This window comes from Nelumbo nucifera, chromosome 1 (assembly GCF_055504915.1).
Source record: "Nelumbo nucifera cultivar China Antique chromosome 1, China Antique-T2T, whole genome shotgun sequence".
Classification (NCBI taxonomy): domain Eukaryota; kingdom Viridiplantae; phylum Streptophyta; class Magnoliopsida; order Proteales; family Nelumbonaceae; genus Nelumbo; species Nelumbo nucifera.
In genome coordinates, this window is record NC_142649.1 from 68,496,373 (window position 1) to 68,557,320 (window position 60,948).

Below are 60,948 nucleotides of genomic sequence, written 5' to 3' on the forward strand. Positions count from 1 at the left end.
CTTCGTCTAGAACCCCTTCTGATGAGGGTTTTCCATTGTACAAAGAGATGGTGGATAGTCTTGTGCTTGCATTAACTTCCATGCACTGATGTATGATGCATGAACCTTCTGATGTGCTTGCATTAAATCGTCTAGAATCTCCATTCATATGATGTATGAATATTTATTAATGTCTTGATTTTGAAATGCCCCATGCTAATGATAGATACTCTACCCATCTATAATTCTTTTTCCTAGATTTGTAGTATGATGGCCAAAACTAGGAGGCTCAAGAAAACTTGTCTGGGGATCCCCGGAATGTAAACCTGTTCGAGCCCACCAATGGCTCTTTGTGGGAAGTTCTGGATGATCTGAGCCATGGTATTGAAACACACTTTCTCGGAGGAAAGGAGTTGATGAGCTAGATGCACCCAGATAATTTTCTAATATGTCCTCCAAGGGGTATCTCCAGTTCTCTTCCAACCTTGTTCATTATAGAAGGGCATTGTCTGAATGCAATTTAAATCGTTTAAATTGGGAATTTGCCTATTGGTTTTCAATTACACTAAGAATTCTTAGTATTACCTGAATTGGCATCTTGTAGGAGGTTTCTCCTTGGCATGCTTCTTAAAAACCAAGGCTGCGGTGGTGATAAAAAAAACTTTATGTTAGCATTTATGTAATAATGGAGTGCCTATGGGCCTTCCTTGGCAATGAAATTTGACAAAGAAAAAGCCTAAAAATTTATGTTGATTTCCTAGTTTTATAACTAATAAGCAAGCAGAGAAATTGAAATAGTTCAATATAAAATACTAATGAATTTTATATTAAAACTTGGTAAATCATCATATCTAAAAGAAATTGAAAGAGCTTGTGGAGTTGTAATCAGATGATTGTTGTCAAAGACTCCAAGGTTGAAGGACCATGGTGTGTAGACATCAAATCAGAGAAGCATTGATCCATTGACATATTATCTTCCAATCTGAACTGCTTGTTCAGTTGGATCCCTAGGATTGCTAATAGTTTAGCATGCAACTTAGCTAAATCAGAGGTCAATAAGAAGGAATTTGAGTGGGGAATGCTGGTTCCAGTGGTAACACATCTGTAAGTTAATTGTTGTTTGATTATTTGATATTTGTCAGTATAAGACTGTTGTGGTCCGGAATTACCTACCTCTCTAACTCTTTGGAGAGTAGGAATAATCTTGACAACTGATTGATTTATAAGGGATGTTATTAATTTGGCATTGTTAAATTGAGATTTGGGTACATGAATGAGTATAAGAGTTGTGTAAATGTGTTATGCTATCATATACTTCTCTACTATTAAATTGTTTTGCCCGTCATAAGCTTCATGTTGTATATCTAATGTAAAAAGAAATGTTTACATATATCTACTATTTTTTAATGTATCTTTATTAATTGGTGAACCGGTTGCTTGGGGGTTGTACAAGCAAATTTGCTGAAGCTATCAAATTCTGTTTTCTTTTTTTGTGCAGCTTTATAGTACAACCATTTGCATATTTTTTGGGTTCATCTATCATAGGTAACTCCTATCATTGCAATTAATTTCATACTTGTATTATTTGCTTTTTCAACACAAATTTAAAATGATTCTAGCACTTTGATTGTAACTAATGATCTGATTATTATATAGATGGCAAATAGTGTAGTCAATACCACAACATTTGACGATGCACCCATTATTAATGCAAATTGGACTCTTGTGCAAGAAAATATTTTCATAGATTTACTAGTAGTTCAAGTACAGAGTGGGGGGATGGTTTCTAGGTGTCTGAAACCAAGTGGTTGGAAGGAGGTTCGATAAAGCTTTTTTGCACAAGTTGGGTTGAAGTTCAATACTAAATCGTTTAGTAACAAAATACAAGATCTAAAAAGTAGGTATAAAGAGTTTAAGAAATTGAGGTTCGGGCAAACAGGCTAGGACAAAGAGAAGCAGATGGTTGCAGCCTCCCCAGAGACATGGGAGAATTATTTTCTGGTATTTGCTAAACTTTGAAATTATTTAGAGATCATCATTATTTGGGACTTTATATGTATGGAAATGTATATATTGATTGGTGTCCCTTATCTTTTTAGGCTAACCCCAAGGCGAAAAGTTTTTGTACTATGGGTTGTCCAGAGTATAACAACCTTCAAATTATATTTGGGGGTACCACACCAACAGGAAGGTTCTTTGCATCTTTGGCACTTGGCATATAGTCTCCACCCCGGGAGGACGGGCATGTCTCCCGTGACCAACCCCTTGAAGAAGTTCAACAACCATGACCTAGCACTGTTGATTCAACCAATATTGATGGTGATCAAATTTCTACTACAACCACTAAGCAAAATACTCGTAGGAAGAGGCTATCTGAATTTTTTGATGCAATTGTTGAACAAAATATATCAGCAAATAAGAGATTTGAGAAGTTGGTGTATGCAATTAATGGAATGAATCAAAAGCTGGAGAACCATTTCTCTATGAGCAATGTTTTAGTTGAGTTGAATTCTATCGAAGGACTAGATCATAATGACTACATAAAACTTTGTGAAGTGTTTGAGAAGCTGGATGCAAGAGAGTAGTTCATGAACATGCCTGCTAATCTTAGGAAGAATTGGGTGTAGGGTGTTCTTAATCGTTAGACTCATGAATGTTATGTTCTCATGCATGGGCCATTTTTCTTTTGATGTTTTAGACAAATACTTTTTTTAGAATTGTTATTATTTCTTAGAACCTCACAGGTGTAGGATTGAACAATAGTTTCAGTAGCTACAATTTATATGGTACTATGGTTTTATGGATTGCTTAATGAGCATTGTTGAATGGTTTAATGGACATTGTAGCACATTTGGTCCTTAATATATGAAATGCAGGTTTGCAATTAATCAAACACAAAGAGCCTTATGTTTATATGTAATTGTTGTGCCAGATTCACAATGCTTGATAGTTTGACCAAGAGGGTAGTGTTGCAAGCAATTTTGGCTGTTGTTGTAGATGATGAAGAGTAGCAAATTATGACAAATGTCCTCATTGTAAAGGAACTTGAGAAGGAAGATGAAATGTATCTCTCCAACACACCTTACCACAATGACATTTTGACCAGGTCAGAGTGGTTGAAAAATGTCATATGCAATGAAGGTGATGATGTGCGACCTGGTCACTCCTACCTGGCAAGGGGCCACACTCCAAGCTGGCGACGGGCGGTACCTGAGAAGAGGAAGAGGATGAAGGATTCCTGGGGTGCTTGCCCGATGGGAACACTCCGATGCTTAAGTTAGAACTCTGAGAGAAAATTGGGGATCGGGGCCTTTTATTACTGATGCCTTGTTAATTCTAGCATAATCGCCACTGACTCTCTGTTGCAGCCGTTACTAACAGACCTGAGGTAGTGGGTGCAGGTAACCATTGCAGGGTACGGCCCTGCCAGACAGGGGACACCTGTCAGAGCCTGGTAGGCACGACGCCGCCTGGCTAGAGGCATGGGTGCAGTCTCCAGATCTAGCAGATACGGTTGTCAGGCGATACACCGAGTTACATGGTGCCAAGCTACTACTGACATATCGAAGTTCTTCTACCCGAAGTAAGTCTTTGAGGCGGTTACTTAGGTTTGGGCAGGAGCCTACTGGTGAGCATACCCGGAGTGCCTTCACTTCGGGATGTTCCTTACCTAGGGATCTTAGATCGGGGTGCTCCCTTCTTGAGGAGGAGCTCGGGGGCTCCTCACTGAGGGGGAGCTCGGGGGCTCCTTACTTGGGAGGAGCTCGGGGCTCCTTACTGAGGGGCTCGCGCCGAGCTGTCAGGCTAGGCTCCTGCGAGCTCATCACGCCGAGTCGCGGCTAGGCTGTTATGTCGAGTTGTCACTTATGTCAAGTCATGTCCACGTGTCCACCTATTATGAGGTCGAGCCAAATCACCCTCCATCAATTGCCCCCCACTCCCCGTGCTAGGGGTCTTGACCCAGTGCGGGGAGTTCACGGTATGACGGATGGATTTGGCTCGGAGTTCAGGCGTCCAACTAGGCAGCTCGTCGGTTAGACCAGTTCGCTGCTCGGCTCAATCAAGGGTGACCCGGGTCACGTACAGTTAACGCGCGGACGTCACACGATTTATAGACTCCGTGGACGTCAAAAAATGCGCTAAACGGATTTCACCTCGGGTGTCGCGTAGCCGATTTTCTTGAGAGCCGAAAGATCATCTTGATCTTGACTGTTGATGCCCGAGCATAGCGGCTATAAATAGTGGGGTCCTGGGTCATTTTTCCCTGCCATAAGTTCTTAGCACTCGCCTTGAGGTCGCGCAAAAAGTCCTCAGTTCGGGTTCTTCAGCTCGTCTAACTTTCCTAGTCCGGTTGCGTTTCCTCGAGTGAGTCTCCCTAGCTCCTTCTTTCAGTTCATTTCCAGCTTTTCAATTTTCATAGTGAGCTTACTTTAGTCCATTTCTCAGTCCGTAGCTATGTCTGACCATAGCTTTGACAATCTCTTAGACGAGCCCGAGGTGGGTGCCCCGGCTTCAACTAATAGTCTCTTAGATGAACCCAAAGTGGATACCTCAAGTCAAGTAGGTGCCTCCGAGGCACATTCCACTTACGAGGTGCGGAGATCCTTGGGTAACTCGGCATCCAGCTCTAATCGAGGTCGGGTACCAGACAAGTTTGGTTCTTCTACCATGATGGTAGATAGGTTTAGGGGCCTGATAGCTCGGTACAACCTTCCTAGGGAGTACACTTACCACCTTCCTGCGGGCGACTTCCCTTGGGAACACAGTCATGATGAGATCGTGATTTTCGGGGAGCAACTCGTGGCCAGACTCTGCCTCCCACTGCACCCTCTCATTGTTGAAGTGTTGAATCACTTCGATGTAACCATAGATCAGCTCCACCCGAACTCTGCCCGGAACGTGGTCGGTACAATTTCCCTCTGTTTCGACTACACCCTTCCTCTTGATCTTGACATTTTTTCTTCTATCTTAGACAGTTTTGTATGCCCTTAGCTTCAATCAGAATGATGTACTTTATGAGTTTATTGTAAATCAATAAAAGTGCGTATTTGATTCATGTTCCCTTGGTATGTTTCTGTGTAATACCCTTAAACTGGACACTTAATGAGACTCGTGTTAGTTTAGAATGTTCACAGCCAGTGGATCGGTCTGGGGAGACCTATCCTGACAAGGTTGACACTGTGGTGCCACCAAGTCGGTTGGGGTGGCCTGTCTCAGCTGCCAGGGTGAGACCCTAGGCACATACAGTGTAGGATTAATTGAATCTATGAACTGGACCAGATTTCCAGTATTGCCCTGGAACTTGGAGATTGATGAGCAAAACTGGAAAGTTACACCCGACCCCTAGATGAGAGGTTAAGTGTAAGACCATTAAGGATAATACCTGATGGGCTAATCTTGCATCTGCCCACAGTCCCTGGGTGTTACAAGGTGGCTTGGCCCAGGGACCACTTAAGGTAAGTGTTGGGCCCATAGAGCCCATTTGATGGGTTTTCAGGGGGTGCACTGTCCATAACAGTGTATTAGGCCAGGCCTTGTAATAAAGACTGGGCCAAACCCATGTCGCTGATGTGTAGATCAATGCTTGGGTCCCACGCCATACAAGGAAGCCCAACTGGGCAGCAGTTAGGAAGGTTAAGTGAGTACATAAGCTTAATGGGCCTAAAGCCCATTTTGAACTGGGCTATTTATTTAGTTAATAATGGGGCGAATTCTGAGATGGATTAGCAGATAGGATAGGGTCTTGACCCTATTCACTCAGAGAGTCCAGATCTGAATGTGATTCAGATCTAGAAACCTCCTAATGAGATTAGGAGAAAGCTAATCTAATCTGCAGATAAGATAAGGGTTTATCCTTATCACCTGAAGAGAAGGCTAATCCAAATATGATTTGGATAAGCAGCTCCTAATGAGATTAGGAGCTGATCTTTTTTAGGTTAACAAAAGAAGAAGGGGGCGGTAGCCTTTAGAGACACACATCAGATTTTCTTCAGTGCTGAAATCACAAGAAGAGAGAATTCTGCACCCTGCGAATTCTCTCTTGCCGCCTCCCTATTCTTGCCGCCCTATTTGCCAGTTCGATCTCTAGTTGTGGGAGAAGTCAAGATTGGATCTTGACATCAGTTCTTTGAGAAAGGATTGAAAGGAATCTGTACTCACGTACCATCCTACTGATTCTTGCGAAGGACAAAGTTCTTGGAGAAGAACACTGCTAATTCTGCTCCATCCTGCATTGTGCCATCTTCAGTGGGAGCAGTCTTTGGATCCTTCCTTGGGCGTGAACACCTTCGTTGGGAGATACTACTTCTCCGTATCAAGTATAATCCTCTCCTACTCCTTCTGGTTCAGATCTGGTTCCGTTCATGGTTCAAGGATGATCCTTGAAAATATGATTTTCTAAAATAGGGAATGTGATTCCCAGTTGAAGGGAGAGAAAAATTTTTGAAGTTCGCCCCTTATTCTGCAATCTTTGGGCGTCCATGGGATGGATCTCTCATCCCTGCATTCATAACACTGCGAGGTGGCCCTTCCCTACTCATTGGAGGGTGGCCATTCTAGACTCTGGCATTAGGCTAGACAAGAAAACAAATGAGGTATTTCAATCTTGGGCGGGGCTCGACTTCGACTACAAGGACTACCTTGCCGAGAACAAGCTTATTGAGGCAAGTCTGAGTCCCGGTAGGTCACCTTGTCAAGAGTTAATATTTTTTCCTTCAGTAGCCAGTTTCTACTTCTTGTTAGTATTACTGACGTCGAACTCTGTTGCAGGTCGCATGGAGAAATTCAGCGCAGAGAAGCTCTTCAGCAAGATGAATGGGAGAAAGAAGCGAGCTGCGAAGAGAGCTCATATTGAATCTCCACGGGCTTCAACTCTTGAGTCCGAGCGGCCTGCTGATGCTCCTCCAGTGATTAACTTGGAGGAGTCAGAGAACCCCTCACCTCGGGAGCCCGAGGCGATTGCAGAGCCTGTTCCCAAGACTGCTGCCACTACTTCGGGAAGTGGGGGATCTACCTAAGGACCAGCTCAGAGTATTCTGAACCCGCAGTATAGCCTCTGGAAGAGCAAAGGGGTTGCATGTGCCGAGGAGGTCTCTAGCTGGGCCGAGCTAATGCCCATTCAGCTCAGAGCTCGAGCAGCTACCCATTGCATGGTGGTAAGTCTTGTTGCACTTCGACTTCAATTTCTACAATTGTTGCTCTATTGACACTCACTGGCATTCTCTTGGCAGGTGAACAATGCCATGCACGCCCTGTCCTACCTATCTGAGCAGCATTTAAAGTGAGCTTTGGCTGCCGAAGACTCAGCCTGCGCAGCCCACTCCGATCTAAAACTAGCTCACGGCCAAATCCACCGTCTAGAGGGTGACGTGCTGGCTCAGAAAGATCTAGTTACATCGTTGATGTCAGAGAAGGGGAGGTGGCAGCGCGAGAAGGAAGAGTGGCAGCGTGAGAATGATGAGCTGTTGCGCAAGGTGCAAGGCCTTGAGGCAGATAAGGGAGTTTTGAGGCGCCAAGTAGAGAACCTCGAAGCAGATGTCAAGGAGCGAACTGACATCGTTCTTGGTGCTATGGAGGAAGCCAAGGCTAAGGCTGTCCAAGACTATGTCAAGTCGGAGGAGTTCGACGGAGTGATGGTGGACGCCTATCCCACAGCTCGTTGTAAGCGTTATCACTACCTCGCGGGTCATAGGAGAGGTAGCCCGCTTAGCCGCCGAGGACCCAGACTCCGAGGAGGAGGAGGAATTTGCTGACATCGAGGAGGCTGTCAACCGAGCTGGCACTCTAGAGACTTCTACCAGAGATGACGAGTAGTTTCAGCCTTTGTATTTTGAGCCCATGAGCTCAGTTTTTCTTCTCTTTTTTTTGTACCGAACTCATTGTAATGAAACTCTGGTAATGAAATATGTTTTTTGCTAAGTGTTGTGCATTTGACTTTCTTGTGCAATTATCCTTTTTGATCGGAATAATGGGTGTAAGGGTTTCCCCGAACTGTGAAGCTATCGAACTAAGTACCCGAAGTGGGGATTTCTCAACTATTGTTACCCCGAACTGTCTCCCAGTACTTAGTAGGGGTAACTTTTGGACGTACACCGGGGTGAGCAACATAGTAGGGTATATACCCGAACTGTCTACACCCGGGCTACTTAAAGATGACATCGGTTGTCCCTAACGGGTTCAACCTGTTGTATGTCGGGGCGGGCTATGCATCATAGGGTTCACACCCGAGCTGCTTGTGCCTTGGCATTAAGTGTACTTATCCCATGCCAACGAGGCGACTAGGTCTTATGTGGTGCCGAGGTTTTTTTCTTGTTAGCTCGGCACTTTAGCCCTTAGGCTGGGGGAGCGACTTATAGTCCACTCTCCTAGAGTTCGCCCGTACCGAAGAGGCAATTGGACGCCGAGGTCCTTAGCTCGGCGTCTTAGCCCTTAGGCTGGGGGAGCGACTTAACATTCCACTCTCTTGGAGTTCGCCCATGCCGAAGAGGCAACTAGGCGCCGAGGTCCATAGCTCGGCGTCTTAGCCCTTAGGCTGGGGGAGCGACTTAATAGTCCACTCTCTTGGAGTTCGCCCATGACAAAGAGGCAACTGGGCGCCGAGGTTCTTAGCTCGGCGTCTTAGCCCTTAGGCTAGGGGAGCGACTTAATAGTCCACTCAGCTCGATAATTATAGGTAATATTGTCTTAAGTTGACAATATTTCATGCCCGAGGTACTTGTTTCCCTTCTAGGGCTTCGAGCTCGTACGTTCCTTCCCTGAGCACCCGCTTCACTCGATAGGGTCTTTCCAATTCAGCCCGAGTTTACCAACACCGGGCTCAGGTACCATGACTTTATGAAGAACCAGGTCTCCAACGCGAAGGTTCCGCTTTTTGACCCTGGCGTTATAGTACCGAGCTACTCTCTATTGGTAGGCCACGGTCCTAATGTATGCGAGGTCCCGTACCTCGTCAAGTAGGTCAAGGTTGGTGCGTAGCTCATCTTCGTTTGCTTCGTCATCGTACACTTCCAGACGCAGCGTGGGAACCTCGATCTCAGCTGGGATGACTGCTTCGATGCCATACATGAGGTTGAAGGGGGTCTCGCCTGTTGCGATCTTCACTGTGGTCCGATAATCCCATAATACACTAGGTAGCTCATCTACCCATAGCCCCTTAGCTCGATCGAGGCGTGCCTTCAGTCTGTAGAGAATGGCTATGTTCGTGACCTCCGCTTGGCCGTTTTCTTGAGGATGTGCCACCGAGGTGAAATTTTGTTGAATTCCCATATCTTTGCACTAGTTCAGGAATTTAATAACCTCGAATTGCTTACTATTGTTAGAGATCAGTACTCGGGGTAGTCCGAAACGTCACACTATATTCTTCTAGAAGATGTTTTGCACATTCCACACTGTGATCGTTGTGAGAGGTTCAGCTTCTACCCATTTGGTAAAATAATCAACTGCTACCACTAAGAACCTCCTATGCCCTGTCGCTGGTGGAAAAGGTCCGAGTATATCGATCCCCTACTATGTGAAAGGCCACGGGCTGGTGAGATACTTCAGGTCGACGGCAGGCCGGTGGTGGATGTTGGTGTGCTTCTGGCACTTGTCACATCTTCTGACGAGCTCGATCGCATCTGCCTTCATCGTTGGCCAGTAGTATCCCTGTCGTAGCGCTTTCTGGGCGAGAGCTCTGCCCCCCAAGTGTCCGCCGCACAGGCCCTCATGAGTGTCGCGGAGCACGAGCTCGGCCTTGGAAGGTCGCAAGCAGTGCAAATAGGGGAGCGTGTAACATCTTCAGTACAGTCGTTCGTCTATTATCGCGTATTTGGCCGCCTGACGCTCTACCCTTCTGGCCGCCTGATCGCAAGCAGCGCAGAGATCTCAGGATTTTCTTGATGAAATGAGACTGGAAGTTGAGCAGAGCCTCTCTAACTTTGGCTAAGTAGGCGATCATGGTTGGCTCACAAGCTTCATATTCATCAGTAACTTGGTTGACCACGAGCTGAGAATTAATGCAGATGACAATGTGTTTGGCTTTCACTTCGTTTGCTAGAGCCAGCCCGGCTATTAACACCTCGTACTCCGCTTCATTGTTGGACGCCGCGAACTCAAAGCGCAACGCATACTCCAGTTTCACCCCGCTTGGCCCATACAGAACGATTCCAGCTCCGCTGCCCTACTGGTTGGACGAGCCATCCATGTGAAGGATCTAGGGCTCCTCATCCCAACTCGGGTTTGATTTAACTAGGAGAGAAGCCGCACTGGCTGCTACCTCACGGTGCTCGAGCTCAACCGGCCTGGGAACCTCGAGCTGATCCGACCTGGGGGCCTCGGGCTCGACCGACCTAGGGACTTCGGTGTTGAAAGTGCATTCTACGACAAAGTCAGCTAAGGCTTGGGCCTTGATAGCAGTTTGCAGCTTGTACTGGAGGTCGTAATCGCTAAACACGATTGACCACTTCGTCAACCTACCAGAGACCTTGGGCTTGAGCAAGACTTGCCTCAGAGGCTTGTTGGTGAGGACGACGACAGTATGAGCTTGGAATTACGGACGGAGCTTCCGAGCTGCAATGACTAGCATACGCCAACTTTTCGATCTCTAGATACCTCATCTTTGCACACTACAACACTTTGCTAACATAGTAGATGGTTTGTTGGACCCGATCTACTTCTCTTATCAGTACCGAGCTGACCACCTTGTCACTTGCAAAGAGGTATAGCTCCAAAACATCACCCTCCTTGGGTAGGGTTAAGACCGGGATACTGGTGAGGTATTTTCTGAGCTCGTCGAATGCGAGCTGGAATTCTTTGGTCCATTCAAAGCCTTTGCTTTTAATCGCCTTTAAGAAAGGCAGGAAACGATATGCCGATTTGGACATGAAGCGGCTCAGGGCGGCTGTTCAGCCATTCAGCCTCTAAACCTCCTTCAATTTCCAAGGTGGAATCATATCTAGGATAGCCTTAATTTTATCCGGGTTGGCCTCAATGCCCCCATCGGTTGACAATGTACCCTAGGAATTTACCCGATGTGACATCAAAGGCACACTTGTTTGGATTTAGTTTAATGTTAAACTTACGCAGAATTTCAAAAACAGAATGCAAGTCCTATATTAAATCATTTGAAAATTGAGTCTTGACGACCATGTCGTCTACATAACATTCTACTTTTCTGCCAATTAATGGCTCAAATAATTTATTTACAAGTCTTTGAAAGGTAGCCCTGTCATTTTTTAGTCCAAAGGGCATGACTTTGTAACAGTACATGCATAGTTCGGTTACAAAGGTCGTTTTTTCTTCGTCGGCAAGGTTCATTCTTATCTGGTTATAGCCCGAGTAGACGTCCAAGAAACTCAGCAACTCATGCCCTGAGGTCGCGTCCACTAGGCGGTCAATCTTGGGGAGTGGGAAGCAATCCTTCGGACAAGCTCGACTCAGGTCAGTATAATCGACGCACATGCGCCATTTACCATTGGCCTTCTTTACTAGGACAGGGTTGGCTACCCAGCTCAGGTAATGAACCTCTCTGATAAAGTCAGCTGCGAGGAGCTTCCCAACATCCTCATCAACTGCTCTCCAGCGCTTTGAGGCTAAGTTGTGTTTCTTCTGTCTAACGGGCCTAACTGCAGGATCAGTATTCAGCTTGTGAGTTATGATGCTTGGGTCTATGTTGAGAATCTCTGTCGCGGACCATGCAAAATCATCAAAATTTTCAAGTAAAAAACTTACTAGTTGGGATCGCAGAGGCTCCTTGAAGCGCCGATCTGAAGTGTCCGAGCTGGGTCCTCTGTCGAAGTTGGGACGGAGACAGCCTCTTCTGTGGGTGCAGCTCGCTCCTCACACTACTCCGCAGGTCACTCCAGTTTGAAGTCGCCTACACCTTGGCTTTCCCTTTGAAGGCGGCGACGTAGCACTTACGAGACTCAAGCTGATTGCCTCGCGCCACTCCAACTCCGAAGTCTGTAGGGAACTTCATCGCCAGATAGTAGGTGGAGACCACCGCACGTAGGGTGTGGGTGATGGGCCGACCTATTATGGTGTTGCACGGGGAGGGAGTCGCGACCACCAAGAAGTCATGGTTGAGCCTCACTACGCTAGGCCAGGTGCCAACCTCCACAGGTACAGTGATTCTCCCCAGAGGCCTGACTTCCTCTCCGCTGAAGCCCACCAAGGGAGTACTTGCGGGCTTGAGGTCACTTTCTTGGAGCTGAAGCTTGTCGAATGCCACTTTGAAAAGAATGTCTGCCGAACTGTCGGAGTCGACGAGGACATGCTTGACTTCGAAGTCGTTAATCCTTATCTTCACGACAAGCGCATCATCGTGGGGGTAGTGGACCCCGCACGTGTCGTCCTCTGTGAAGAAGATCGAGTCTTCCGTCCTTGGCCGCTTCAGGGGTTCTGGTCTTCCCTTCCGACCTCGCGAGCTGATGTCCGAGCTATAGTCAAGGTGTAGCCCATGACGATCGATCCTCCGATGATCACATGAATAGTCCCCCGAACTGGCCTCTCTTCCAGGGGCTGCCTCTACGGCTGCTCTGCTTTCCTGCTGCTGGATTCGGGAGCATCTATACTTTGCTCCTCCTGCCGACCTGCTTTATTATTATTATTTTGTACAAAATTTCTTAAGTATCCACGACGGATGAGCTCCTGTATCTCGTCGCAGAGGTTTTTACAACTCTCGGTACTATGTCCGTGATCTTTATGGAAGCTACAATACAAGTTCTTATTCCTTACATTAGGGTCCCCTCTCAGCCGGGGTGGCCACTTCACGTACGGGGCGTCCTTTATCGCCATAAGGGTCTCGGCCCACTTTGTGTTCAGAGGCGTGTAGTCTGTCCTCTCTGCTGGTGGAGGTCGGAAAGGCTGACCTAGCCTTGCCCCCCGAGCTGGGTCTTTTTTCTTCTTGTTGTCCCCCTAGGTCAAGGACTCGACTTCCCTTTTTCTTTTTTCAGGGATCTGCTCACCCTTCTGGTTGATTTCATCCTCCGTCCCTATAAATTGGTCTGCAATCTTGAGGAACTTGGTAACCATCTTGGGCCGATTAACAACCATGTGCCACTTGAATTCTTTGTGCGTGATGCCTCTCTTGGCCGCTGTAAGCCGAATTGCAGGGTCTAGGTCGGGTATCTGTAAACAAGCGTCATTGAACCGCTTGATGTAACTCCGGATAGATTCTCCTTCCCTCTAGACTATGCCAAGGAGGCTCTCCCAGGTTCTCGGGCACCGCTTGCTGGTGACGAAATGAGAAGTGAAGACTTGCACGAATTGCGCCCAGCTTTTTATTGATCTGGGTGCAAGGTTCCTGTACCATGTGCGGGCCACTCCTTTGAAAGTGGTGGAGAAATCCACGCACATGCAGGACTCATTGGCCCTTGCCAAGTGCATCTGCGATTGGAAGGTGTCAACATGGTCATTCGGGTCGAACAATCTGTCATATTTTTCTAGGGGAGGTAGTTTGAAGTCCTTGGGCATTGGGACGGCCAAGAGTTCCGGAGACAGAGGGGATGGTACAGAGAGGAGCGGAGTGGCTTTCGCTTTGCCCAAGCTTACCTCTTCTTTTCCTTTGAGTTCGGGCAAGTAGTGTGTTGCAGTTCGGCGAGCTGGGCGACGTCTCCGCTGCTTTTTTGTGGGCTCCGCATTGGTGCTACTGGCCTCGGTATTGTCGGGCACAGTTTTTGCAGGGAGGGGGACAGATTGCTGGTGATGGCTGCGGATAAAGGGATCTTGCTTGGAGTCTGCGGCCAAGACCTCGAACCGGTTCTCCACAAGCGGGGCCACGAATTCGGAAAACTGAGGTGATGCGGGTCTGGTAGGCAGGGACCCTCCCAACCTGATTGCGCACGGCGAGGTAGGGGTAACTGGTCTTTCCTTCCTCCCAAGGGATGAGACTTGACTCTTGAGAGGATTCTAGGTCTAAGAGGTCTCTCCCCGGCGAGAAGGACATTCGTTCTGACAGTGAGGCTTGGCTTGTTGTGCAGCCGGATGTCGAGGAGGAAGTGGTTACTAGGTCTGAGGCAGCGGAGGAAACTGCTACTGGTAGTGATGCTGAGAAACTTGGTGCAACACTTGCTGCTAATATAGTTGGAATTGCTGGACCTGTTGCATCTGAGCTTGCATAGCTCGCATGCATTGCACCAGGTTTTCAAGCTAGTTTTGGGTGGTCACCGGAGGAACAAGGGAGGGTTCGGTGAAGGTTGTTCCAACCGTGAAAGGGAGTGGAGCATTCACGGGTTCCTTTGTCTAAGGCACGTTTAGAATGGGAACTCCATCCGCAAAGAGGGGGACGATGAACTGTCCAATACACACCGCTGGGACCTGGAGTTGGTCCCCGGTGGTGTTCATTTCTGCACTACGTCCGGCGTTGCTAGAGGAAGCCATGAGAACTGAAGTCTGCAACGTTTTGGTGGAAGGCTTTTTGAAGCGTTCCCACAGACAGCGCCAATTGATGATGCACGACCTGGTCACTCCTACCTGGAAAGGGGCCACACTCCAAGCTGGCGACGGACGGTACCTGAGAAGAGGAAGAGGATGAAGGATTCTCGGGGAGCTCGCCCGGCGGGAACACTCCGATGCTTAAGTTAGAACTCTGAGAGAAAATTGTAGAGAAGATGAAGAAAGCTAGAGTGCAGATAGCGTGAATGCAATTGCCTTTGTCCCTTGGGGATCGGGGCCTTTTTATACTGATGCCTTGTTAATTCTGGCGTAACCACCACTGACTCTCTATTGCAGCCGTTACTGCCAGACCTGAGGTAGTGGGCGCAGGGGACGCTTGCCAGAGCCTGGCACGCACGACGCCGCCTGGCCAGAGACGTGTGCAGTCTCCAAATCTGGCATGTACGTTTGTCAGGCGATACACTGAGTTACCTGGTGCCGAGCTACTACTGACATATCGAAGTGCTTCTACCCGAAGTAAGTCTTTGAGGCAGTTACTTAGGTTTGGGCAGGAGCCTACTGGTGAGCTTACCCGGAGTGCCTTCACTTCGGGATGTTCCTTACCCAGGGATCTTAGATCGGGATGCTCCCTTCTTGAGGGGGAGCTCGGGGGCTCCTCACTGAGGGGGAGCCCGGGGGCTCCTTACTTGGGAGGAGCTCAGGGCTCCTTACTGAGGGGGAGCTCGGGGGCTCCTTACTTGGGAGGAGCTCGGGGCTCCTCGCTGAGGGACCTCGGGGTGCTCCCCTTTTGGGAGAGAGTTTGGGGTAACCTAAATACTACCTTGTAGCAAGCTACTGCCCGTGCCGAGCTGTCAGGCTAGGCTCCTACGAGCTCATCACGCCAAGTCGCGGCCAGGCTGTTATGCCGAGTTGTCACTTATGTCGAGTCATGTCCACGCGTCCCCCTATTATGAGGTCGAGCCAAATCACCCTCCATCATAAGGTAATAGGTGTTTGGAAATGTTTAAAATGACCCTAGAATCATTTGAGACAACGAGGGTTAGTGAAAGATAGTAGATACGTATTAGCTGATGAGCAGGTTAGAATTCTTTTAAAGATCATAGGACACAACAAATCAAATCGAGATACTGCAGACCACTTTCAACACTCTAGGGAAATCATTTCACGACACTTTAATTCCACATTGAAGGCAATTTGTGAATTTGGGAAGGAAATTGTACGAGCCGGTGATCTAATTGTTGTACCACCTGAGATACTCAACAATCCAAAATATTATCCATGGTTCATGGTATCTCATACTATATGAGAGATATTATTTTAATTCTTTATTCTTCAATAAAAAATATATCACCAAGCTTGATTATTTTTTCATATGCAGAATTATGTAGGTGCAATAGATGGAACACATGTTCATGCTTGTGTTTCATCTGGTGATCAAGTTCCATTTAGGGGAAGAAAATCAACAACCACCCATAATGTGATGTGTGCATGTTTGTTTGACATGCTCTGCACTTTTGTTGAGACAGGATGGGAGGGTGCTGCACATGATTCAAGAGTTTTCTTGGAAACAGTTCAGAACCCCGCCAATATGTTCCCGCTACCACCAGAATGTTAGCAAAACTATCAAATAACCCACTGGAATTTTGTATTCAATACACTAACATCTGTGCTATCATATAGGAAAATATTATGTAGTTGACTCGGGTTATACAAATATGCCTAGAGTTTTGTCTCTATATCGATCAGAGAGATACCATTTCAGAGACTTTTAAGGAAGAGGTGGTCGACCCAAGAATGCCGAAAAGTATTTTAATTATGTTCATTCTTCATTGAGGAATGTCATAGAACGTTGCTTCGGTGTCCTTAAGGCAAGATTCCCAACATTAAAATTGACGCCTCCATACCCACTTCACAAGCATATTAGAATTGTATTTGCTTGTTGTGTGCTACATAATTTCATTCGACTATCGAGAATACAAGATGTATTTTGGTGTGGTTTCCTTCAAGATGGTGTTCCTATTGAAGGAAAGGGAGGAATGTTTCATGGTACAACACCGACAACTATCGACGTAGGATCCCAAGCATCTAGGCGGATGGAACAAGTTCATAATGAAATTATGTTCAAAATGGCTGATCATTACAACTTACGTGTCAATTGCACCTGCCCAAGAAGTATACATAGGAGGCAATCAAATTAATTAGGGATTTCAATGAATTATTGAACAATTAATGGTTATGTGTTTTTTAACTATATAATTATGGCATTGGTATGTTCTTGACTAGTGATCATGTGCTTGTAGGAAATTTCACAAATTAGATGTTAGGTCAAAAATAATTTTATTGTGATGTGATGTGATGTTCAATTGTTTTGTTATTTAGTAATGGCAACAAATCTAAGGGCGCCGATGTGTCCATGTGGCCATGGACGTATGAAATTGTGGATGGCAAAAACTGAGAAAAATTATGGAAGATGGTTTTATAAATGTCCAACCGGTGAGGTATAAGTCCAATACCCAAAAGCCCATATTGATCAATATTTGTGTCTAACATGGATTGAAAATTATTAACATTTTTTTTTCTTCTAGCCACATGAATATGACTTCATGTGGGCAGATAACTACACCCCAGAAGAACGCGAAGTCCGCATCATTGAACAACATAATATTGCTCATGAACATGCAGATTACAAGAAAGAGCGGGTTGTTGCAATTGGGGCTTGTTTTTGTTGTTGTGCCATGATGTGTTTGATCCTGTTTTTACTAATTTTGATTATCATTTTGTTGGTCTGGAAGTAGAATAGATACCACTAGAAGTGGGGTTAGTATACCTCTATCATGAACTAGTGTATGGATTTTCCATTTTGGATATGCTTTGTAGTTACACAATGCTAAAGTTGTAATATTAAAATTAAGGTTATTATGCTATTAACATGTACAAAAATGAATGTATAAGTGGGCCCACTAATGGTATATATAGGTGGGTCCCACATTACATATTATATATATGTTGAAATGTATGTGGGGCCCATATTACGTATTAAGCATATGTTTAAATGTATGTGGGACCCACATTGAAAAAATAGTTTTGGACTCCATAATGAGGGATATATAGTTGGAATTGCATGTGGAGCCCAGACTATTATGCCTATGTTGAAATGTTTCTTGGGTCCACGTTACATATTATGTATGTTGATATTTATATGGAACCCACATTGAAAAAATAGTTTTAGACTATAATGAAAGATATGTATGTGTGGGGCCTACATTGGAAAAATACACGCAAGACCATTTATGGTGATTGCATGTGGGAATTACAACTATGGAATGCACATTTAGACCTATATGTGGGTTCCACATGTATTAAATGTAATGGTTTGTTGGCTCACATATGAGACATTTATATATTTTCATCTCATTATTAAACGGTCTCCCAACTTTTATGATATTTTCAGAAATTTATTAAAAATGTTTCAATCAAAAAATCTTTAGTCTTCCCGGATCTATTTGCAAAAGCCCAACAGGTTTTTTAACGATCGGATCTTCCAATAGGTCTTCTGAAAAAGATTTGCCAAAATGGCACTAAGATGCCCCCTTTAGGACTTTCCGTAAAAGGGGTTAGTTTTGTATGTTGATGTTTTTAGTGAATCCTTTTATACTAAAAAAACATCATCGGATATATATTATACAAGTGGATTTTTTTTCTTTGAGCCTAGACATCTGTACACAATTCTCTCAACTGTCAATTACGTGGCACTGTTTGGGATATCAGGAACACTAGAAATCCATGTATGTTGAGACGTGGTATATCACACGATCCGCGTCAACGAAGAATGAATCAAATTGTTGCCCACATGGACGGTGTAGAGTTTTCAGTACCGCATCAATCGGCAGTTTTTGTGTCGCTATTCGGAACAGTATTTAATTCCCATAATACCCTCATGCACCATTTGGAGTTGAAACTGCAATTCACAATAACCTCCTGAGCGGAAACCCCAAAGACGATTTTGTCCTTTATTGCCATAACCGACTTTTACTCAAGTGACTGAAATCGCAAAACAAACGTCGTTCCTGGTCTCTCTTCACCATCTCCGCCGATCCACCTTGAACATGTCTTCCTCTGCTCCGGTCATGCTTAACAGCGATGGTACCACCGGAAAGGCTGCCCAGGCGGCCAACCCCGGCCGTTTCATTTCAGTCTACAGCGAACTTCAGACAAACCGGCTCAACCAATGTCTTCCTCTTCCTTCTGTCCTTAAAAACCCTTTTAAGATCGTTGAAGGTCCTCCTAGCTCCTCTTCTGGAAACCCAGGTCATTATCTCTGAAGAAGGAAGACTTGCTCGGTTTAACACATTTATGTTTTTCGATGCAGTCAATGAGTTCTGCGTTGTTATTCCATCTTTTCAACTTCAGTTTTTCCATTTTACGTTTGCAGACGAAATCGCTAAGCTTTTTCCCAATCTATTCGGGCAACCTTCTTCAACGTTGGTCCCTAGCGAAAAGGAGACACTGGCATCAGATCAAAAATTGAAAATTGGTGTTGTGCTCTCTGGAGGCCAGGCTCCTGGAGGACATAATGTCATTTGTGGAATTTTTGGTAAGGATCTTTTTCCTTCTACCTTTTTCTTTCTTTTTTGTACTTTTGAGGGGGAGCTAAGATGGAAGAATTCTGCTTGTTTGGTTTTTCTTTGGTAAAATTTATTATTTTCCTTTGGGTTTAGATTACTTGCAGGATCGTGCTAAGGGTAGCACACTGTATGGATTCAAGGGTGGTCCGGCTGGGATCATGAGGTGCAAGTATGTGGAACTGACCGCGGACTATATCTTTCCCTACAGAAATCAGGTGAGGCTCTTAATTTGTTCGAAACAAATCAATCTGAGCGTATACGGACTTTTGATAATCATGTAAATCCACTACAGTCTACAGATCTTCTTGAGAAAAAAAAAAGGTAGTACTTACCGTGCTTCAAATGGGTGAAATGCTCGATAAAGTAGGATATTTGAGCTTTTTTGTGTTCACCAATTACAATGTTTTGCTTTTTGATGTGCATGGGCATCATTGGAACAGACTTCATAATGGTGATTGAGAGAAACTGAATCCAGTTCTAAACTAATTCGGTTGAACAAGTATTCATATGTATAAAGTCGGTATATGATTCGTTGAATGTGTGCGTAGACAATGTTAACTTCGTGGTTTCTTACAATATTTAACATCCTCGGTTCTGCATGCAGTATGCATGTGAAGGTCTTCTATAGCATTGTGGATTTCTGCGTTATGTATGTATGCGTATATGCTTGTGTGGGCATGAACATGCAATAAATAAGACAGTGGCAAATAAGAAAGTAGTGGTTGCATATAATACTTCCCCATATGTATGACAATTTTTTCATTAGAGATCTCTTTCAAGTGACTAGATTTGAATTCTGTGAACAGGGTGGATTTGACATGATACGTAGTGGAAGGGACAAGATTGAAACTCCAGAACAGGTGTGTCTCTTCTACTTCCTTAAAGATGTTCAGGAGTTCAGTCAATATGTTTTGTGAATTGTAATCAGTCGATAATTTACTGGAAGATCTATATCTTCTAGATTTAGCTAAGGAGGGAGGTAATAACGAATCTGCATGCTTTATTATGCTTTTTCAGTTTAAGCAAACAGAAGAAACAGCAATGAAGCTTGATTTGGATGGGCTTGTTGTTATTGGTGGAGATGACTCAAATACAAATGCATGTCTCCTCGCTGAAAACTTCAGGTATAGTTTCTGATACTTGTGCACATTCTTGCCTTTGGATCTGCATAATTGTTACAATTTAAAAAAAAAAAAAAAAAAAAAACTCTGTTTACTTATGTACTAGAGGATCCCCTAATGCGCTTTTGCACATTTTTTTTACCAATTAGGGAAAAAAAGATGAAAACACGAGTAATTGGATGTCCAAAGACCATCGATGGTGATCTAAAGTGCAAGGAGGTTCCTACAAGTTTTGGGTTTGATACTGCTTGTAAGGTGATCATGTTTATAGCTTCAATTTCTACACTTCTTTCATATCGTTTTACTTTTACCTATTGTAGTTTGGCAATATAGGCCAAATTTAACTTAAAATAATGAAGTATATGTCCTTTCTCATTGAAAATATATTGGCCTTTAAAATGTTTATCAAATAAGTAAATCTTGTTTGTAATAGATGTTCGCAGTTTGGTTCTTAGATTCTGTTGGAGCATTTGATATGATAATTTTAATACCATTCTTTTATGCAACAAATCAAAGATATAAATTAATTTCATTGTTTGAAAAGCATGGAGGATATTTTAAAAGAAAGTAACGAAAAGCCTGATTTTGTCAGTTGGTGGGTTGAGGGAATTGGTAGGGGAGGGACGAAGGTGTTTTTCATTATTCTTTGTTCTGTTTTTCTAATTGGTTGTGGTGATATTGTATTGAAAGGAAGGTGGAGCTGAGTCTATTTGCTTTAGGATTATTGGTAACGACTCAATACCAAGATTTTACCTTTTTATTCTTTTCTCATAATGAATTTCTCTTTTACCACCACAAAGAAAAAACCTGATGATTCTCAAAACTATACAGGGCTGTTGACACAAAGCATCTCTATACAGTTATATTTAGAACCAATAGATGCTTCCTTCTACAAAATAGCATAAATAAATGATTAGTTATTATTGCTTTTACAATCCCGAGCCTCTTTAGAAAGGAAGTCAAATGGGGACAAAAACTTCCCTTTGGTAAAATGATTATCTTCCCCAAAAGACCAAAAGGCATCTATATCTTCAAAGGTAGCAAAGAGAATTAATTGCCAACATTTTTTATAAAAGCTTATTAAGGGCTTTATTCTACTTTTCTCATTCCCTTGATCCTGTTCCCTCAATTTGGAGGGGAAGTAGGTTGCTATTTAGTAGGTTTTGGTGGTGAAGAAAATAACCAATTGAGAAAGATGGAGTCTTCTTATGTGACAGTATTCATTACTTGTGTCGTTATCTAGTTGACTAATGCTATGATTTTTTCTTTGTTGTTTTGATTTTTTTTTTGTCAGAAGTCTCAATGTAAGAAGATGATTTTTTGCCATTTTAAACCTTTTATTAAGATAGTTTCTGAATCCTGGGTGAGAGGCTGTATGGTGTCCAAATTGATCTTGATGTTATGTATTAAAGTGATAGCAACAAAGTCCTTGCAGATGCATTTAACTCCACCCCTGTGCAACTTGTAAACTAGCCATTGATATATTGATTTTTTATTGGTACTGGTTTTATTCTGGCTGTGCAGATATATGCAGAAATGATAGGTAATGTTATGACAGATGCTCGTTCAACTGGAAAATACTACCACTGTAAGTTCAATGGTTCTGAAATTTAGCATAATCAACCGATTCAGCTCTACATTTTATTCCTGTTTCTCCATTTTGTAAGCATGCTTTGTTAGTAACCTATGATTCCTAGACTCTTCATTCTACTTCAAGTACCTGTGCCAGATATGACATGAGATGGCCATGGCTATGGCTAATGAGTTAATTCTTCCAAATCCTTGCTCCTTTTTTTGATGCCATGTTTTGATGGATTAGGTGCTTATCCAGTATCCACTTTATTGGACAAGAACCGTACACAAATTATGAACTGATACCATTAAATAAATATTAATATTAGAAGTTGAAACATGAATGAGTACAATGCTCAAGAAGAAAGTACCTCTTAAACCTCAAACATTGTGGGTTTTCTAAATACAGTCATTATGAGTTTTCAATTGTCATGTTTGATTTTCTATTCTTTATTTTGTTGTTGACATGTCTGTTTTTAGATATCAACAATGGGGTATAGCTAAACTAACACAACTTACTTGCATAATTGGAAAGTAATATTTATAATCCAGTGTATAATCTGTGTATATACTTATAGTTCGCAGATTAGCTTTACAATTTTGCACCCATGTTCATGTAACATAGGCAGTAATTATTTTATGTAAAATCATCATGTCCAAAGATTGTTTGTACTGCACAAGTCTTTTTCCTCCTGTTATTTGCTTGTCTCTTTAAGGTAATACCTAATTTTCTCTGTCTCTGCAGTTGTGAGGCTTATGGGGCGTGCGGCTTCTCACATTACATTGGAGTGTGCATTGCAGACTCACCCAAACATCACAATTATTGGTGAAGAGGTAGATGGTGAAGTTTTCTTTGGTTCACTTTCAGATGAGTTGGTTGCTTCCAGCTTTTCATGTTTCATAGGAGGTGTACTTTCTCTGTATAATTAGTTTTCTCATTTTAACTATTACAATGCAAGTTGCTTTGACTGCATAACAACAAATATTTTCCCCCATCAAGTCTTTGCAGAATGTGAGTGTCAATACACAAAGATTCCCTACTCTGCAGTTTTAGCTAACAAAGTGTCCTTTGCCAATTTTACAAGGCATTTAAATGGAATCGAAGATCTTTATCTCTTCCAAAATCATATGATAGTCAGCATTGCTGTAATTTTCAATAGGATGGAAAGCACTTAAAATTTATTGCATATGATTTCTTCAAATACCATCAATAACTGGCACACAAATTGAAAACCCATAACAACCAACCATTATCTTTTCTTTTGTTGTTGTTTCACATTTTTCAATCCAATATACTTCTTTTTATCTTTAATGAATGAAATATTTCTGTTGCTATTAAAGATGGATTTTACTCATTTTCCAGACAATTACTTTTCTATGATGGTCTAGTTATCTTCTTCTCTTCCTCAACAATGCCTTTCATAGCCCATTTTAAACTCTTATTTTGCGCATGAATTTTAAGGTCCTAGCAATCCTTTTCTAATAGTAACCAAAAAAAGTCTTTTGAATTATAAGGATTCACAAAAAAGACAAAAGTAATTTCTTCTTTCTAGTATGTTATCCTCTACACCCAAATGTTCTTCTGTCTAGTACAGAAACTTTTTTGTCTGAGTAATATAAAATCTCTTATTTAAATGGACTTATGTCTTTGAGAGCAAGAGACCAGCTACTTGTATCCAATTCCTCTCTCTACAAACTCCAACAAACTGCAAAGGGAACCATACCACAAATAGAAATGATATTACTTCCTGAGACTGAAGGTCCACACCTGAACAACTCAATGAATAGAGGATGGAATGGTCGAATTAACTTTAAACATGGAATAATTGAACTGCCATAGCAAGAAGGTGTATGATTGCAAAAGGGAACATGTGAACCGCCAGTTTCTCAACAACTTCATACCCTTAACATCTCATGGTGAAGACCTCTTTGGTTTAAGTCATTGGCTTTGAATTCATGTGTACATTCTTCAAGAATCTGCTTTATAACCTTCAATGATTGCTTTTGGGATTGATGTTTTTTTAGATTGTTAACAACTTGAAACTAGGGGCATTGCTTGGTCTGGTGGGAAAGTCTTGAGGTGACAATCATGAGAATGTAGTCCAGAATGGTCACTTCGTGCAAAAAGTGCTGGAGGTTAGGTCTTAATCCAGTCCACTCCTCCCATGAACCTAGATAGTGGGACCTGCATTGTGTAATGGCCTCTTTTTTTTACCTTTTTGATTGCCAGGTAATGGCCTGAAGGACTTTGGAATTGATACCTATGGAGTTCTCTTTATTGAGGTTTGGTCTGGAGATATTTTGCGTTTGTGTGTGTGTTTTCTTTATTTTTTTTCCTGGTAGGTGTTTGGGACAGTTTAGTTACTCTAGGTGGTTAGCAATATTACTTGGTATGTGGCACTGCTATAAAGTGTTCAAGTGTCAAAAGATGTTGGCATGTGGAATCCCAAAAATCTTGGCAACAGGACGCTACCATAATTAAAAGCATGAGGGTCTCTTCGATAACAGTTGAAATGGCTGAACTGAATAGCTTATTGCTTTGTCTTTTAGTGAATGTTTCTATGGGGGTTGTGGGATCCTTAATGGCTGAAACTGAAGTTGGATGGAATATTATACCCTTGAATATTTTACTATTTAATTATTTTGTCCATTAAAAGATAAAGCAATAAGTTTCTCAGTTCGGCAACTTCAGCCATTATCAAGCCCCTAGGTAAAACTGAAAAGTTTTAACATGATGTTCAAATAATGGCTAAAAGCATTGAGCATTTAGCTTAAATGGTAAAGCGCTAGCAGAAATATAACTAAAAAATATACAATAGTATAACCAAATAGAAAAATATGGTTCATGATTCATAAAACTACATGGGCCATTATTTTTTAAGCATATGCAAGCCAAAATATTAGTATATATGGACTATGTATTACTTGGTTAAATGGGCTTCAATGAGCATCTTGGAGAAGGATAGACTAATAGAACTTGCTAAATTATGTTCACTGTAGATTGTTTAATTTTCAAATGCCAGATTCTTAAGATGAGATAGGCCAAAAGAAAAAGATATGATGGAGCAATAGTCTTACATGCGAATAATGTAGCTCAATCTAATAAAGCATAATATATGCACATCAACAATGCTAGACACCCCATCTCTTTACTGGCTTACATGCCTTGTTACTTACCTCTAAATAATAGACCAAGCATTCATGTCAATGCGTTGTTTGTAAAAAAGTAATCTTTCGTGCATTCAGTTGAGGTTGCATGAAGACTGTCTGTTTTGCTCTTCTCAAGCCACATTTTGGTTGTTGTTGCCCTCTATCTTCTTGAATAGTTAAGGTGAGAACATGTTTATACAGTGATTTAAAAGGCATGCCTAGGTGAACAGGCGAGGCGCATTTCAGGGTAGGTGCCTCACCCAGGTCCTAGGTGCATGCCTGGTGCACCTTGCGCCTTAGCCCAGGCATGCACCTTTTGAAACTTTGACACATTTTTGTTTTCTTGTGTCTAGCTGCTGGGCTGGGGGCTCCGCCCCCAGACCCCTGTGCCATGCCCTTGGAGGCAAGCCCAAACAAGTCCATGTTAGGTCTTAAATCATTAGTTCTCACACAAAAAATAATGATTTTATAGTTTGAATTGCTTTTTATGAAGACGTTTTATTAGGATGAATGAATGAACAACATTACCAAATAGGTGGTGGCACAGGGGGCATGGACTTATTTGGGTTTGCCTCCAGGGGCATGGTACAAAGGCAGCTTGTAGAATCAGGAATGTAATGTCTTACATCACATTAGCTACTTGAAGTAATGCAATTGAGAAAAAAAGTGATTGTGAGTTTTATGTGCTTGAAAATGTTTTATATATTTGATTTTATTTTTAAACTCTCATTTGAATATGCTTTACATGTTATATTTATGTATTTTAATATTAGATAATAGGTTTTTAAAACATTTATTTTAAAATTAAAGTTTATATTTTTATTAATATTATGTTTAATAATTTTTTGATTTTTTTCTTTTTTTTTATTTTTTAGCCTTTTTTAATTGTGTACCTTGCTTAAAAAGGCGTTCGCCTCGCGCCTTGCACTTTTAAAACACTGTGTTTATAAGAAGTGAAACAAGCAAGTGGAGTACCTTCTTTAGGATACTAGGTACATGTGGCTAGAGGTTGGAAATTTGTAGTAGAGCCAACCAGGATTCTTGATGCAACTTTTTTTTAAATAAATAGATTATAGATATGGTATTTTCTCAGATAATTTAAAAAGTCCCTTTTTGCACTGCTCTTTAATTAAACAATTTCTTGATGCAGGTTTCTGCTAAGAAGCAGACACTGAAAAATGTTACAGACTATATCACAGATATAATATGCAAACGTGCTGAACTTGGCTTTAACTATGGTGTTATACTCATACCAGAAGGCCTAATTGATTTCATTCCTGAGGTATTAATAAGGATCTTACTTTTACTACTTATTTTCCTGTTCCCATAAGTGTCACTATAGGTGAAGATATCAAGTCTATGGTGAGCTGAATAAAATCTATGGTGAGTTGATGTTTCTGTGCCACTTACAGGTGCAACAGCTTATTGCAGAGCTGAATGAAATCTTAGCTCATGGTGTTATAGATGAAGATGGACTGTGGAAAAAGAAGCTCCGAGATCAATCTCAGCAGCTTTTTCTATTTTTACCGAAAGCAATTCAAGAACAATTATTGCTTGAAAGAGATCCACATGGAAATGTTCAGGTGTTTATTTTAGGTTATGTTTGATTTGTTTCAAGTTCATTGTAGTTGTGTGGGCATCTAGTTTAGTGATTGTTTTTGTTATTTGTTGATTTACTCATTTAGGTTGCTAAAATTGAAACGGAAAAAATGCTCATTCAAATGGTTGAGACTGAGTTGGAGAAAAGGAAGCAGGAGGGTACATATAAAGGCCAGTTCAAAGGACAGTCCCACTTTTTTGGGTAATTATCTCAGTGCTAAAAACCATCTTCTAATCAATTGTACCCTAGATATGTAATGGAGCCATACCCATCTTGAGGGATCATTGTTGGTTCATATGATCTATAATATGAATATATGATTGACATCTGAGGAATTGGTCAAGATAATTCATTACAATGCTTTACATGAGAACCAGAAGGTCATAGTCCTCGTTTTTCGTGTGAATTCTTATCTATATTTTATTTCCATTTCCAGTTATGAAGGAAGATGTGGTATGCCAACAAACTTTGATTCTACCTACTGCTATGCTCTTGGTTATGGCGCTGGTGCCCTCCTCCATTCTGGAAAGACGGGGCTCATATCCTCGGTTTGTGCTTTCATCCTTTGTTTTTGTCATTCTTATATTTCTTCATTCTCCTTGCTGTCATGGTTGTTTTATTCTGTTCAAATGAGACAATCATCATCTCTGAGCAAAATTTTTTGATTAATATCTATTATTGAATATCCAGGTAGGTAATTTGGCTGCTCCAGTTGAAGAGTGGACTGTTGGTGGGACTGCATTAACATCCTTGATGGATGTAGAGAGGAGACATGGTATATGAACCTCATTCCTTTTGACATCATATAATGGGGAATAATCTCTAATTTCCATCTCAAGATTTAACCACATCTACATTGATCAAATTTTAACTGTCATAGGATTCTGAATATCTGAGAGCGTAGTTACAGGATTAAGGGGAAAGTATCACAGGGAATTATACAATGAAGATTTTAGAATGCTGAATTGGGAACATCTTGCTTTTGATAAATCAGGCAGAACCCCAGTAAAAAGATAAAAGACTGCTACTTACAAACAAAAGAATGAATATAGAGGATTTAAAAAAAATAATAATAATAATAATAACTATCGGGTCTGCCCCGTTTATCAGAAATGGGGTGTGCGGTTCTTCCTTTAACAACTAAGATCCACAATTTTACTTATAAAGGGGAAAGGGGAACACAATCACCTTTTCAGCGCAAGGATGCAGGTTAGACCAAGAAAACCTTTTGAAAAGATAAGGAAAATTATATGTAATGCAGAAAGAGTGAATATAAACGTTCTCAATGCTATATGCTGAAAAACAAATCCCAACCTCTATCTAAGATCTATTGAATTCTACGCTAACTCAATTTAACTAATATAGAATTTGAACTTATGGGAACTTTAGTTATACGGTGTTTAGTTACTAGGGCGTTTAGGGGAATTTACAGTTAAGGACATTGAGCTGAATTTTCTTATTGCCTTATTTCTTTTTTACTTTGAACTTTAATCTTCTTTTCTAAAAGTTGAATCTGTTTCCAGGTAAATTCAAGCCAGTGATCAAGAAGGCAATGGTGGAACTTGAAGGTATTTTTTTTAATATTCTCTTAATTTGTTTTCACTATGTCGTATATTGTTTGATAGCAATTTGGTGGTATTATTCTGGTACCCAAGTTGCTATGATTATTGTGATTTTAATTTTTAAGCACCTTCAGCTATGTTATAGGCTGACTGCAGAACTGTGATTTAAGCCAAACTTGAAAAGTTTAAGTAATCTTTTTTTTTTATAATAAAAATTTTCAGGTGCACCATTCAGGAAGTTTGCATCCTTGAGGGAAGAGTGGGCCTACAAGAATCGATACATCAGTCCAGGTATGTTATAAGATTTGCTCTGGGCAATTTTGCCACTGATAAATTACAGATGTCAAGAATTTTGGTTGAAAAGAATAAGAAAGTAATTTACTTGGGGACTCCCAAGTTGACCCAGTTGAATTGGTCTTGTCTTAGATGCTATGCATCAATTATCATCATCTAAGCGGCTAAGCCTTGTTCCAACTATATGGGGTCGGCTACATCCTGTTCTGTTCAATGCCATATCCATCGTTAAATCATGGGCGCAGGAATGCAACTTTAAATTTGTAATCCTTGGCAAACAGAGATCTTCTGTTTGTGTACTAGCATTTTAATTGCTCATTGTGTCTTGATATTTATTGATACAGGTCCAGTTCAGTTTATTGGCCCATCATCTAATGGCATCAATCACACTCTGCTGTTGGAGCTTGGAGCCCAAGCTTAAGGAATTACTGTCTTCATGTTCATCTTTCGCAAGAAGAGAACAGAGTCAAGAAGTGAATTTGTAGATGTACATGCGGCCATGGGTGAATAAAGTCTCTGCCCCGAAAGCCTTGGCAAGATTGCTTTCTGAGTAAGGGAGGCAGGGGAGGGGGTGAGGAGTTATATATTTGAGTGCCTCATTTTTGTGAATCAGTATGCAGGTTTGTTGGATGTGTTAATACATGCATTAAGCAATTTAAATGGGATTTGTACCCGATTTAAGAAAACCAAAGATAGCCTATATTCCCCCTTGTTTGGGTCTAGATTCATTGCTAGATCCCCAATAGAAATGCAACACTTGTCTAGTATACATGTGAATGCAGCCGATGTGGGAATCAAGCAGATCTGGACTGGCTATTATTATGTGTCGCCATCCTCTTCATTTGTTGGTCTCTCTCTCTCTCTCTCTGAGTCAATCAGCAATTCCTACTCACCAGTTTTTAAATTTTCGACTGAATCAAAAATTCCTTTGCTTGTTTAAATAGATGGAATACTTTTATTACCCAAAAAAAAGATGGAATGCTTCAATATTTCTGCCTTTTTTAATTCTCTGGAATCGTATTTTATGCTCACTTGTAAGTTGTCAATGCCAGTATATGCTTCCCCATAACTTGCAAAGTGAGTGAAGACAAATTGAGAATGAGAAGGACCATTTTAATCTAGCCAAGAAAACATAATAGGCTGGGCGGAGACCCATCATCCATCAACTCTCTACTTGAATAGTGGTTCTTTTTGGTTTCAGCTTTCAATTAAAGGACTTAAGGTTACAATCACATCCAGTTGTCATTGGGTGAGGAGTGAGAGGGAGTAATCAATTCATTTGGTTAAAAAGACTTAAATCCCATCATTGCAAGTCGTTATCAGGGACGAGAGACAAAGAGTAAGTGGTCATTTTACTTCTGAAGGATTTCAAATCAAATCAACGCTAGTTGTTGTTTATCGCTTTTCTTTTGGTTCTTTTGGGGGGATGACGGTCTGAGTTATTTGTTAATAATTCATCCATGTCAATTCCATACTCCATACATGCAAGGGAAAGAGAGCGATGTTTCCCTAGAGACTAGAGTCCAAAGAGTTGATGCTAACATGATTGAACCAGCTTAACTACTTCCAAAATTGAATATAGCTAGAGAATGAAATATATGTGGCCAAGACTTGTTGACAGGTAACATTCCTCTGGTCCTCACCTCCCAACTTGGCATACTTAGCAATAGTCAATAGATGCCGGTGCTAGATCAGATACAGAGATATTACTACGGATTAAAAGGTCAACAGTTCATTAGTATAAGTAAATTGTCAAAAGGGTCCATAGTATCATTGTTGCCAATTAAATTAACCCATTTAATCGTTTCATTCTCTTGGCTGGTTTCTGCTGCAGGCTTTGATAGGTTGGCCATTGAAGATAATATTTGCTCTTGAAAAGGTTCGTGGTGGACCTATGGTAGTTCTTCGCCTTCCTAGACTAGTGTTGCAGATGCCACAAAACGAAATAGTTGAATTCTTTCCAAGTTATATAGTATCTGTTTCCTCAAAGTGTTCTTTCCATGGTTGGATTTTTTCGTGCAATAACTATAATAGCAAGTTTAATGCTACATCTATATGGTTTTAGCTTCAATACCCTTGTAGAAGTGATGAAAATGGAAGTTTGTGCATGAATTGGATGAACTTAGGATGAGAGAGAGAGAGAGAGAAGCAAAGGTTTTAAAAACTGGACCAGATATGAAACCATTTTGACCACTAGTTCCTGGGCCAAATGGTAAGACCGTCTGGTTCAAATGGGTGTTTTGTTCTGATTTAAAAAAATGAATAAATAAAATTAAAAAAAGGCCAAAACTCATTGTCCGGTATAACGGGTTGAAGGTTCAAGCACCCAGGTCAGCAGGTTGCTGACCAAATCAACGGTTTTTGGCCCAAGAGTGGTTTTAGGGTGAAATGGAACCAGATGTCTGACTGGTTCCCGAGTCAACTGGTCCGTCCGGTCCGGTTTTCAAAACCATGGTGGGGCTTCATTCATTTATTTAATTTATGGAGAAAGAGAGTAAGAGGAGGTTCGGTTCATTAATTTGATAGGAAGAGAATTGTCTTCGTCTAATTGGTTTTATATTACGTGCATTATTGGAATTCACCTGAACTAAAAAGAGGCTTAAAAATTAAAGCCTTTGTCTGTGGCTCTGCGCTTTGCACAGCAGGAGTTATTTGGTTTGTAGCTTTGCGCTCTGAAATTCTTTGGGCCACGGTGCATGTGCTCTGATTTCGAAATCTACTTTTGAGTTTTGGCCCATTATAAATACGAACCTTCACAAAAGTTGGTAGCTTTTGCATTGTGAAATCAAGTCCCAAGTCTGAATTGGATCGATTCTCTTGTACGATAACTAGATCTGTCCATGTTCTATATTTTTCGCCCATTCCTTTACATTGAAAAACCACAACTATAAAGTATAAACTATTGTTGTATATGTACTTGGAGGGAACCATTGGAAAGTGGATTGAGTCATTGAGCTGGATTCTGGAATAGCTATTGGAGCTCCAACTTTTTGTAACATCACTCTCCCTGAAATTAATATCTATATTATAAAGATGAAGGAGAGGAGGTGGAAGGGTCCTCTCACCAAGGAGTTCACACCTCACACTGACCTTTTTATCATTTCATTTATTATATATGTAGTTATTTATTTTTAAATTAAATTATTAAAAAATTATAAGTTAAAATAAAAACCTTTATTGGTCTTTATTATCTCTCATAAAATCTATATTTATTCTTTCTAATAAGATCATTCTTAAATTTCTATCAATCCCTCCCTTGATAGTCAAGGCTTATAGTATTTTCCCTACTCAATTATGTAAGACTCTGTTTGATTTGTGGGATGGGATGAAAAATATTCCCTTTTTCTCATATTTGTTTTGGGGGAAAGAGGATGATGGGATGAGAAAAATGTGGGATGCGCACCAAAACAGTGCGACCCCGGTAGAAAAACGCAAGAAAACCTATCTCCTTCCTCACTCCCGCATGCCTCGTCCATTCAACTGGACCTTGGTATTCTTCTTCGTCTTCCTCTTCCCTCCCGCATGCCTCGTCCTCTGTCACGGTTTCGAGCTTTATTGGTTTCAATTGGTGTTGTGATAGTTGCTTCACTGGTTTCGCAGGGCGCTAGTTTCGCAGGCCGCTGCATGCCTCGTCCATTCGCTGCTTTCGCTGGTTTCAGGAAATAAAGAATGTGGCAGATGAGTTGCCACTGCCAGTAATCGGAGGATTAAGGTTGCCACTGCTAAGAGCTGCAACGGCAACGAAAAGGAGGAAGAAATAGGGACGACGAATGTGGTAGGAAGTTGGATGAGGGAGGAGAAATAGAAAATAAAAGAAAGAACGGAGGGAGAGAGAGAATGAGAGAATGAACAGTAGATTCCCTCCAATACTTCGGTCCTTCGATCCCTTTTACACTCTCCCATCCCATCCCATTCCATCCCACCCGAATCTTCCCATAAACCAAACGGAGCCTAATATCTCCCTATTAAATCCCATGGGTTAACTTGCTAGCACTAGTCATTTTAAGCTTTAGGATTCAAGCTAATTTTGAATCTATGAGAATTTAATAGCTATAATTTATTGGCTAACTTTTTTTGGTACCTCCTTTATGAAAGAGAATTAAGGATATGTTTGGTTCACGGTTGGAAATAGAATTCCAATTGCAATTGAAATCTGCTGGAATTAGAATCAATTGGAATGGGATTTCATTCCCAATGGAGAAAAGTAAATGGCCATCCCCTCAAATGGGGGAATGCCATTCCACTAGGAATAGGAATGGGAGTCTGATTCTATCTAACTAGAGCTGTAAAATGGGTCGTGCTAGGCCGGCACGGCATGGCTTGCAGGCCATTGCGGGTTGTGCTTCCCTCCCCTGGGATATTTTAGGGGATCAGCTCGGCATGGCCAACGGCCCGAGCCCATATGGGCCCGTGTTGTGCCACGGGTTGGGCTAGTCTTTGGGTCGAGCCTTAGGCTAGGCTAGGCTATTGACCAGGCCAAAGCTATTTATTTAAACAATTGAAAAATAAATCTTAAATTTTTTATTTTATATGAATTTTGATGTATACAATTGTTTATATATAAATAAATAAATAAATGAAAATAATTAATTATTTTATTAATATATTATATATTATAATATTATATAATTATAATTTATATAATATTATATATAAATATAATATATATGGGTTGTGCTGGCACAAGGGCCATGGGCGGCATGGCCCACTTGGTTGTGCCGCGTCGGCCCAGCCCACGAATCTGACACCTCAAGCCCAACATGGCCCGTGAACCATTGTGTCGGGCCACAGGCGGCACAACCCAATTTACACCTCTATGTCCAACTACGCATTTGAAATCAAAATGGCACATTCTGATTCCAATTCTAGACCTAGAGGTGTAAAATGGGTTGTGCTAGGCCTACATGACATGGCCAGCATGGCACAAAGTGCAAGCTAGGTTATGCTGTCTCACGAGCCGTCTCGGGTTGTGCATCCCTCCCCTGGGATATTTTGGGGGCTTTGTCCATGGCCCAAGCCTGCCCAAGCCCGTGCCATGCTGTGTCGAGCCATGGGCTAAGCTGGTCCGTGGGTCGAGCCTTGGGCCAGGTCGAGCCGTGGACCAGGCCAAAGCTATTTTATATAAAAAAATGAAAAAAACTTAAAATTTTAATTTTATATGAATTTTGATGTATACAATTACTTATATATACAATGATTAAATAAAATTGAAAACAATTGTTTATTTTATTAATATATTATATACTATATATTATTATATAATTATAATTTATATAATATATAATACATAAAATATTAAATATATATATAAAAAATATATGGGCCATCCCATGGACCACGGAACAATAGTGCAGGCCATGCTGGCCCAGTTCGACACGGCCAATGGACCATCAGGTTGGGTCGAGCCGTGTTGGGCCACCTCAAAATCATGTTGAGGTTGTGGGTGGCATGGCCCGATTTACACCTCAAGATCATGTTGGGCCTAAGGGGTTGTTCAATTTTTTTATTCTTATGCTTCTTTACTCTTAAAAAATACAGGTTTTATTAGGAGATTATAATAATATATTCGTTTGAAAACATCAACGGTGGCCTATTAGCTCAGTTGGTTAGAGCGTCGTGCTAATAACGCGAAGGTCGCAGGTTCGAGACCTGCATGGGCCATTCATCATTTGCGCACATTATTTGTTTGAAATTTAAATTTCTGTTTGGTGTACGAAGTACGAACTCTTTGTTTTTGAAGTCTGTACTTTTTGGAATATGAAGTCAAGCGAGTGGAGAGGGTCGAGACTCGAGATGGTTGGAAAAGGTCGAGCACTCCGAAACCTTGGTGTTACGAGTCATCTATCATGGGTGGTAGAACCAGACAAGGGATTAGTTGCACGTCAACGGCAAACAAATTTACGTGATAACTGATAAGTTTATGGTTTGATGATTTTTCTTTTATATTGAGGGGTTAAGTAAGTTAAATAAGTAATAAGGTTATGTTTTTTTTTTCAATTTTAAATTACCAAATCCAAGACGCAAACCAACTATTAAGGGTTTTTTTTTCTTTTAGTAATTTAAACTTTATATTTATACTACTTTAAAAAGTACGAATAGCCATAAAAAAAATTTTGGAATTTTCTTTAAGACAATATTTACCTTCCATATTTAAATTTATTGATAAAACAAGAGGGCAAATAGGATAATCGGTTTTTGATATTAAATGAGTTGAAAATGCTAATATTAAGATATTCAATGCATTGAATTCTCTCTCATTAAATCCAACATTTAAGTTATTAACTTGCATTTACCTTCATTGAATCATATATTTAAGACATGTTTTGTTTATTTTCGTCATTAAATTCTATTAATTAAATACATACATAATAAATTAATAATTTCAAGAACATAAAAAATTATACTTTTAAAATATACCTAAAAAATAGTGTTTTGGGGACACTTTTATCAAATGTCCCCAAAAGAATAGATAAAAAAAAAGTGCAAGTAATCTTTAAACCATTTTGAGTTAAATGGACCAATCCATGTTTCCACAATTAAATAATAAAATTCAAAAATAGATAAAATACAAAAAATGTAAAAACTAAAAAAATTGGGGACATTTTTATCATAATATATTCAACAAATTAAACAATAATAAGTATGATAAATAAGAAATTTTTTAATTAGTGATGGAAATGGAATATAAAATTTAAAACCAATTGGAAATAAAACTATTTTTCATATTCTCTATCATTAAATCTCATATTTAAGGTATATTATTTCATTAAATCATATATTTAAGATATCGTCATTAAATTCTACTAATTAAATCCACAATATTAATTTTAATAGCATAAAAATAAATATATTGAAAAGTAATTTGAAAACATAATCATTTTCTTCTCTTTTGGTGGTGGATAAGCAATTTAACCATTTGGGTCAATGGATTAACTAATAATGCCATAATTAAATAATAAACAAAATAAATAAAATATCAAAATACAAAAAAAAAGAAAAAAGAAAAAAGAATTGGATATATCGCTAATATTATATATTCATTACACTAAAAAAAATAATTATTATATGTAAGAAGTAATTTTACTAATGATGAAAATAGAATATCAAATCTAAAATCAACCCAAAAATGAAATGATGTCATAATCAAATAAGAAAATATTTAAAAAATACAAAGAATCAAAATAATAAAGAAAAATTAGAAAAAAAAAACGGGGCACTTTTTTGTTGTTATATACTTATAAAAAATAAAAATGTTGGGTACATTTATTATATTAAAAAAATAAGTATTATACATAAGAAATAATTTTATCAATGATGGAAACGTAATACAAAATTTGATGTTGACCAAGAAATCAAACTATTTTTCTTTTTAGGTGGTAGGTTAGTGGTTTGGGTTAAATGGATTAATTGATGATATGATAGTTAAATAATAATCTTTAAAAATAAAAAAGTGAAAGTAATCAAAAGATCAGATAAAAATTAATTATGTCAAATAGAAATTAAGTGTAATAAATAAAAATTATTTATATAATGTAGATGAAATATATAATTTATAATCGATTCGAAAGCAGAGCTATTTTCTTGTCTAGATGGTGGGTCAATGATTCAACTTTTCAAAGATACTCATGATGTCATAGTTGAATAAAAAATGCTTAAAAAAGATAGAACATAAATAATGAAAAAGTATAGAATTTTGTTGAAAACTTTTGGGAGCATTTCTAATGTTCTATATTCATCATATTAAATAAAAATATTTGTTAAAATAAAAATCCATGTTGCCACAATTAAATAATAAAATTCAAAAATACATAAAATGAAAAGAATATAGAAATTAAAGAAACAAATTGGGAACATTTTTAACATCATATATTTGACATATTAAACAATAATAAGTATTATAAATAAGAAATGTTTTTATTAATGTTGGAAATGGAATGTAAAATTTAAAACCAATTGGAAATAAAACTATTTTCCTATATATTCTCTCATTAAATCCTGATGAGCGCGATCCGGTCACTCCTAGCTGGCACTCACGTGGCTCCTGGAAGATATCTAAGATGAAGAAGAAGAAGAATCCCCGGGGGCTTGCCCGACGCGAACACTCTGATGCTTAAGTTAGTACTCTATAGGAGAAGCAAGGAGAAGACGAAGGTCAAGAGTGTAGATAGCGCGTTATCACTATACTCGAGAGATTAGAAGTCTCAAGAATTCTGCCCTGAGGGCTTTTATTGGGGTGTCCATGTCAGGTCGGGCAAAACCGCCATTGGGCTCCTGCCACAGCCGTTACCTGCCAGGGCTACGTAGGTGGCCGTTGTGACGAACTTCTCACCTGGGTGAGTGACACGTCTCCAAAATGGCAGGCACGCCTCCACCTGCTGAGAGACGTGGACGCAGACTGTCGAAAGGACAGGGACTGTGCCGTCTGTAAGGGACGTGGCGCAATTTGATCAGTACGTCCTGTCAGATAGAAGCTTCCTGAGGAGCGCTCATGCAGCTCATTCGCGAGCTACTTTGTAGCGAGCTCGGAACACTTTAGGATTACCCTTAATAAAATTGGTCCTTGGGATGACTTGTCTGCTTGGGAGCTCAGGCGAGCTAGTTCCCCTAGCTCGCAAGCTAAAGTTGCCTCGGAGTATCCCTTCAAAGGTAGCTCGGGGAACCCGGAGCTTGCGTTGTGGCGAGCTTCTCCTTTTGTGAGCTATAGTGTAGCGAGCTACTTTATGGGCCCGTCACTTGGTCGCACTAGGCTACAATGCTAAGCTGTCGCTCGTGCTGAGTCAGTGTCCACGTGTCACCGTTTCATAGGTCGGGTCAAATCGTCCTCCATCAAATCCTATATTTAAGATATAAATTTTATCATTAAATTCTACTAACTAAATCCACAACATTAATTTTAATAGTATAAAAATAAATATTTTGAAAAAAAAACATTTTCTTCCCTCCTAGTGGTGGGTAAGAAATTCAACCATTTGGGGTCAAATGGGTTAATAAATAATGTCATAATTAAATAATAAAAAAATAATAATAAATAAAATATATAAGACAAAAAAATAATAAGAATTGGATATATCTCTAATATTGTATATTCATTATACTAAATAGAAACAAGTATGAAATGTAAGAATTACTTTTATTAATGATGAAAATGGAATGCCAAATTTAAAATCAACCTAGAGATGAAATGATGTCATTGTCAAAAATAAAATTTTTAAAAATAGAAAATATAAAGAATTACAAAAAAAATATAGAGATAAATTTGGTCACATATCTAATGTTATATTTTTATAAAAGTAAAATATTGGGTGAATCTCTAATATTATGCATTCAGTATATTGAACAAAAATAAGTAGTTTTTGGTAAAATAACAAAAATAAGTATTAAACATACGAAATAATTTTACCAATGATGGAAATGTAATGCAAAATTTAATGTAATCCTAGAAATCAAACCTTTTCTTTTTGGGGTGTGGGTTAGTGGTTTGGGTCAAATGAATCAATCGATGATATGATAGTTAAATAATAAATCTTTAACAATATAAAAAAGTACAAGTAATCAAAAAATATATACAAAATTATATATTAATTATGTCAAATGCAAATTAAGCGTGATAAGTAAAAGTTATTTATATAATGTAGATGAAATATATAATTTAAAACTGATCGAAAAGAAAAGCTATTTTCCTATCTAGATTGTGGGTCAATGATCCAACTTTTTAAGGAAAATCATGATGTCATAGTTGAATAGTAAATATTAAAAAAAAAGATAGAACACAAAAAAAATGAAAAAGTACAATATTTTGACAAAAACACTTGAGAATATTTCTAATGTTATATATTCATCATATTAAATAAAATAATTGTTAAAATAAAAATATGTTTATTTATGACAAATGGAATACAAAACTTAATAATAATAATAATAATAATACAAAACTTATTATTATTATTATTATTATTATTATTATTGTTGTTGTTGTTGTTGTTGTTGTTGTTGTTGTTGTTGTAATTTAAAACTTCCATTTGAAATGCACACCAAGGGTGTTCACATTAAATGTCAAACTGACCAAATCGGCCAAACCCAACCTAAGTTGGTCGGTTTTTTAAAACCACCGGTCGATTTCGATTTGTATGAAAAAATAAATTGACAATTCGGTTTGGTTTCGATTTTCATGTCAAACTGAACTGGTCCTATATGTTTAATTGTTTAAGTAATTATTAATTCGTCCCTATCCTATATGTCAAAGGTTGATATATTTTATTTGTGTTTGTTTGAACTTTGAAAAACTAAATTGGTTATTTATGATAAAAACTAAAAACATAAAACCAATACAAATATAATACAATGGTACAATATTTAATTCAGTTTTGTAAAAAAAAAAATCAGTTTTGCATAAAAATGTAATCGATTTAAATATATATTTTGATTTTTCATAAAAACTAAAAAGAAAAACTTAAATATAATAGATATTTTATTTTAAAATATATATAAAAACCGACTAAACCAATAAACCAACCCAAACCGACCCTTCATGTTTGGGTCGGTTTTGGTTTAATCAATGAGTAAATCGACTAGGTCGAGTTGGTTAAAGAAAATGACTCTAACCGACCCAACCTGACCCATGAACACCCCTAATGCACACACACATTACTACAAGTATTTAAATTTATTTTTAATCATATTATTATTTTTTAAGTAAAATTTAAGTAATTAATATGAAGAAAAATATCTCACATGCAACACATGTACTAGATAATCATGTATAATTTTAGTAATGAATAAAAATTAAACAATTAAATGCCTACCATTTATTAAACTATGAAAAATCGGGTCTAGACGCCTAGTTGTAGTTGGAGTGCGTTTGGTCTGAAACGACAGAAACCGTGCAAATTGTTTAACTGGAATCGGATTTTTCGAAGATGTCCACTTGTTTTTATTGAATGAATGACTTTGTTTATTTATTTATTTTTCTTGTTTTCAGACAAGGAACTAAGGAAGCAGCGCCCCATCCAGTGGTGGGGCCCACCTAATTAATAATTTCGCCATCACACAACCGGGGCATATCTAATCTACCGTTGCAATTAAAAAACAGGCCAGCGATGGAAGGAAAGTGGAAACAAAATAGAAACAGATGAGACGTGTTTTCAATTTTATTTAGTATATTGGTGTTTTCGCAAGGAAGGTGTCAACTGGCTGGCTTAGGTAACAGCCTGATCTGATTCTATAAAGACTTTGGGAATTGGGCTTTAATGTTGATGGAGGTAAAAGTGACGTATGGCTGCCTCGGTGGACACATCCTCACCTCGGATGACCAACGCTTGTAGTACATCGACTACCTAGTCGGTACTCGGTAGTACACGGGTCGGGCCGTGTTTTGTTTTTACATCAATAGAATATGTTCAGGTCGAGCTCGAGTTCGGTTCAATCATTGGTTTTAGGTTTTGAGTCCAAACCTAGTTCTCATATAAAGTCCAAAGCCCGAAGCCCAGGCCCGAACCCAAGCCTGGTTAGAAATTTGGAAAAAAAAAGATTTTTTTCCATTTTAATTAAATTAAAAACTGTTTTATTTATACTAAAGGTCTTAAAACTTAAAAAAATAATGAAAAGTCTCATTATTATTTGAAAAAAAAAAGAAAAATATATTATATATATGCTTTTTTATTATATAAATATATTTTTATTAATAATACATTATCAAGTCAAACTCGGACTCGGGCCGGGCTTTTCTGAAAAATCCCAAGTCTAACCCGAAAAAATTTAGACCTAATATTTTAAGCGCAAATCCAAGCCCGTAGCCCTAAAATCTTATCCAAACCCAACTTAAATCGGGCCAGGCCAGGTCAGGCCGTCGGACTACCTGACCCATAATAGGTATAGTGGGTAGCAGGGAAGGGCAATTCGGCTTACGAATTGATTTGCATGAGTAAGAAAACACACTTCATCGAGACGAACTACGTTAGAAAAAATACACCCCACAAACTACATTATAAAAAGTACACCCGAGCTTCACTACATATATGCAGAAATAACCCCACTGGACAATGCAATTATCATACTTGCCTATCCTATCAGTCGGTGGGCCATAGGCTTCCTTTACGCATGAATCACCTAAACGTGTCCCACTTCACTTCCGGGTGTCTTGCCCTATCACCAAATGTCTTGCCCCATCATCAGGTGTGTCCTACACCTCTCCAACATATATATCTCTAACCTGTATAAAGGTTAGTTTTGCATTCATTACATACATTTTTATCACATTTACTGGTATTTAATACACATCCAAAAGCTCGACTGATCATTGACTTGCTCGTTGGAATTACAAGCTTAGGATATCACCCAGGGTCCTCTTACTTGTTTACTCGTTGTAGGTACCCTGCCTTCCTCTAAGTTGTTCCGGAGTTCTTACTGACTTACTATGTTAGCCAAAACATAGGTGTTTACAACAACTTTGTAAATAGGCCACATGGCCTCCCACTTGTCCAAAATCAGTTAGTCTTGTATCTATCTATCTATCTATCTATCTATCTATCTATCTATCTATCTATCTATCTATCTATCTATCTATCTATATATATATATATATATATATATATATATATACATAAATAAAATATTTTTTTGTGCGTGTCATTCTTTCAAGATACCAGTTTACATGGTATCAGAGCCAGATATGTGCTTTCGTTTACCTTCTGTCTTCCCTTTTTTCTTTCTTTCCTCTGCATCAAAACTCACCAATGGCGTCGGAGCAAGAATCAAGCGTCCTGCATCAAAATTTGTCCATGGAGGCCAGAACGGACACAACAAGCTCGCCGTTCTATCTCCATCCATCTGATAATCCGGGATTGATTCTTGTCTCTGATCTACTCACTGGTGATAATTTTCACACCTGGCAACGAGCAATGAAGACCGGACTTAGAGCTAAGAACAAATACAAGTTTGTCGATGGTTCATTGCCACGACCACTGTCATCCTCACCAGAAGAAGAGATTTGGGACAAATGTAACTCAATGGTCATTTCTTGGATCCTAAACTCAGAAGAAAAGGAAATCCACCACAGCATAGCCTTCATTGAATCTGCAGAGGAAATCTGGCGTGAGTTGCAAGAAAGGTTTGGCCAGAGTGATGTTCTACGCATTTATCAACTTGAGCGAGATCTTGCCTTGCTTCAGCAAGGAGATCTCTCTGTAGCTACATACTTTACAAGGTTGAAAATTCTCTAGGACGAGCTAGCAACACTCACCGACCTACCTGAATGTACCTGTGGTCTGAACTATGGTGCTGTGAAATTATTTCTGGCTAACCGGGAAAGGAGGAAGATTCATCAATTCCCCATGGGACTGAAAGATTCCTTCAACATGCATCGCTCACAGATTCTTGGATCCGATACCATACCACCTATCAATCGAATCTATGCCTTAGTTATCCAGGAGGAGCAACACCAATTAACTATTTCCTTGAGAGGATCATCGGCTCTTGATGTTGCAGCTTTCCATGTTGCTTCCAAACCTCAAACTCGTACTTCTAAGCAAAACAGACCTTACTGTGATCACTGTAAATGCCAAGGTCACACAAATGACAAATGTTACGAGCTCAATGGATATCCTCCTGGTTGGAACCATTGACCTCCCGGAACTGACAAGAATGCTCATCCTCTGCAAGATCAGGCCGAATCAGACAAAGCAACTTCATACACAATGACCATTGCTCCTTCAACTTTCTGGCCAAGAATCCCCTGTTATTGGATTGTCTCTGCAACAGTACAATCAATTGATTTCTCTCAATAAAGATTCAACTGATATCTCAGCCAATCTTTCTGGTAAAATCGTCTCTATCTCTTCTGTAGAATGGATACTTGATAGTGGTGCATTCGACCACATTGTCTCTGACATGTCTCTATTCTCGTATTACTTTCCTTTACCTACTCCAAAATATGTACATTTGCCCACGGGTGATACTACCTCTGTTACACACCATGGCACAATTTCCTTCACTTCTAGTCTTTCTCTTTGTGATGTATTGCATGTTCCAACTTTTACTTGCAATTTAATTTCAGTCAGTAAATTGACTCAACAGTCATGTTCTGTTGTTTCTTTCTTCTCTACTCATTGCAACATACAAGACCCAATCTCAAAGATCACGATTGGAATGGGTGAACTCTGAGATGGTCTCTACTACATTTGTTTTTCTCCTCCCACCTCAATTTATCTTACCAGCTTAGCATTATCCTATGAATTGTGGCATAAGCGCCTCGGTCACGCTTCCAAGTCTTGTATGTTTTTGCTACCTGAACTCTCTCCTTCTCCCTCTTATGTATGTTGTGATGCTTGCCACCGTGCCAAGCAGACAAGAAGTCAGTTTCCAATTAGTCATATTCATATTACTTGTCCATTTCGATTGATACATTGTGATATATGGGGTGGTTATAAAACCTCGTCTCACACTAATGCTCATTTCTTTCTCACTATAGTAGATAATTACACTAGATGTACTTGGACGTTTCTCATGAGGTATAAATCTGAAGTTTTTCATTACCTCACTTTTTTTTGTGCAATGGTGGAAACACAATTTAAATACTCAATTCAGCAGGTTCGATCTAACAATGGCCTAGAATTCATGTCTGGCCCATTGCAAGATTTTTTTTCAGCAGAAAGGCATCATCTAACAGCAGTCTTGTGTTGACACACCACAACAAAATGGTGTTGCCGAACGCAAACATCGACACCTATTAGAAGTTTCTCGTGCTCTTCGCTTTCAAGCATGCTTACCTATTTCCTTTTGGGGCGAGTGCCTTATTACAGCAAGCTATCTCATCAACATCACACCGACACCCTTGTTGGGAGGAAAGTCTCCATATGAGAAGCTTCATCTTCGACCCCCTAACTACAACTACCTCAGGGTGTTTGGCTGCTTATATTATGCTCAAATCAGATTGATTCCCCAAGACAAATTTGCTGCTCGTTCAACCCGATGTGTGTTCATTGGCTATCCACACGGTCAAAAAGGGTACAAGGTGTTCAACCTCGACACTAAATAGATATTCACATCACGGGATGTAGTTTTTTATGAATCTGTTTTTCCATTTGCTGCAACACCGACTATTGATTCAAACTGAAATTACTATAACTCCTATGCCTCAACTTGATGATGGATGTGATCTTCCTTCACATAGTGATGGACACCATGTGCATGAGAGCATTATTGAACCCATTATAGACAATAACAGTCCCATCGCATGTCAAGACACAAATAATGGGCCTGATCACAATCATGCTATTGATGGCCCCATTAATTCTCGTCCCACTCGCATACGCCACCTCCCATCACATCAACAAGACTTTGTGTGTGACCTCCCTACATCTCTCACGGCCCACCATGCCCTATTCACCCCTACATCCCATCATCCCCCTAAACCTACAATGTATTCTTAACCTGCCAAATGCCCTCATTGGCAGGTAGTCATGGCTGACGAGCTTGTAGCATTGGACCGTAACAATACCTGGACCTTAACAAATCTCCTTTCTGGAAAATGGGCCATAGGCTGCAAATGGGTCTATAAATTGAAGTTAAAGCCAAATGGGTCCATAATTCGCTACAAAGCACGTCTTGTAGCAAAGGGCTACACTTAGGTTGAAGGATTGGATTATCATAATACCTTTGCTCCTATTGCAAAATTGGTGACTATGCGTTGTCTACTTGCGGTTTTCGCCGCAAAATGTTGGGAATTGCACAAGTTGGATGTCAACAACGCCTTTCTACATGGAGACCTCCATGAATAAGTCTACATGACGCCCCCTCTCGGTTTTCTTACCTATAATGATCATCGTGTTTGCAAGTTAAATAAGTCACTCTATGGCCTTAAGCAGGCTTCACGGCAATGGTTCGCAAAATTTACACAAGCTCTCATTGACATTGGTTTCCAGTAGTCAGTGGCCGACTATTCCTTATTCACATCACACCAGTCCAACTCATACATTGTTGTCCTTGTGTATGTGGATGACCTGATCGTCACCGGGAATGATCCAGCTCGCATTGCTTCTCTTAAAAGCCACATAAACAGTTGCTTCAAGACAAAGGACCTTGGGCCCTTACATTATTTCATGGGCATTGAAGTCTCCAGAACTACTGATGGAATCTTCCTCAATCAACATAAGTATATCCTTGACTTCATTACTGAAGCAGGCATGATTGACTGTAAATCAAGCCCAACTCCTATGGAACAACAAAAGCATTTTCATGATGACTCTAGTCCGCCCATCTCTGACCCTGCCCGGTTCAGGCGTTTAGTGGGTCGATTGGTCTATCTTATAGTCACTCGACCCGAGTTAAGCTTTGCAGTACACTCTCTTAGTTAGTTCATGAAAGATCCTCGTCAGGAACACTTGGATGCTGCCCTTCATGTTGTTCACTACCTCAAGGCCACCCCGGCACATGGACTATTTCTATCATCACATAATGACTTCCAGCTTCAAGGTTACTGTGACTCTAATTGGGCTAGCTGTCCAATCACTCAGCGATCAACCACCGGATATACCACCTTTCTTGGAAACTCACCACTTTCTTGGAATACTAAGAAACAATATACAATTTCACACTCCTCTACAGAAGCCGAATATCGGGCAATGACTGTTGCTACTTGCGAACTTTTGTGGCTTAAGAGGATCCTTGCCGATCTTACAATTACCCTTCTAGCACCCATGCATCTCTATTGTGATAGCAAGGCCGCAATACACATTGCAGCCAATCCAGTTTTTCATGAGCGTACGAAACACATTGACATTGATTGTCATTTTGTACGCGAATATATCCAGAAGAAGGAAATTCAGACCTTCCATATTTCTGGAGCCCTTCAGCCAGCTGACCTTATCAAAACTCTCAATGCAGATTGATTTCAACAGCTATTATCCAAGTTGGGCGTTGCTTCCCACATCCAACTTGAGAGGGGGGTGTTAGCCAAAACATAGGCTGTTACAACAACTTTGTAAATAGGCCACGTGGCCTCCCACTTGTCCAAAATCAGTTAGCCTTATATCTATATATATGCAGAAATAAAATATTTTCTTTGCGCGTGTCATTCATTCAAGATACCAGTTTAGATACTGAGACTTTTGGTCGTTATCAAATCTCAATGAAAGAAAACCAAAACCAAAATCAATCTTGTCAATCCCTACATAACGGGCCATTTGGTTTGATCGTTTTGTTCTCTCAAATAACGCTCCATTTGTTTTTCAGATTATGAAGGAGGAAAGCCAGCCAATGGGATTGTAGTTTTCATTGATCATTTTTCCCATTTTTTTGTTAATTCATGTGAATCCAATGTAAAAGTCATTTTCCCTAGTTATCCTTCTTAAGGGAGTAACTTAGGGAAAAATTAACAACACATGATGAGATAATATTATCCTTTCTAACTTTGTCGTTTTAAGGGTCAAATGGTCATTATCTCACTTACCTAGGAAATAAAATAACATAAGTAAATGCACTCACTCAAATAATTGCATTTACAGGGATGAATGACCAAAAGAAAAACCAACAGCACCTAAAAAGTACTAACCGACCCAAAAACGAGCTCAAATTCTGTGGATTTAGGTTCACAAAAAGCGTGCACCTGCAAATGAAAAATGAGCACATCACCTTATTAAGCTAAAAGGAATTTAACGAAATTGCTCTATTAAGGCTGGTCCAAACAACCACTAAGAGACAAAAAAGTGAAAAATGACAACCTCCTCCATTCAAATTCCCCTCTCACAGTCTTTTAGCATCAAATCACAGCAACCAAGTTGGGAGACCGATGATCGGTGATCGGCGGTAAAATCTTCTTCTTCTTCTCTTCCTATCACAAATGGAATGGCAGTGCAGGATATGTAGGTAGAAAAAGAAAAATTGAAAAACAATGAAGAAGGCCAAAATCAATTGGAACACTCTCTCTTGCATTGCCACCGACATATTAGTTGATTTCATGCATCGTGAGACCAATGTTTTCTGCTCTAGCATTCAGACTTTAAGGTAATATTTTGCTACCAACTTCTGTGTGTCGGGATTAGATTGATTGTAATCCAAACTTCATATAAATGTGCTACAGTCGATTGCTTCTCAAATTGTCCAGTCCAAGTGTTTAAATTTAAATGCTCTTGGAAAATCTATATGTACTAAGCGAGGATTGGGGAATTCTTTAAAGCTACTAAAAATGAGGTTTTCAAATGTCAGAGCTCAGCCTACTTTAATGATCTTGCCGTTAGATCAACTAGTAGCGGTTGATTCCTTGCCATTAGATCAGACAGAGGTGTTGGGGTTTTGGGACACGGCCTTAAGATTTCAGAGGATTGTTGTTGATAAAAGTGAGAAAAAGAATAAGAAATGGGGAAGAAGAAGGTGGAGGAGAAAGAGAAGAAGAAGAATTTATCGTCAATCTCTAGTCGTCTGTTGATGCCTCATGCTGAACGTCAATTGTTGTAGTGGCCGGTGGTCTAGTTACAGTATGTTCAGACTTGAGAGACAGTGGGAGGAGTTTGAATGAGAGACAAAAGTATTATTGGGTTTTATTGTTTTTTGTCTTTAGTGGCTGGTTCAACCAGTTAGACCATTATTAACCATGCAGCCCCGTTAAACTCGTGTTAACTTATTAAGATGATGTATTCATTTTTCATTGGCAGGTGCACGCTTCTTGTGAACCGAGGGTCCACAGAATTCGCGCTCCCTAAAAACCATGTTCGCTACAATTCAGGGTCTGGTGGTTTAACCATTTAATCCAATCAAGTCTAACAATGTAAGCAGCACGAACAACGTGGGAAAATAAAGATCCCATAACCTCCTACTTACCCACCTATTAGATCCTTATTCCTTAGGTTATGTTTGAATTTATAGAAAATGAGAGAGAAGAAGAAAATTGAGGGGAAGTTGTCAACAAATTTTATCAAATTCCTTGATAACTTTTCGTTATGTTTCTGTTTTTTATCAAACCAAACACAACCTATTGTTTTGTGGCTGCAATTTGTCAATTTCATTTTGTACATTTTTCCATTTTTAAAAGCTTATAGAGTTTGTGTTTTTTTTTTTGTTGGCTGATTATCCTTCAACATGTTCTTACAATCTCCAATATACATGGTCTAGATCCCATTTTCTTTTCAATTCAAAACACTGGATTATTATTATTATTATTATTATTATTATTATTATTATTATTATTATTATTATTATTATTATTATTATTCCTCTCTGTCTGGAGGTGTAAGTTAGTAGTATCAGTCAAATTTAACCCAATCTTGTTAAAGATATATAAGTTCATTATATGTATATTCATATTCTATTTAAATTTGATAATATTACAAATATATGCATATAGCTATATAAAAATTCACGTATATTCATCAGCAAGATTCTTTTTAGCCCATTACAAATAATAATAATAATAATAAATGTCATTTGTTCATGATATATGGTATTATAAGCATATATAGATATTTTTATTTATAATATATAGTGTTCTAGCCATTTGAACTTTAATTCATTAATACATAATATGCAATTCAAATCCAATTCTATAGTTAAGTCACTGTCAGTGTTTTCAACCTGCAATTGAACTGGTCGATCTGACCACTCGATCCTTCACCTAATGAGATTTTCTTAGGCCTATTTGACCCCTAAAACATCTACTTGAAAATAATATGTTGATTTAATCAATAATAATCCAATGACCTGGCCAGTGGAACTGTTTGACCTAATTAGTACATACTAGATTAAGATATCAATTCTCCTTTTCTGTATTTTAGCCATCTCTATCGTTAATAATAATAATTCTTATTTATTATACTTATTTTTTAAATGATCAGTTCACACGGCTAATGTTAAATTTAATATAATATCAATTTTAATAACAATGTTGTATTCGGTGGTCCTCTATGTTTTCAAAATGATTGAAGCCCATTGTTCCACCAATTGAAAGCTCCACTGCAGAAAAAGATTGAAGGCCCAAAACCTTCAAATCATTATTCAGTCACAAATTTCCATTTGAAAGCAAAAGTTTTGCCTCGATGCCTATCGACAAATGGATCGCTTCCATATCCCCCCAAAAAAGTGATTACCCTAATCATCAAACCTATTCATTGTAGTAAAATAAAACCCTTAAATAACTGAGTTAAATTGGCAGGCAATAAGTGGATTCAGAGTGGGAATCATATTTCTCGTCCCCGACTCCGATCCCTGTCAGGGATAAAAATTGTCCTTCATTCCCGATCTCCAATGATGGTGGGTTCCCCACACTCACAGGGATCTGAATCCCTGAAATTATTTAATTAACAGAATTTTTGAAAAATAATTACTTAAAATAAAATAAAATTTTAAAATATTATTTATATTTTAAACATATATATATATATTATAAATATTATCATATATATAATAATATATATTTAATATATACATATACATGGTCAGGGTCGATGCGGGGTAGGAACTTCATTCCCATCCTCAACCCCAACCTTGATTGGGAATTCCTATTAATCCCCCTCCCCAATCCGTCGAGGAGATCGGATATCCGACGGACATGAGAAAAATTGCCATCCCTAATTCCATCATCGCCCATGTTAATGTGTGAAAGTTGTACATTTAGATCTACTGTTAAGTGACATAACAAAGGTTCCCTGTTAAAGACAAAAGGAGATTGAAAATAACATTACATATTCCTATATGCATTAGAAGCCATTACTTTGTAATGGTAAAATCTTGGGTTGGCAAGTGTGGAAATGTGAGTAAGTGGGTTCCAGTCTGAGAGGGATAACATTGTTTGAAAATGCCAAAGGTTATATTGAGATCAATTCAGTTTTAGCATCATATATGTAAAAGAACATACTTATCATGCTTTTTGAAAAGAAAATAATAATTTGCCTTTAAACTTAAAATTGTTACCATACATATAGATACATATATGAAGTTAAATTGGGTTTGGATTGACGAAGGCATCAACCCTAATCCCACCTAAAGTTAATTTAGATTCACACTTAACTCTAACCCTAACCAAAATTTCAACCTGACCCAACTCAACCCGACTCTTGGTCGGATTTGGGCTAACCAGCGCTAATTGCAGCCCTATGCTCAACTAAGCGGACTTTAATCAAACGAAAACCAAGTTCAACCCCAAGTTATATTGGGGTTTACCTTATGCTAAGCAAGCAGATAGGCATTGAGAGCATAATGGCATAACTGTAACCGGATCTCGTGTAAGCAAAATCTCACAACAATGCATACAATTGGAATATCTCTCATACATGTATATTAAATTAATAAAAAGATGTTCTCATTGTATGCTAGTGATTAGTGAGAAACTGATGACCATGATCAATATAATTACAAAATACATCCACAGGATTGATGTCATGTATGGCATACTACATTACTACTACTCTAGAAAGATATAATAAGTTATATATTCGCTTTAAAAAAAAGTCATCTCTCTCAATATAGCTTAGGCTGTGTTTGGTTGCAATACAAATAGATTTGCACTGATGCAAAATTATGGCAATACAAATTATTTGAGTGTAAATTTTAATCTATTTTTGTTTCAAATTTTAGCTTATTTTGTTTGATTGCAATGTAAGTGAAATAAATTAAAACATGAAATAGAATAAAGTAGAACACAAAACAAAATTAAACTAGAATTTGTATTTTTTCATTTGCACTTCCATACATTTGTGCTAGTGCAAATAAAATTACACTGCAACCAAACACAGCCTTATTTTTATCATTATCTTCCACGCTATATGACTTCAATATTTAACCTAGCTACAACACGGGATTACCTCGATTGTTTTCTCGTGCTGTCAAGCATGCATAACCATTTTGGCCAAACAAATCCCAACCAACCAACCGGCTCATACCATCTAGATTCTTCCTAATAGTGGTGGCTAAACAATCAACTAGGTATGGAACTCGAATTAGCCGGAGACAAAACCATGAACACCGGCCTGGGTTACATATCACGAGTGAATACGTCAGTACAGATGGGGCCCATAGTGAATACTGGTGTGTTCATTCGTGATAAGTAGCCCAGTCCGGTGTGTACAACTTTGTCTCCAGTTCATCCGAATCCCTAGAAATAAGAACCGATGCTGTCCCGAACTAGATGATTTGAAGTGTAACGAACTAGTGAGCTAGACAAGTTAATGCGATCCAGCGACTTGTGAGCACGAAAGGTCTAAGGCCATGGATCCCTACGAGCCATGCTTGTGAGTGCAAGACGAACTGAAGAGTGCTAGAGAGCTTAAATAATAGGATGGCATAGTGATGCTATTCAATATGAGTTATGCCCAACCAAGGATGCAATTAGATAAAATCCTGCCACATGTCAGTCTGTTGGACATGGACATGGATTATGGCAGCATTAATTAGATAATTTATGGTTGCATTTTAGAAGAGGTTAAGCTTTCATTCTTAAAAATGTATATCCACTCACAAAAAAAGTGATAACTCCACCCTCTCTTAAAATTCACACACGTCGCATCCTAATTCCTAAAAGGTAACCACTTCAAAAGTTATGGTAGTAACTGAATTTTACTCAAATACAACAATTTCAAAAGTAACGATTAAACAAATAATTTAACTTAAAAGTATTCAAAATATTAAATGGATAAAAATAAAAATAAATGAAATTCATAAAAATGGCAAAACAATTAATACAAATGGTGTGAGTTTCATTCTTTTAGATGAAATAGTTTATTAATTGCAAGGTATATTGAACTTGCTTTGGAAGTGTAGCTTAATCTAGATTTTAAAATTAAATTTATCAAATAAATAGTAAATACCAATTAAAGTGGGTTACTGCTTACAAATAAGACCTCATTTAATCTCTTAAATTATACTAAAAACAACATAAATTAATAGTGATTTTCAAACAAAAGAGATCAAAATAAATTGTCAATTATAAAGATGTAAGACTCATATGGTTGCCCCTTAACATGGGGTCATTCTCTAGATAAAACATAGTAAATCTCTTAAGTACTTAGATCCAATCGATAGGATCCAATTTGAATTTAGGTCTTTTCAGCCAATTTTGCAACCCTCAACTTCAACATTCTTACCTAAAAAAAAATCCCTTGATTCACCCTTGGAACAGGATGAGCCATACAAGATACAATGGGCTACAGAACCAATTCATAGAGACACGCCAGATTTTCGTAAACATAAAGTGTGTACTTGGAGAGGTAAGACCCCTGATCTCAACAAAATGAATGTAGATTAGACTACATTCCTTTGCTCACTGCGACTTCTGAGTAGGGTCTCCTCAAGAGCATTCCATAGGATAGGAATAGCTGGAAAAAGAGTCCCAAACTCCCAATGAAAATCCATCAATTTTGCTTTTGGCTCATCAAGAAAAAGTAGCTTTTTAGCAGCACCACTGCATGTCAATTCTGGTGTCATTAGGCACCCATGTGATCCTTATTAGGCGTTAGTTTTGACAGGGCACCAGACATAGAGACGAAACTGTACTATCTTAACTAATAGTTAAGATGCTATTTTTGCATTTCTGTCTGCTCTGGCAGGCCCCATTATGAATTAGAAATCTAAGAACATTTGACTACCAATTAGGGGTGCAATTAAATTGTGGTTTAAGGTTGGAATTTGATTAGGCTGAATTCAAGTTTAAGGGCCTCTTGGTTTTCTATTAACTCTTATTTCTTAGAGGAATTTTTTAACTTTAAAAGAAAAATAGTTGTTGTTTCCTCGTATTTTTTATTTTTTAAAGTGCAATCATACAACTTTTTGTTTTTTAGTGATAATTCCAAAAAGACAAACAAAAACTCTCATATATGGGGTCAAAATGAATATTTGATAATTTTCAGAATTAAGAACAACATTCTCTACATTCAGAGTTCAAAGGAAAGAAAAGTTCACCAATACCAATATACATCTTAGGGGTGATCTTTTTCTGGATTTTGAGAGGGGGAAAATTGGTCAATGGGATTTTGATTCCCATTGACCAAGAATCCCTTGTTCTTTGTTCAGATTTATATGGGGATCAAGGAAAGTTTATTTTCCTGGGTATCACTTACCTGGGTAAGTGATATCCATCTTCTAGGTGGATAAATGACTTTTCCACCTAGGGGAAAATTGCCAACACTTGAATAAGGCAAAAATGCCCCTTTTAATAACGGATTGTTATGGATAAAATGACCATTGCCTTATTTACATTGGAAATAAAAGAACATGGGTAAATGCACTTACTGGGAAATCAAGAAAAACTTACCCAAGTAAGTGCATTTACTCGGGTAAGTAACTTACCGAAAAGCAAATGGGACCTTAATGTAATTATTGCACTTTCAAATGTCAGACTCCAGAACAAACGAACAGGCCCTAAATCTCAAAGTATATTTGATTAGTTTTTTTTTTTTGAACTTGAATTCAACTAATAAAATATTCCACCCTAAAGATTGTTGAATCTGGCTTAATTAGTTTTTCAACTTTCAAAATCAAACTCAAGTTTGAATATGGGTGTATTTTGGTTTAACCTAGTTAAGACATGCTAAAATTTGGCTCAACTCAGCTTGATTGCATCCCTACTGCTAATATGTGCTAAACTTCTAACTCATTTATATTGGAGAAAGTATTATGCAAATAAGAGTTCTTGGCTTTATTTGTCAAGAGTTTAGTTTCATTTGTCACCCCTACTTGGTTTTGTTTGTTTGAGGCACAACAGAAAAATAAAGCCTGAAATAAAGTAAAATCTGAAGTAAAAGTGTACTTACACTCCCATGCATTTGTGTTGGTGCAAATTCAAATGGAGTTGATTAGAACAATGATCACGATGTTATTAATTAGTTAGTCAAAGATTTGCAACCGCATTTCACTTGATTCTTCTTGTTTTCGTGTCCTATAAGTGGTTTTGTGACAACCATAAAACCCAATCTCTTTATAACAGTTTTTGAAAAACCGTTCACAGCTGATTTCTCTCTAATTATATTTTTCTTGTTAACAATGATTTTCCTACTAACTGTAGCATCTGGTTTACACTTTCAAGAAGATGTTAGTATCTTAATTGATTTACCATTGCAATAGTACTATTTAATTTTTATATTTTTGGCAATGATTGAAAATACATTGAAGGAACTAAAAGAGCTTAGGATAAACCAAACAGGACATGAATAGTAGTAAGAAATTATTTAAACACTAATTATCTAATAGTGAATATAGCATTAAGGCTCTGTTCGCTTTTTGATAAGTTACTTTATCCGGGTAAATGCATTTACCCAGGTAAGTGTTTCTCAAGAAAGACTTATCCGGGTAAGTGCATTTACCCATGTTCTTTTATTTTTCATGTAAATAAGGCAATGACCATTTTAGCCATAAAAATCCAATATCAAATGAGGCATTTTTGTCTCATTCAGTATTGACAACTTTCCCTCAAAGTGGAAAACTTATTTACCCACTTATGAGATGGATAAGGAAAATAAACTTTTGGTCAATGCGTTAATAGGAATCAAAATCCGATTGACCAACTTTCCCCCTTGTTAAATGCTAGAAAAAAAAAACACCCCCTAAATAGAACGAATTAGCAAAAAGGATTCATGTAGCCAACCCCATATAATTGGGATAAGGCATTGATTATGACGATGATAGTCTTAGTAATAAAATAATATTATAAATGATTTAAATAATAGACCATATACATCACCCACACCCGTAAAAAGTGATCTATTGCACTTAAAGGTGCCAAAAGGGCTAGGGGCAGAAAGAACAAGGATTATTAAAATACTAAAATGGATAATTTTACACTGGATATAGAATTAAACATAACAAAATGGTGAGACAAGGAACCCATATAGGTGGGACAAAGCTTAGGTGATGAAAATGGTGAATTAAATAATAGAAATTTGAGTATTGACAAGGAAAGAAAGCATCCACCTATGAAATAGCTGAAACTGAATGACTTATATGGCTTATTCAATGGCTGAATTGCATGTCTGTGTTGAATTCTATACCCTTGAAAATATTTTATCATACAACTATTCCATCCACTAAAAGACAAATGCATATGGTTCAGTTGCTTCAACCGTTATCAGATGACCTGAAGTACCAATAAATTCAGATTGTCCACTTTGGTGAAATTTACCTAAACTTTTCCCCTACTGTCCGGTAATTATTAAAAATTTTCCTATTTTTTGAATATTTACTAAAATCCTCTCCTATTAGTTGACGTGGCAATGACATTACTAGTTTACTACACAAAACATAAAATTAATGTATTATCTCTTTCTAGCCCACTCCTTTTCTCCACACGTAGTTCAGTTGTAATGTAATTTTATTTTCTTTTTTTTTTTAAATAATAGTTTCCTAAGATGAAGGGATGTAAGAAACCATTTGAGGACAAGGATCTGCAGTAACAATGGTGGATGTCAACGCCACGTATTATTACACCTCACAAAGAGCCAACACACATAAATTCGATTACTCAATTCCCATATATCCGTGGTCCCTCCTCCCTCGAGTCCTCGACATGACATCAATCTGATGAATTCCAAATTCAATCGCCTTACCTGTTACCATACACCACTGCGGGAGGGGAGGGGCCCAGTGATCTTCTAGCATCCGCGGTCGATTCGCGGGGGGGAATCAATCCGTCCATCAAAATTTATGATGTCAGAAAACTAGCGGACTCTGTTAAGTACCACCAGTACGAGATTCAGTCACTTGATTGATGAAAATAGTTTCGGGAAGCATATGGAGATCGATCTCAGGATCCGACCGTTCGATATCGACGGGGATTCTTCGCTAAACTAAAATCGTGTAAGATGGGGATGGGGTGGGACCCTCTCGTCACATGGTTGTGATATCGTTCTGTCATTGAACTTGATGTTTCTTGTTTTCCCATGCGGTCCCTCCATGGATAGAGATGGCAATGGGATTTATGATTTATCATCCCTAACGCATTACGCACTACTCTCTCTCTCTCTCTCTCTATATATCCCTTTCGCTTCTCGTTTCACTGCGTGTGGTATCGAGCCTTTTCGAGGCTCAGCCGCTCAGCTTTTAAAAACTCAATTCTCCTTTTCTTTAATGCCTGTAGATCCCTGCAAGGAACCATGTGCTGACTCCCGAGGAAAGAAAGAAACTTCACACCACCCATCTCAGTACAAAACACAAATCCAATCCCCCTCCCCCCTCTCCCCTCTCCCCTCTCCCTCTCATCCATGGAGAGTCCCAGATTCGAACCAGAGACTCAAACCCCTACACCCCATCCAATCCTCTCACCGAGCAGTAGTGGGAGGAGAAGTAGCGCTTCTAACTCGCCGGAGTTCGAATTCTGGATGGTCAGAAACCCATCCTTCCCACAACCTAACCTCCTCTCCGCTGATGAATTATTCGTTGACGGCGTCCTTCTCCCTCTTCATCTCCTTTCTACGTACCATTCCGACCCAACTGACTCAGAATCCAAAGCCAATCCAGAAACACCCGATCCACAAACAGAACCAAAGCCAGAGTCAGAGCCAGAACCAGAACCCGGACCAAGACCAGAGTCATCAGCCGCGTTGCCCGAGTCAGCACCATCCGTGGTATCAACATCCAAGCGGTGGAGAGACATTTTCAGGAAGGGTGAAAAGAAAGCAGCAGGCGCAGCAACCTCCACAACCACCAACAGCCACGAGGACAAAGAAAAAGACAGAGATAAAGAGAAGAAGAAAGAGAGAAAGAGCAGCAGTGGCGCGAGCGCTGCGGAGCTCAACATCAACATATGGCCATTCTCCAGGAGCCGTTCGGCTGGAAATAGCGGCAACCGCCCGAAAATGGCAGCTAATGGGGCGGCTACCCGGAAGGTGAGTAGTGCCCCTTGTTCACGCAGTAACTCGACGGGCGAGTCCAAGTTCAGGAAGTGGCCGAGTAGCCCCGGTCGAGGTGGGGTCCATTTGGGGAGGAGTAGCCCGGTTTGGCAGGTACGGCGTGGAGGCACTGGCGCGAGAAGCTCCGAGCCTCTGCTTCGGAATGCCGATAAGGGGTCAAAGAAGGAAGGATCAGAGACTCGCCGGAGTAAGAATGTTGTCGGCGGTGGTATTGGTGGACGAAGTGGTGGCGGTGGAGCCAGAGCTAGGGTTTTGAATTTGAATGTTCCGATGTGTATAGGCTATCGTTCTCAGATGAGTTGTAGAAGCGATGAGAATAGCGGCGGCGGCGGTGAACAGAGCAACGGCGGTGGCCCCGGTAACGGTGGAAACGGGGGTAACCTCTTTAGCCTCCGCTCCCTCTTCTCTAAGAAGGTCTATTAAAAGCTTTTATTAACCACAGGATTCTACTCTAAGGTCTACACCTATTACTGCTTGGTTTTTCCCTTTTTCTTCTCTCTTTGTGCGTAAATACCATTCCGTGTAATTAATTTAACTTTTTTTAATCTGAAATCTGAATTACTTCTTTTATTATGTTATTTTCGCTGTTTTTTCCTTTGCACTAAAAAGAAAAAAAAAGTCGTTTTCTCCAATTCTCCTTTGGTGATTGGGCAATTGATTCCATGCTATATTCATTAGCTGTAAGAAATAGATGGAGACATGGAGAGAGGTGAAGAGTATCTTCTCATTTCTCCATTATTTGTGCTAGCAGTCATAGCCTTTCACAACTTACACGGTGGGAGAGCTTTTGGCCATCTCCTTTCAATTAATTCATAGACTATAATCCAATTGAAGAAATGGAGAGTGGAATTTGGATTGAAGTAGAGTAGAGGAAGCTTGGAGACTTTAGAATTCAAAATAAATATAATATCGGGTAGGTATATAGTAGAAAGGATAAAATCAGATTTTTTTTTTCTGTGGTGATCAAACAGCAAATTGTCCTCCTTTTCCAGGTCAAAAGCCTCTTAAGCTGAATCCTCGTTCCTCTAGAGTCTAGCCTGTTATCTAATAAATTTCTAAGCAATCAACTCCGAACCCCAAAGGTAAAGCGTAGCGTAGAGTGCGTGGACTGTGGGGGGAGAGAAAGACGTTGTATATGTTTGGTATAGCTTCTGTTATTTGTATTTAAAATTGAAAAAAATACTTGATAAATTATTTATTAATTATTAAACGGTCTTAAAATTTAATTATAAAAAAAACATTAAAATCGAAATTTCTTCCAATAATTAATGCATATATAAATCAAGACCTAATTTTATAAATATCTATGCTTATGGATCAACATGCTGATTTAGCAATAACATGAGGCTTGGGACGTGGGAGTATCAAGTAAAGTGGACCCCTCACTTTGTGCCATAGTGGCCTTAGCCTACGGAATGGTGGTGGTGCAAAGGGCTAAAAGGAAGGAATGTTACTGGTAGAGGAGAAAGATGGTTTCCGGAATATTCCATCCGTCGCATCCCCTACATACATTATCTACGTAGGGGGCTGGGGGGAGGGGTAATGGCCAAATAATGACGCATGAATGATAGGTGTGGGCACATGGGCATTGGGGAATGGGGATAGGTAGGTATTTCTATCCTCACGGTCGTTTTACTTATTTATTGACTTATTGTTACGTCTTACATGGAGAGATAATAATAATAATAATAATAATAATAATAATAATAATAATAATAATAATAATAATAATAATAATAATAATAATAATAATAATAATATGCTTCTTTTAGCTGCTTGCGGCGTAGGCGTAGCCTGCCTCATCACTCATCACTTATTAGTTGCTTGCCTTTGGTGGATGGTGATGAATTGTTTTGGGGGGGAACTTTTGTTTCCTGCTCCCCATCTGCACAATTAGAGGAGAGATTTAACGTGGATCTGGGCCATCTGGGTACGTTCCATTTGCCTCTCCTATGCTGTTCTTACGTTAGATCAATTAGAAGAACCATTGTATTCCAATGTAAAGCTTGTACTTTTTTTTTTTTAATTTAACAATAAAAGGTTTCTTTATTAAAGGAGATTCAACAGCCTAGGAACATTCCATGCAATGTATGGATAAGGTTATGGCCCTAAAGAGCCTTTAATCTCTTTTTAGGTTAAGGCTAAGTTTTGGAGGGCTTAGCCATAAAAATAAATGTTTACTGAATGAGTGGCTTAGAAATAAGCAATTACTCTAACAAGATTTTCAAAATGACGTGGCGAACCAAGATAGGTGTTGAATGGATACTTAAAAATTACTTATTTCTCAAATACAAATAAACATTAATTGGGGTAGTCTCGGCCCAAAATAAGTGCTTATTCAAAATAAGTGTTTATTTGGGCCATTAAGCATTTATTGGTATTTGGGAACTAAGCTTGAAATAAATTCTTATTTTAAAAATAAGGGCTTATTTTTTAAGCCCAAATTTTCAGTTTTCTTAAGTGCTTATACAATAAGCACTTATTCAATTTTTTTCTTCCAAAATTATCCCTAGTTGAGTTTTCAAATACCACATATAAAATTATCCCTAGTTGAATTTTATAAAAGTACTTTTACAAAAGTGCTTTCATAAAAGTACTTTTATAAAGTGTTTTTATAAAAATAATTTAATAAAAGTGTTTTTCAAAGGGTATATTTTGAAATTTTGAAAGAAAATGAAGGACAAAATAGTCACAAATGCATATTTAAGTTCTTATTAGATAAAATAAGCACTTATTTTTAACTTAAGAATTCCCAAACATGGCCTAAATCCTCTTACCACGTCATCAAAACAGGAGTTGAGATTTTCACTATAAAATCCTCCCCACACCCATCTTCCAATTGCACATTGGGTCATGTAAGGAGGAAGGAAATCCGAATTATCAAAATAAACCCCTTGATTTCGAGTTTTTCTTCTTTTCGTTTAAAAACATGAAACAATTCTTTTGAAATTATCCATGTTCTCATGTTTCATGGTTGTAAATTGTAATTCAAGCACGAGATAAACCAAATTTATGTGGTTTACTAATTATATAGATATGTGTTTCTTGACTTACTAGCAGGGACCCATGAGATGCACAGGCTTTGTTAAGCGAAAGTTAAACAATAGAAACACATAAGAGTATACAATTGTTTTATACTTTAATTTTTAACTAATTAATAATTATTCATTTTTTATATATTACTTTTAATAATTTTTTACAATACAAAAATAACAATAATTAATTTTAGCTAGGGTTGTTCATCAAACCGATGAAACTGACCAACCCAACCCAATGTTACCCGAGTTTGTCAGTTTTTAGTATTTCCGATCAACTTTGGTCTTATAATTTCCCAACCTAACAATAGATGTATATTAATATTTTATATTTTTTAAAACGAGAAAGTGAAAAAAATTCCCATATTCCTTAGTTTAATAGTATATTTTACATCATAAATTTAACTTTTAATAACAACACTATAAATTTTTAATTTTTAAGTTTAAATCTTTTGAACCGATCAATCAAACTGAAAATTGGCCCAAACCAATGCAACCCGAATTGAACCAACTCGTGAATACTCCTAATTTCAGATAAATTAATAAAATACAATAAAAGAACTAATAAAAATACAATAATTACAATAATACAATAAATACTAAAAATATATTAAATTTATCAATAAATAGTGTAATCTCAAATAATAATTTAATCTCCAATAAATATTAATCAATAGATTACAAGAAAAATACATAATTACTAAAAATAAATTTATAACAAAAATACAATAAGTATAATAAATTAAACTTAAAAGTTAAATAACAATAGTTTAATCTCCAATAATTATTGAAATTTTTTTGTTAAATAATAAAACAAAAATATATGTATACATAATTATTGAAAATATATTTCTCATAAAAAACAATAAATAATTACTAAAAATACAATAAATATTAATTTTAGTACATATATAATAAATAGATATATAGATTTTGAAATTATTATTAATAAATATTAATTTTTTTGAAAGTTAATTTTTCTAGAATTATTAATTGATACAAGTGAAATTAGTTTACAATATTATTTAGTTATTTAACTAATATCAGTATTCAAAATTTTAAAATATTAATTATTTATTGAATTTAATAATCCATAAAATTATAATTTAAACTATGACTATATAATTTCGTTATTAATGTTGTAAAATATTATATTAGTATTAATTTGAATGTAATGAAATCTATTATTTTTTAAATTGTCGATTTTGTAATAAAGTTTTCAAGCATGAGATAAACCAAATTTATGTGGTTTACTAATTATCTGGATAAGTGCTTCTTGATTTATGTGACTGTTTATCACAGCTCACAGCATATATATTAGTTGATGGGAATTTGGTTTTTTTTTTTTTGAAGCCTTATCAGGCACAAACCATTCAATAAATACAAACCGAGGGGAAGGACCAACACCTGGGATGTATTGGTGCTTAAGCTCAAATTGGGCCAGCCCGTGGGCTGCCCTATTACAAGAACGAGAAGTATGGCAGAAAATAATATTAGAGAATGACCTAGCAAGAGATCTACAATCTAAGATTACCGAGATGGCTCAGTTTGAAGTCATATGAGCCCAATTTAAATCCTTTGAGAGGCCATACAACCTTTAATCAAAGAACAAAATTCGCTTGAGAAGCCCAATAAGCTCATGCAATGGATAAGGAAATTCCAATTCACTCTATCGTAGGCCTTAGAGAGGTTAATTTTATACACAGGGAGTATAAAAGAGGGAATCCAAAACGAATTTGTACTTGTGCCTTTAATCAGTTTGATAATCACCAGCGAACATAACACCTTCCCCATAAATTTGTATGTAACCGCCTCAATTGTA

At 38.6% G+C, this 60,948-nt stretch overlaps 3 protein-coding genes and 1 non-coding gene across 4 annotated transcripts; all 4 read left to right on the forward strand.

Annotated features, from left to right (window-relative positions):
• The first annotated feature begins 18,297 nt into the window (after nucleotides 1-18,297).
• Nucleotides 18,298-28,959, forward strand: LOC104594094 (pyrophosphate--fructose 6-phosphate 1-phosphotransferase subunit beta). The gene is made up of 16 exons (XM_010254234.3): nucleotides 18,298-18,657; nucleotides 18,782-18,943; nucleotides 19,068-19,189; nucleotides 19,781-19,834; nucleotides 19,992-20,098; nucleotides 20,245-20,350; nucleotides 21,620-21,683; nucleotides 22,413-22,501; nucleotides 25,968-26,099; nucleotides 26,230-26,400; nucleotides 26,503-26,618; nucleotides 26,854-26,965; nucleotides 27,108-27,192; nucleotides 27,941-27,985; nucleotides 28,202-28,270; nucleotides 28,618-28,959. The coding sequence occupies exons 1-16, from the start codon at nucleotides 18,456-18,458 to the stop codon at nucleotides 28,692-28,694; spliced, it is 1,713 nt and encodes a 570-aa protein (XP_010252536.2). The 5' UTR covers nucleotides 18,298-18,455; the 3' UTR covers nucleotides 28,695-28,959.
• A 4,901-nt stretch (nucleotides 28,960-33,860) lies between these two features.
• On the forward strand, nucleotides 33,861-33,934 carry TRNAI-AAU (transfer RNA isoleucine (anticodon AAU)). Its single transcript has one exon. It is a non-coding gene; the product is annotated as a tRNA-Ile (tRNA).
• Nucleotides 33,935-41,004: 7,070 nt separating this feature from the next.
• LOC104594401 (uncharacterized) lies at nucleotides 41,005-41,490 on the forward strand. Its single transcript, XM_010254691.1, has one exon. The coding sequence runs from the start codon at nucleotides 41,005-41,007 to the stop codon at nucleotides 41,488-41,490; it is 486 nt and encodes a 161-aa protein (XP_010252993.1).
• A 13,706-nt stretch (nucleotides 41,491-55,196) lies between these two features.
• On the forward strand, nucleotides 55,197-56,669 carry LOC104594093 (serine/arginine repetitive matrix-like protein). Its single transcript, XM_010254233.3, has one exon. It carries the CDS (start codon nucleotides 55,444-55,446, stop codon nucleotides 56,512-56,514), a length of 1,071 nt encoding a protein of 356 aa, XP_010252535.1. The 5' UTR covers nucleotides 55,197-55,443; the 3' UTR covers nucleotides 56,515-56,669.
• The last annotated feature ends 4,279 nt before the right edge of the window (nucleotides 56,670-60,948 follow it).

Excerpts from the sequence above, each read along its gene's own strand:
- LOC104594094 (XM_010254234.3), top strand. The coding sequence starts at position 18,456 with ATGTCTTCCTCTGCTCCGGTCATGCTTAACAGCGATGGTACCACCGGA. Across the intron at positions 18,944-19,067 it reads TGTCATTTGTGGAATTTTTG|ATTACTTGCAGGATCGTGCT; the intron begins GTAAGGATCTTT and ends CTTTGGGTTTAG. Across the intron at positions 27,193-27,940 it reads GGATGTAGAGAGGAGACATG|GTAAATTCAAGCCAGTGATC; the intron begins GTATATGAACCT and ends ATCTGTTTCCAG.
- LOC104594401 (XM_010254691.1), top strand. The coding sequence starts at position 41,005 with ATGGCGTCGGAGCAAGAATCAAGCGTCCTGCATCAAAATTTGTCCATG.
- LOC104594093 (XM_010254233.3), top strand. The coding sequence starts at position 55,444 with ATGGAGAGTCCCAGATTCGAACCAGAGACTCAAACCCCTACACCCCAT.